Genomic DNA, 72,089 nt, shown 5'->3' with positions numbered 1-72,089 from the left:
ATGAGCACATGTGAGAGTCGATGTACACTCACCGACAATCAAGTGGGAAATTTAGCCCATTGAGGGGACAATCAAATGCAATTTTATGTTGTTTCTATGGCAGGCAGGTGGACGATTGGCCAGGCAGTCTTAACGTTTAAGTTGCAACCTGGTCCCAGGGCAGGGTGAACTGTCAGGGCTGAAATAAAATTAACAGATGTGTCTGGGGACAGATGTCTGTGTATAATTGTGCTGCTCGGACACTCATGGTATAGTTTTAACATCAATATTTATATTTCAAACATCATCAGCTCCCTGAGACAGCTCTGCAGAGGCTGTCCCTCTGACTGAAGGAGCACATTAGGATACGCCAGCCCACACTCTCCATTTTCGTGGCACCCGTCCTCTTCCCACCCTCCCTAACTATGCCCAGCCTTTCACAGAGGCTGTTAATTGGCCAGCCACTGTGAAATTGTGCTCCAGGGCCCACCGCGGCCAGGGCCGTTTTCATGTCCACTTCCGGGACTGCTGAATGCGCATAACTGACAGGCATCTCTCTCTGAACAGATGTTGCCCAACCAGCTGAGTTCTTGCCAGCATTTTCTATTTTATTCTGGAATCAAGCAGTTGCATTTTGGGAAGCTTCTGAATAGCGGGGAAAGAGTTAGCAGAACAAAATAGTTCCTGAAAAAAATAAATCTACATTAAAATATCAGCCATGAATGGATTGGGCAGAGAGAGTGAGGAGCAAGTACTAATCTACAGTTCTAATTGCAGAGAATGTGTCAAGGTTTGTGCTTGGAGAAGGTTAATTCGATAAGAGGGAGCAAGGCCTTTCAAATCAGTAACTTGAGACTGGATCATTGAGCTTGACACAAATAAAGGCCATAGATGTGCCGGACTTTGTGCAATAGATTTTTCAAATAATTCACGTTTGTGAATATGAAGGTGGGGAGGCAAATAAAAAACTTTGAAAAGCGGAATCATACATTATAATTGTTTGAAGCTTGCTAGATTCAGAAATAATTGGAGGCTTTTGGAAGGGAACAAATGTTATGTCTCAAAAATAAGCAGAGAAATATTAAGCACTTAAAGGTTGTTATGTTTAATATCAGCCATGGGAAAATTGCTAAAATCTACCTAAAATGACCAGGGGTGACTGAGCACATGAGAATATCAGCTTAATAGGCAAAGTCAGCATGTTTATTTTGAAGGGCTAACATGGGTAGCCAATGAAAGAGAGTTATTTGACAGGATGCATTCAGGTGGTGCACAGAACAGCATCAATGGATGTCATAAACACTGGATTTTGAGCAGCCGAATGTTAAGTAGCTGAATGAGATGGCTAACTAAAATTCAGCCAGATGGAATTGAAGACAGCCTCGTTGAACTGATTTAAAATATATTTGGAGATTAGATGCAGAAAGTTAAGATAAAAAGGATAGTCTGAGGTAGGAAGGCCATTAGTGATCCTATGGCTCAACATTAGGAAATCACTGCTTACTTTCAATTGACTTAAAAGAAAATGTAATCATTGGCGACCCCCCGCCGGGTCGGGGAATCGCCGGGGGGCGATGAATCCCACCCCTGCCGGCCGCCGAATTCTACGGCACCGGAGATTCGGCGGGGGCGGGAATCGCGCCGCGACGGTAGGCGGGCCCTAACCCAGCGATTCTACGGTCTGCGATGGGCCGAAGTCCCGCTGCTGCTATGCCGGACCCGCCGGCGTGAATTGAACCAGGTCCCTTACCGGCTTGAACTGGCGGCGCGAGCGGGCTCCGGGGTCCTGGGAGGGGGGGCGTGGGTGATCTGGCCCCCCACGGTGGCCTGGCCCGCGATCGGGGCCCACCGATTCGTGGGCGGGCCTGTGCCGTGGGGGCACTCTTTTACTACCCGTCGGCCGTGTAGGTCTCCGCGATGGCCGACGCGTAGGTGACCCCCCCCCCTGCGCATGCGCGGGGATGATGTCAGCAGCCGCTGACGTTCCCGCGCATGCGTGGACTCCCGCCGGCCGGCAGAGTCCCTTCGGCCCCAGCTGGCGTGGCGCCAAAGGCCTTCCACGCCAGCCGGCGGGGCGCCAACCACTCCGGAGTGGGCCTAGCCCCTAAAGGTGCGGGCTTGGCCCCTAAAGGTGCGGAGGAATCCGTACCTTTTGGGGCGGCCCGACGCCAGAGTGGTTCACGCCGGGACCCCCCCCGCCCCGCCGGGTAGGGGAGAATCCCGCCCATTATTTTTTTATACATTTAGAGTACCCAATTATTGTTTTTTCCAATTACAGGGCAATTTAACATGGTCAATCCACCTAACCTGCACATCTTTGGTTTGTGGGGGTAATACCCACGCAGACACGGGGATAATGTGCAAACTCCACACCGACAGTGACCTAGGGCCGGGATATACCTGGGTTCTCGGTGCCGTGAGGCAGCAGTGCTAATCCACTGCGCCACCATGCCGCCCTGGAAAAATAGTATTGACTCATTATTGGTGCTGGTTTAGCACACTGGGCTATATAGCTGGCTTTTAAAGCAGACCAAGCAGGCCAGCAGCACGGTTCAATTCCCATACCAGCCTCCCCGAACAGGCGCCGGAAAGTGGCGACTAGGGGCTTTTCACAGTAACTTCATTTGAAGCCTACTTGCGACAATAAGCGATTTTCAATTCATTCAGCTCCAGCAGGAGAACATAGGGCGGGATTCGCCGATTGCCGACGCCGAAATCGCATTCGGCGATCGGGCGGAGAATCCCTTTTGACACCGAAATCGGGGGCGGCGCCTGCTTTCGGATGCTCTTCCCTCTACAAAACTGCATCATCGGTGAGTATGCCGCACACCGTTGGAACGGCCTCAGGACTTCACCTGAAGGCCCCCCCGATGCTACGCCTCCGATGGGTCTGTTTCCCGACAGCGTGAACCTCTTGTGGTCTGATGTTTTGTCAACCTCGCGAGGCGGCTGCGGACTGTGGCCAGAAAATGACAGAACTTTGGAAGTCTAGCAGGTGAAGCAAGGTGAGAAGGGCTGAATCCATGTGTTCTGTACCTTTACTGCACTGCTTGTGGGTCAGAAGAAGAAGGAACGTTTCCTCAAAGTCCAATAATCTACCCTGTAAAATAACTTCCCCATATAATCTGGCTGTTTGCCACACTGCCCAACAATCATCAGGCCCTCTCCCCCAACATCAGATCTCACTCCTTCAGCTGTTTATGATCCCCACAAATACCATCTGCCATCCACCCATTCTCCACCCTCCTCCCAACGACTGCCATCTGCTTCCCACGACAATCAGGACACCTAACTCCCTAATGCCTAATAGATCTGCCTGATGTCATTGACTGTGGCCTTCTGTGAGGCTTAATTGCCCGACAGGCCTTTAGCATGTCAATCAGACCGGCTGTAGGTTGCAAACGGACAAGAAAAAAAGTTAAACCAGCTCTGCAGTTAAAAATAGCAGGAGAGTTGAGAAACCCCATCCTCACGCACCGCCCCTTTCCCCTGCCACGTCGTCCCCCCAACCCCCTACCCCCCAAACCCAACCCCAGCATGGAACATGCCTCCAGGCTAAAATCCAGACCATAGTTAGTGGGGTGTTTATTTAATATTTGTCCCCAAGTCAGTTTTATAAATAACCATTAAGTTAATAAAATGTAATATCATTTTACTTCGAGAAACTCTCTGATCGCATTTATGATTCTATACAACTGGGATCAAGTGGATCCCTTGAAGAGTATAGAGATTGTCGAAATAGAGTTAAGAGGGAAATCAGGAGGGCAAAAAGGGGACATGAAATTGCTTTGGCAAATAATGCAAAGGAGAATCCAAAGAGATTCTACAGATACATAAAGGGGAAAAGAGTAACTAGGGACAGAGTAGGGCCTCTTAAGGATCAACAAGGACATCTATGTGCAGAGCCACAAGAGTTGGGTGAGATCCTGAATGAATATTTCTCATCAGTATTCACGGTGGAGAAAGGCATGGATGTTAGGAAACTAAGGGAAATAAATAGTGATGTCTTGAGAAGTGTGCATATTACAGAGGAGGAGGTGCTGGAAGTCTTAAAGCGCATCAAGGTAGATAAATCCCCGGGACCTGATGAAATGTATCCCAGGATGTTGTGGGAGGCTAGGGAGGAAATTGCGGGTCCCCTAACAGAGATATTTGAATCATCGGCAGCCACAGGTGAGGTGCCTGAAGATTGGAGAGTGGCGAATGTTGTGCCCTTGTTTAAGAAGGGCAGCAGGGAAAAGCCTGGGAACTACAGACCGGTGAGCCTAACGTCTGTAGTAGGTAAGTTGCTAGAAGGTATTCTGAGAGACAGGATCTACAAGCATTTAGAGAGGCAAGGACTGATTCGGGGCAGTCAGCAGGGCTTTGTGCGTGGAAAATCATGTCTCACAAATTTGATTGAGTTTTTTGAGGGGGTGACCAAGAAGGTAGATGAGGGCAGTGCAGTAGACGTTGTCTACATGGACTTTAGCAAAGCCTTTGACAAGGTACCGCATGGTAGGTTGTTGCAGAAGGTTAAAGCTCACGGGATCCAGGGTGAGGTTGCCAATTGGATTCAAAATTGGCTGGACAGAAGACAGAGGGTGGTTGTAGAGGGTTGTTTTTCAAACTGGAGGCCTGTGACCAGTAGTGTGCCTCAGGGATCGGTGCTGGGCCCACTGTTATTTGTGATTTATATTAATGATTTGGATGAGAATTTAGGAGGCATGGTTAGTAAGTTTGCAGATGACACCAAGATTGGTGGCACAGTGGATAGTGAAGAAGGTTATCTAGGATTGCAACGGAATCTTGATCAATTAGGCCAGTGGGCCGACGAATGGCAGATGGAGTTTAATTTAGATAAATGTGAGGTGATGCATTTTGGCAGATCGAATCAGGCCAGGACCTACTCAGTTAATGGTATGGCTTTGGGGAGAGTTATAGAACAAAGAGATCTAGGAGTACAGGTTCATAGCTCCTTGAAGGTGGAGTCGCAGGTGGACAGGGTGGTGAAGAAGGCATTCGGCATGCTTGGTTTCATTGGTCAGGACATTGAATACAGGAGTTTGTTGAAGTTATACAAGACATTGGTACGGCCACACTTGGAATACTGTGTGCAGTTCTGGTCACCCTATTATAGAAAGGATATTATTAAACTAGAAAGAGTGCAGAAAAGATTTACTAGGATGTTGCCGGGACTTGATGGTTTGAGTTATAAGGAGAGGCTGGATAGACTGGGACTTTTTTCCCTGGAGTGTAGGAGGCTTAGGGGTGATCTTATAGAGGTCTATAAAATAATGAGGGGCATAGATAAGGTAGATAGTCAACATCTTTTCCCAAAGGTAGGGAGTCTAAAACTAGAGGGCATAGGTTTAAGGTGAGAGGGGAGAGATTCAGAAGGGCCCAGAGGGGCAATTTCTTCACTCAGAGGGTAGTGAGTGTCTGGAATGGGCTGCCAGAGGTAGTAGTAGAGGCGGGTACAATTGTGTCTTTTAAAAAGCATTTAGATAGTTACATGGGTAAGATGGGTATAGAGGGTTATGGGCCAAGTGCGGGCAACTGGGACTAGCTTAATGGTAAAAACTGGACGGCATGGACTGGTTGGGCCGAAGGGCCTGTTTCCATGCTGTAAACTTCTAAACTCATTGAGGTATTTGCAGCTTTTGTTTTACATCAGTGATTATTTTATTGGAGACTGGTTTCAGCTGCATTTTTGAGATAAAGGGGATGCTCCCTGGTGTAACTGTATTAACTGGCTGGATTGGAGCATTCCTTTCAGTTTACTTGCAGAGGGCTTTGGAAATAACATAGTACTGTGGGGTGGAAGAGTGATGAGTTTCACTTAATTGGAAATATTAACTTGAAATTCCCACAAAAGGATTTGAGTTCGGTACACAACTGTGCCTTGTGTTGCAGGCACCCCATTGCTGGTTTTGTGTGGAGGCTCAGTTCCCAGTTGTCTTCTGTAACTTTGAGAACTGTTTCCAGTTTGTCACCACAGAAAGCATCCTATCTGGCTGCATCACAGCCTGGTATGGCAACTGCTCGGCCCAAGACCACAAGATATTTCAGAGAGTCGTGAACACAGCCCTGTCCATCACATGAACCTGCCTCCCATCCTTTGACTCCATCTACATCTCCCGCTGCCTGGGGAAAGCGGACAGCAAAATCAAAGACCCCTCCAACTTGGCTTATTCGCTCTTCCAACTTCTTCCATCAGGCAGGAGAAACAAAAGTCTGAGAAAACGCACAAACAGACTCAAAAACTGTTTTTTCCCCGCTGTTACCAGACTCCTGAACGACCCTCTTACCCGATGCCGGTGTTATGTAGTACATTGTGTACCTTGTATTGCCCTATTATGTATTTTCTTTTCTTTTCATGTACTTAATGATCTGTTGAGCAGCTCGCAGAAAAATATTTTTCACTGTACCGCAGCACACGTGACAATAAGCAAAATCCCATTCCAAATCCAAATGCACATACATGATGGGTCATGTATCAGTGGGGAGCTGCAACATCTCTGTTACATCAGTGAAGGCCTACAAGAAAATGTGCCGAATGATAGAGACTTGCATCTTCACAACCACCCATTGTTTCAAAATGTTTTGCAGCCAATGAAGGACAAAAATTGGATAATTAATAATTACTTAGTTACTGACCACAAAACCTAACCCTTCATTTGTAACCCATCACCTAACTTGGTGAGACGTTCTGTCTTGCTAATATTAATCCATCTTTATCCCTTTTGAAATGATTAGCAATTGCAACTTCCTTATTGAAAATATTTTATTCAGCCAACTGAGGTCATTTCCCTTCTGCTTCCGGGCTTTCTTTCCATCCAATATAGGCGCAGATTATGACAATAAGTCAATTTTGTCTCACGAATATAGAATACATTGTCATTTCAGATGATCGTAGAAACATTTAGAGGTTATTTACAAATTAACACAACGGACAGAATTTTCTGAGATCCCTTGTCACATGCCATATTCCACGGGATCTTAATTTCGACTGGGTGTTCATTGGAAAAATAGGAATCAATCAATTACATTAGACTATCAATAACAGTGATGTTCACCATTGCCCTCAACTTTTGTGCTGTCTTCCAGGCACTCACGGGACATTTCAAGAGTTGGTTTCTTCATTATTCTATTAAAGGGCAACCTTGTATTACAATATGCGGTTTCCTCCCGCAGTCCAAAGATGTGCAGGTGAGGTGAATTTGGCCAAGCTAAATTGCCCGAATGTTAGCTGGGGTTACGCAGCTAGGAATGGGAGATTGGACCTAGATAGGGTGCTCTATCCGAGCAAGGGCCAGTGCAGACACGATGAGCCAAATGCCCACCTTCTGCACTGTAGGGATTCTATGATTCTAAGCTCCGCTAAATACACTTCCGTTCTTATACCGACAGAAAGCAATTTTTTTTTTTAAATGCTTGCTTCCTTAACATATGTGGCATCATTGATGCATGTATATAAATTGTATATGACTCAGGCTCCTTGAGTCGAATCTGTTGATATTTTTTCCAGTGTGTCAGTTTAGGTGAGAAAATCTATGTGCAGCTCTCCAACTGCACAGCCGAATTTCATCTTCGGATTCTCTAGCACCCTGTGCATAGAAAATCTGGGCAAGGTTTCCGCCATCACTCGGGCAGGGCGGGGCCTGATAGAGCCACCAATACTGGTTCCACAGAGAAATGGTACCCCGATCTGCATTAAAAAGAAACTAACCCCCTATCCCCCATGGACACAGGAGATCCTCCACACAAGCATCGCGGCACACCCCACCACACACACATGCATACACACAAACACCAAGGCAACCCCCAGCCCTCCCCCCCCACCACAACAACCGGGGCAACCCCCAACCTCACGCACATATATGGGGAATCCCTCAAATGGGGCTCTTCAAAGTGTCCACTTCTGGCATAGCCCCCTGGCAGAGCCACCTTGGCAATGCCACTTCTCCTCCAGGGGCTATGCTTATCTTTGCCAACCCAGTGGGTCCCCTCGACAGCGTCAAGTTTTGAAGAAGCTGTTGTAAACATCGCCGACGTGAGGAGAGGGTTCCTAAGCTGGGGGCGGGGGCATATGGTGGGTAAGTCTCTTCAATACTGTACTGTACTATACTGTACTGTACAATACTGTACTAAACCTATTTATATGTATTTAAAGAAGGTTTCTGCCATTGCATCATCATCAAGGGGCAGGGAAAATCCAAGAATCTGATGTCGCCAGCAAGATTATTATTCGCCACGGACAAAAATGGTATCACCAGCGGAAAATTCCCCCCAATATGTGTTCTATGGGAAGGCAGTGTTCAGATCTAAGTTTGAGTTTTACTCCAATCATTGCTCTTTATTTATCAGCAACATAGGGCGCGATTTAATGGCTGCGTTGCACTTAAATGAGAGAGCGAGGAGACCGTTAGATCATGGGAGAGGGCAAAGTCGAGAACCGCGCTGTTCTGTTGGCAAAGTTAGGATCCCGCCGTAGCATCGTAAGAAACCAATAATCATCATTTAAGGCCAAACTTCATATAATTAATGGGACCAACCCTCTATCCAACAGCCTCCTGTGATCTAATGGCCTCCCCAGCAAGTAGTCAGGTGGGCGCCGATTAGTCCTTTTTAAAAACGTGAAGCTGGCAGAAGGGTTGCTGTGGGGACCCGAGGAGGTGAGTAGCCATCTTCACTCTCAGGCAATGAGCCCAGGGGCAGTGGGGTTACTGCCCCATTGCTCGGAGGAGGATGGGGAAGCCCCCATGGGGACCAGCCTCGGTAAGAGTGGGCTGCCATTTTGTGGGGGGGGGGGGTTGCGGAGCAGGAAGGGCGGCCGCCCATGACGTTGGATAGGGTGGGAGAGATGGGTGCCTCAGTGCCTGCGGGTTCGCCGTGCCACCCACTGGTGTTCCCGTTCCTAGGGCAGCCCCAGCCCGCCAGCCCCACTACCCCCATAACTCCCACTAACCGTGGAGGCTCTGGCCACGCTGAAGACTATTGCTAATTGGGAATTGACAATCCTAGTTAAGTGAGCACCTCCCAAGTAGATCCCCGTGGGTAGGATTGTGTGCCACGAGGCATGTGGGGGATATCGCCTTGCATCTCAGTCAGACCGTGATGCCTGGACACTCTGCCTGAACACTGCAGGAGACAACACCATGGAAACAGCAGGCAATATCCGAAACCCCAGGGGCTAGGCCCCAGTAATGGAGGGATGGGGAATGGGTAGCAATGGAGGGATGGGGGAGCAATGATGGGGGTGGGGGGGGGGGGGGGGGAGTAATAGGGGAACGGAGGATCACGATGTGGAAGACAGCACTGGTTTTCAATCTCACAACTTCTCCCAATTCCTTACAGATATTGTACACAGTGGATGATATCTTGGACCTGGCAGAAGCTGCTCTAGTGATGCTGCTGACAGGCCAGGCAGCCAGACGCTGTAGGAGGAAATGGCAGCAGCATCGACAGAGGCAGCATCGAAGCGGCAGCTCATCTGCAGGGCCTGACCCACACTCTGAGGACCCGGCCGCCCATCAGGCCAGAGAGGGACCCAGAGGGGGAGGCCGGCAATGGCCCAAGATGTAAAGGCATTGCAGGTATTTCAAACAGATGATGGACAGCATGTGGCACCAGAGGCTCCGCCTCAACAAGGGCACCATGCAGCACCTGTGCCATGTTTGTGTGGACTTGGCACCACGTGGAGGAGGAGGATACCTACACCAGGTGGCTGTCAAGGTCACCGCAGCCCTGAACTCCTACACTTCAGGGTCATTCCAGGACTCGAGTGGGGACTTGTGTGGGACTGCTGGACATGCGTGGGCCAGGGCACGAAACGGTGCCGGGCAGGGACAGTGCCAGGCGCATTCTCGGCAGCGGGGAGGTTGGGGTTCGGAGATCCAGTATGAACCCATCTGTTCAGCCCAGTTGAGGTCATTGATGTTCTTACGGCAGTGGGTGCCGGTCCTCCTGGTCACACTGCCCGAGCTGACAGCCCAGGTGGCACTGGCTACCCTATGGCTGACCCTCCCAGACCCACTTCTTACTTCTATCGCATCCAACAATCTGTCCATGTCGGCAACCCAAATGGTGTGGCTGGTCTCCTCGGTGGCGTGGCTGCGAGCTGAGTGGGGTTGGCTGTGCAGGATCGGTTTAAGTGCTTCTCCCCATTGTTCGCAGGGGGCTGGTGAGCATGGTCCCAGCAAATCAGCCGGTGGGACCATCATTTACAGCCTGAAGCCCTTGAGGCCTAGTTAAGTGGGCCAATTAACATATTATACCGGTGACGGCCTCGTTGGTTCGAGCCTCCCGCTCGCTACCACACTTTGAAACCTTTTGGTTAAATCAAACCCAATATGTATTGTTTGCATACAGACATGCCTATTTGAAGTATCAATGAATTGTCCGAGAATTTCTGACAAAGCACAGAATCGCACAATCACAGAAAAATCCAGTGCAAGAGACTCTCCGGCCAAGCGAGTCAGGTGAAAAACACCTGACTTACCTACCAAATTCCATTTGCCAGCACTTGGCCCATTGCCTTGAATGTTATAATGTGCCAAGTACTCATCCAGGTACTTTTTAAAAGATGTATGGCAACTCGTCTCTACCACGCTCCCAGGCAGTGCAATCCCCCAAGCTTTCCTCAAATCTTCCAAACCACCTGCCCCTCACCTTGAACGTGTGTTCCCTCATGACTGATCCTTCAACTAAGGGGAACTGCTGATCACTATCCACCATATTCATGCCCCTCACAATCTTGTGCACCTCGATCCGGTCACCCCTCAGTCTTCTTTGCTCCAACAAAAATATCCCAATCCTATCCAACCTCCCTTCATAACTCAAACGTTCCATCCCAGGCAACATCATGGTGAGCCTCATCTGCATCCCGTCCAGTGCAATCACATCCTTCCTAAAATGTGGCGACCAGTATTACACACAGTACTCCAGCTGTTGCCTTACCAAAGTTCAATACAACTCCAACATGACCCCCGTGCTTTTGTGAACTGTGCCTTGATTAATAAAGGCAAGTAACTCATATGCCATTTTCACCACCCTATTAACCTGCCCTTCCACCTTCAGAGAGATGTATGAACAAACACGCTAAGGTCCCTTTACTCAGAACTTCCCATTTTCATGCTATTCATTGAATACTTCCTTGTTAAATTTCTCCTTCCAAAGTGCATCACCTCACACTTTTCAGGGTTAAATTCCATCTGCCACTTATCTGCCCATTTGACCATCCCATCAATATCTTCATGTAACCCAAGACACTCAACTTCGCTGTTAACCACCCGGCCAATCTTTGTGTCATCTGCAAACTTACTGATCCCATCCCCCACATAGTCGTCTCTTCGTTTATATAAATTACGAATTATAGGGGACCCAGCACAGATCTCTGTGGTACGCCACTGGGCATTGGCTTCCAGTCACTAAAGCAGCTGTCTGTCATCACCTGCAACAAAGCCAATTTTGAATTCACCTTATCAAATTACCCCGCATCCCATGTGCATTTGTGTTCTTTATAAGTCTCCCATGTGGCACCTTGTCAAAGGTTTTGCAGAAATCCATGTAAACTACATGAACTGAACTACCCTCATCTACATCTGCTCACGTCCTCAAAAAATCCAATCAAATTTGTTAGGTTTGACCGCCCTCTGACAAAGCCATGCTGACTATCCCTGATCAAATCTTGCCTCTCCAAGTGGAGATAGATTCTCTCCTTCAGAATATTTTCCGATAGTTTCCCTACCTCTGACATGAGACTCACTGGTCTGTAGTTCCCTGGCTTATCTCCAGAACCTTTCTTAAATAGCGGGACCACATTAGCTGTTCACCAGTCCTCTGGCACCTCCCCCGTGGCCAGAGAGGAATTGAACATTTGGTCAGAGCCCCTGTAATCTCCTCCCTCGCCTCCCACAGCAGCCTGGGACATAGTTCATCAGGACCTGGAGATTTGTCCACTTTTAAGCTTGCCAACCCTTCAAGACATTGGGCGGGATTCTCCGACCCTCCGCCAGGTCGGAGAATCGCCGGGGGTGGCGTGAATCCCTCTGCCGAATTCTCCGGCGCTGGGGATTTGGCGGGGGCGGGAATCGCGCCTCGCCGGTCGGGGGCCGTTGGCTGCGGCCCCCCCTGATGATTCTCCGGCCCGCGATGGGATGAGTGGCTGCCCGTTTTCAGCCAGTCCCGCCGGCGTATGTACGACAGGTACTTACCGGCAGGACCAGGCTCCGTGTGCAGCCTCCGGGGTCCTCGGGAGGGGCGCGCGGGGATCTGGCCCCAGTGGGGTGCCCCCATGGTGGCCTGGCCCGCGATCGGAGCCCACCGATCCGCGGGCGGGCCTGTGCCGCAGGGGCGCTCTATTCCTCCGTGCCGGCCGGTGTAACGGTCCGCGATGGCCGGCGCGGAGATGAACCCCCCCTACGCATACGCTGGGGTGACGCCAGCACACGCTGCTGCTCCCGCGCATGCGCCAACTCGCGCCGGCCGGCAGAGGCCCTTCGGCACGACGCGAAGCCCCTTCCGCGCCGGCCGGCGCTGCGCAAACCACTCCGGTGCCGGCCTAGCCACGAAAGGTGTGGAGGATTCCGCACCTTCGGGGCGGCCCGACACTGGAGTGGTTCACGCCACTCAGTCGCGCCGGAGATGCCCGCCCCGCCAGTTTCCGAAGATTTGCTCCCCTTATATTTGCTAAAAGTCTCTCTTTCCCTTCTCTTCATATCCTGAATTTCTCTGATCATGATGCTTCTTGAGTCTGTTACATGTTGCAGGCTTTACTGGGAAAAGACTGCACTGGATCATATTCATTTAAAATAGCATTCATTGCAAACTAATTAGATATATTGTCAATATCTTTGACTTGCACTTGCAGCAAAATATGAACATTGTACTGAAGTAAGACTCTCATATAATCATAAGCTTCCTGAGTTAAATGTGTCATGTTATTAGCCATGTTGCTTGACAGAAGACAATGGTTTTCAATGGCTTGTGAGTACAAAAACGTGGCAGCTTTACAACTCACATCAGATCAGATAATTATAGGCAATTTATTGTCTTTCCTGTATCCCAGCATCTAGCTGAATAACCATCTCTTCAGATGCCTACACCCACAACAATATCCCAACAGGCTTTATTAAGATCCAGTTATTTGTTGTTGTAAATTAAACAGCCTACGCTATTGTCAAGAAGCAGCATGTGTCATATTTTAAAACGTTCTACTGTAGAAGTGGTAATAAACCTTTGCGTTTGAATCAACTATCTTATCTCCTTCTTGAAGCGCTGAATGGAAATAAAGTTTTTTTTAATTCAACCTTGGATGTGGACATTTCTGGCAAACCTGGCATTTACTGCCCATCTCTAATTACGTCATGCCAACTTCTGGAGCTCCTATGTTTTGTGTGTGGGTAATCTCACAATGCTGTTTTGTAGAGAGGATTAAATTGGCAGCGATACATGTCAAAGCCAGGGTGGTGTGTGACTTGGAGGAGAACAGTTCTGTGCTGCTCTCTGTGATGACCTTGCCTTGCAAGAGAGAGAAATAAGTGTCAGTGAGCATTTTGCAATGTGTTTGGGTGATGTGCCCCACCATAGATGAATAGCTGGAGGTTTGTGGGAATTGCAAGAGTAGGTGTGAGGCTGATAGCATTTGTCAGAGTAAAGTCAAGGATCTGACTGCTAGGTATGTGTCTTGATTGCTGCTAGGTGGAGTGATGAGGGTGTGATACATTGAACAACGCGGGAGCTGGGCAGTGTGGCAGGTAGGAGATGCAATCACTGATCTGACTAATCAAGTGAGGTCGTTGAACTTTCTCCGACAATGGCACCAGGTCACTTGGACTCTGACTCTGGGAATTCACTCCCGAATCATCTGCTTCCATTCCCTTCTCAGGGTTTGCCTTGATGGCCTCCTGGCCCCATGTGGAAATATGCCCGCTTGCCTCATTTTGACATCCTGGATGAATACATTCAACACAGCATCAGAAAATCTGCAATATCTCCTTGGCCTGTTGCTCCATGAGCACTCTTCTTCCTCTTATCAAAGCTTTTCTGACACTGCTCCACAAGCATCTGTAGCCTGAGTGCACCGTTCCTTTAAGAGGGGTAGACTGCCTTTAAAAAGTGCAGGCTAGCTGGCCATCATGATAACCACTCCTTCATTGAATGTCTCAACTCACCAAAGATTGCTGTAAAATTTGCTGATATTCACTAGTCCCAGTCCTGCACATAGGCATCATCAGGCCATAGCTTTCTAAGAGTCTGATTTATTTCCGTCTAGCTGCCAACTCTTATCTCCTCCATTTTCAGTCAACAAATAGCTCTCTGAGTGATCATACTTCCAATCTCCCTACTCGTTCCTGTTGCCTCATCCTGTAACCTGGCCCTCAACTCCTCAGCCATAAACTGACACAGTAGCAGCATGGTCACACAGTGGTTCAATAATAATAATAATCACTTATTGTCATAAGTAGACTTCCATGAAGTTATTGTGAAAAGCCCCTAGTCGCCACATTCCACCACCTGTTCGGGGAGGCCTGTACGGGAATTAAACCCGCGCTGCTGGCATTATTCTGCATTACAAGCCAGCTGTTTAGCCCACTGTGCTAAACCAGCCCCTTAGCTGTTAGCACAGTTGCTTAACAGCTCCAGGGTCCCAGGTTCGAACCCCAGCTTGGGTCACTGTCTGTGCGGAGTCTGCACGTACCCCCCGTGCCTGCATGGGTTTCCTCCGGATGCTCCGGTTTCCTCCCACAGTCCAAAGATGTGCAGGTTAAGTGGATTGCTAAATAATGCTAAATTGTCCTTAGTGTCCAAAAAGGTTAGGTGCGGTTACTGGGTTACGGGGATAGGGTGGAGGTGTGGGCTTCGATAGGGTGCTCTTTCCAAGGGCGAGTGCAGTGTCGATGGGCCAAATGGCCTCCTTCTGCACTGTAAATTCTATGATTCTATGACACATTGGTACAAAGGAAAGATATCGACTGAACAAATTGTAGATGAGCCATATAGAGGCATTAGGAGGCAGGCAGGCGTGCGAGGAGACACACAAAATAGGAGCCATTTATGGAGAGCAAAAAAGAATGTGGAGAATAATCTACGCCTCATACATAGTGGGTAAGAACGGTACACAGAGAGAAAAAGAACGACCACAAAAGAGGTACCTTTGGAGCGAGAAGGGAAAGAAAAATACAGAAATAGAGCTTTTTGTGCAACACCATGGGAGATCCAATAGAATTTTTTTTAAAAGCTTGTTTGTCAAAGTTATTCTGCGGCGAGCGTGAAACCTGACTAGTGTGATTGTATCACACCACTGCTCAAACCTGAGTTGAATGATAGCGCAGCCAAGTGCTATGCACAGTTTTCTGTCAGCACGAAACGCTAGTCTTTTGGAAGCAAAATAAAAATACTTTCTCAACAGATTCATATGGAGGTAGAATTTTTTTTTAAACTGGATAGAGCCAAAGGATAAAATAAATTGGATCTATTCACGTTGGTTTCCAGTCTTGAAACTCCTGGAGATTACGAAATTGCTGAGAAATGTATCATTAATAGGCTAAAATACTGACTGGACTGCAAAAGAGATTTACTACAATGAAACGAAATGCAAACAACTCCAGCATTTAAATACTAAATTACTGATTGTAAATTTCAAGAGTGGTCATGTCTCTACATGATGGTGATCAGAACTAGCTGTCATTATGGGTTTCAACAAAAATAAATGTGACACAGACTATGTTTGGAAAATGCATGAAATAATCAGCGTGGCGTGCATCCACTCCCTTTTGGAGCGTGGTTCATTCAAATACAAAATGACAGCAATGTTTCAGCTCAGATTCCTGTATATTGCTAGCACAGTAACTTTCAGTGCATTGTCTAAAACTAAAAGGCTTTCGGAATCAATAGACAATTTTGTTGAACTGGTCCATGACATCATCCAAATATTATTTGTTGAACAAAACAGTATAAGCAGTGAAGTCACTGACTAAGTTTCCTAACTGCTGGTTAATAGTTTAAATTAGTTGCATTAACTTTGCACAATTATGAATAGTGTGGATGTTTTGTTGTTTCCCACAGTTATTTCTGTTCTAGCATGTCACTTACCTAATCCTCCTCAAACTGGCAATACAGGGCTATCCAAGTTACACTACAAACACCAATGGCTTTGGAACCAGTTGGGTATTCTGTGCGTTATATCCATAAGTGTAAACAGCTTTTTGCTGTGTGATGTGCCATCTGGGTGTTTGGCTAAGGACAGAGAAATCAAATCCAGTTCTGGCAAACAAATCTCACAAACCATAGTTAAAGGACTTCAAGTAACTGCTGCTGTCAAGAACCCAGCCATCTGAGTTGATGGATTGCTCATAAGGGAGGGAGAACGTGTTTATAATTTTGGTCGAAATACCAAGCAGAGTTAACCTTCATGAATGCAATGACAACATGGCTACATATTACAACCAGTACAATTTTTTTATTTTTACTGTTTAAAATTAGATTTAACTGGCAAGTATTTTTTTTTAAAATTTAGAGTACCCAATTCATTTTTTCCAATTAAGGAGTCATTTAGCGTGTTCAATTCAATTTTTTCCAATTAAGGGGCAATTTAGTGTGGCCAATCCACCTACCCTGCATATCTTTGTGGTGTGGGGGCGAAACCCACACAGACATGGGGCGAATGTGCCAACTCCACACGGACAGTGACCCAGAGCCAGGATCGAACCTGGGACCTCGGCGCCATGAGACTGCAGTGCTAACCACTGAGCCACCGTGCTGCCCTTTAGTGAGCAAATATAACTAAATGTCTCAAGACTAAATTCTTGTTTAAAAAGACATTCAGCCGGAATCTCCATTCCTCAGACTAAGAGTTGATGCCGTGCCAGGATCAGTGGAGCTCTACGAAAGCAAAACTGGCGGCACACCTCGACTAATTCGATGACCGTTCAGGAGTTAGCACCGGCACCACGTAGAACGTGATCGATTCCAATGACAAACGGTGCCGGATTGGCCGGGTTTGGGTTTGGCACTCAGGAGGCTGACAAGCTACAGCCACATATGCACACTTCACTCTCCACACACGCCATCCCAGCCAACAGGTGGTGTTATGTTCTGCTATTTGATTAACATAAGTTGCTACTGACCAGAGACGACGTTTAAAGACACTCAGTTCTTGAAGTAAGTTGAAAGGATTTATTCAGTAACAACAACTAGATAAATGAGTTTGACACTCTGCTGATCTAACTCTCGTAACTCAGTGATAATGACTAACTGTACAACTGGGATCTAGGCCACATGTGGTGACCCAGCCTGAGATCTAAACTATTCTGGTGCTAATCCTACAGTCCCTGCCAGGAGTGAGAGGGAGGGTCTAGTGTGTTTCTGGTTTTATAATGAGTTGTGTAGTGCCCTCTAGTGGTCGTGCCACAGCCGGGTGTTCTGATTAACCCTTTAGTTTCATGTCAGTCTACATATCGTTACATCTCCCCCTTTTTTGTTTCATTACAGGTGTGGTACTCGGGTAATTGTGTGACAAAGCTAGATATAATGATATGATATATACAAGTTTGTTATATACAGAGGAAACAGGGAAGAGAAAATGTTCACAGGTTCAGTCTTTGAGGCTTCCGCCTCGTCCTTGATGAGCTCCTGAGAGGTGGTGGCGGAGACGTCGGTGGCTTGATCGTTGTGTGAGTCTCACGACCAGTGGAAACGTCAGTCAGGATGTCTTGAGGGATTGCCTCAACAAACGGCAGTGAAGGGGCAATCAGTGGCGGACGTATCTTCTGAAGTGCCCTTCGATTTCTGCGGACAATGGTGCCATCAGCTGTTTGTATCACGTAGGTTCTGGGTGCAGCTTGTCGAATAACAACAGCCGGAGCAGACAGCCACCATCAGGTATTCTGATTCTGACGGTGTCTGCTGGAGATAGCGTGCCAAGATCAGTTGCATGTTTGTCATCGTGATGCTTCTGACCATCACAAAGCCATCGCATCTTGTGTATCACCAGTAGGAGATCTGGATTAGGCAGTTGTAGGGCCGGAAGCGTTGTTCGCAGGTCCCTGTTCATCAGCAGTTGAGCCGGTGACATGCCAGATGCTAAGGGAGCAGCACGATATGAGAGTAGTGCTAGATGAATGTCGGATGCAGAATCCAAGGCTTTGTTAATGAGCTGTTTGACTATGTGCACTCCCTTTTCCACTTTGCCATTGGACTGAGGATAGCGTGGACTAAAGGTGATGTGCTTGAATTTGTAGCACTTTGCAAACGCGGTTCATTCTCGACTGTGAAAGCATGATCCATTGTCAGTCATGACCGTGTTTGGGATGCCATGACTGTCATGATATTCAAACACACACATCATGATGGACACACCAACAGGCAAATCAGAGCACACAACACCACAACCAATCACACACAAGAACACCAACCACATAAAAAGCACGAGCACGACACCTGGTGGTCAGTAGGTCTGGGGACAAAGACACGGAGAAGAGCTGTTACAAAATCACAAACAGGGAATCCCCACGTGCAGAGTGTCAAGACAAAACTGTACATTGTAAGTTTAAATAAAATAGCGTTGTACCATATACAACCGTGTTGGCTCATCTGTGTGTCAGAACACCCAACACCACATGGTACAGGAGTGGATCGATACCTGCCAACTAACCTGCCATTCTGGACATGGACCGCACCGACAAACCGCAGCCGTTGCAAGTCGCGGGGAACCTAGGTACCAATTGGAAGCTCTTCAGGCAGCGATTTGACCTGTACATCCGTGCCACCGAAAAACAGAGTGCCTCGGATGAAACGAAGATTGCAATGCTCCTCTTCTACGCAGGTCAGCACGCCCTCGACATCTTCAACTCACTGGTGTTCGAAGAAGGCGAAAACCAATCCAAATATGACACGGTCATCCTCAAACTGGACCAGCACTTTAAAGTTGAAGTAAATGAAAGTTTTGAAAGATACCTCTTTCAGCAACGCCTGCAAGGTAAGGAGGAGCTTTTTCAACCCTTTTTGACGCACCTCCGGATTCTAGCGCAGTCCTGCGGTTACGGCACCACCACAGAGTCCATGATCAGGGACCAGATTGTTTTTGGCGTTGCCTCTAGTGGCCTACGCCAGCAGCTTCTTAAAATAAAAAGCCTCACCTTAGCATCTGCTGTGGAAGCCTGTGTCCTCCACGAAAATGCTACCTGCCGTTTTGCCTGATTTCAGGCATCCGAGTTGGCACGGAGGGGGTCCCCAGCCGTCGAATCGGCAAGCCAGGCCGCCCACGACTTCGAACGCATCCAGGCCGTCGATTACTTCCCGACCCACGGCCCGGACGACAGCGGCCGCTTCCCGCGCTTTTCGCGGTCTCCCGCGCTGGTGCGCGCCAAAAATAACGGCCACATCGAGGGACGCACTGCGCAGGCGCGCCCACCGCAAGATCGCACTGCGCATGCGCAGTGGCGCAACGAACGCCGTGACGTCATGACGTGCGGCAATTGTGGAGCTCTACATTTAAAAGGGCAATGTCCTGCAAAAAACCGACAGTGTCTCAGATGTGGCAAGATGGGCCACTACGCTGCCCACTGTCGTTCGGCTCAACCCATGGATCCGGCACATCCCCGACAATCTCGCAGACAAGTCAGGACCGTCCAGCCCACGCATCAAGACTTCCAGTTAAGTGATGCAGATGACCAGGATGCCTTCCGCGTTTCCGTCATCGATGTCAACAAGGTCAATGCCATCAATCCAGCCGATGAGTGGTGTGCCACCCTGACGGTCAACCGATCGCGCATCACCTTCCGTCTGGACACCGGCGCATCCGCCAACCTGATTGCATATTCTGCAGTCCAGGCCATGAAGGTCAAACCACCCATCACGCCATCCCGGCTCAAGATGGTTGACTATAACGGGAACGTCATCCCGTCCATAGGATCTTGCCAGCTACAGATAACTCACAAGATGCACATGGCCACACTCCCCTTCGAAGTTGTCGGCTCATCAAAAGACTCGTTACTGGGCGCACAGGCGTGTAAGGTCCTTCACCTGGTACAGCGCATTATGTCTCTCTCTCCAGATGAGATATCCGACTTCCCGGATGCTGAGTTCCACGCAAATCTCCATTCCCTCCTTGCTCACAACCAGGAGGTTTTTGAAGGCATGGGGACATTGCCATACACGTACAAGATTCAACTCAAACCGGACGCCATCCCTGTCATTCACGCACCTCGCAGGGTTCTTGCGCCACTCAAAGACCGCCTCAAGTTACAACTGCAGGATCTTCAGGACCAAGGGGTCCTATCCAGGGTCACGGAGCCCACGCCATGGGTCAGCTCCATGGTCTGTGTAAAGAAGCCCTCTGGCGAGCTCCGCTTATGTATAGATCCTAAAGATCTGAATAACAACATCATGCGGGAACACTATCCCATCCCGAAACGAGAGGACCTCACCAGCGAGATGGCGCAAGCCAAAATATTCACCAAATTGGATGCGTCCAAAGGATTTTGGCAGATCCAATTGGACCCGGCCAGCCGAAGACTATGCACATTCAACACCCCTTTTGGCAGATTCTGCTACAACCGGATGCCATTCGGCATCATTTCAGCATCTGAAGTTTTCCACCGCATTATGGAGCAGATGATGGAAGGCATCGAAGGGGTACGTGTATATGTGGACGATATCATCATTTGGTCCACCGCTCCGCAGGAACACATGCATCGTCTACGACGTGTCTTCACCCGCATACGACAAAATGGCCTGCGTCTCAACCGTGCGAAGTGTGCCTTCGGCCAGACGGAGCTGAAATTCCTCGGGGACCACATCTCACGGTCAGGGGTCCGTCCCGATGCAGACAAAGTTAGCGCCATCACAGCCATGCCACGGCCGGCTGACAAGAAGGCTGTCCTAAGATTCCTGGGCATGGTCAACTTCCTTGGGAAGTTCATTCCCAACCTGGCTTCTCATACAACGAATATGCGCCATCTCGTAAAAAAATCGACAGAATTCAACTGGCACCAATCGCATCAGCGGGAATGGGAGGAGCTCAAGCACAAACTGGTCACGGCACCAGTGCTGGCGTTCTTTGACACGACTCGCCCTACAAAGATCTCAACAGACGCCAGCCAATCTGGTATTGGAGCGGTACTCCTGCAAAAAAGACAGCACGTCGTCATGGGCCCCGGTTGCATATGCTTCACAAGCCATGACCCCTACCGAACAGCGCTACGCGCAAATAGAAAAAGAATGCCTGGGCTTGTTAACTGGACTGGACAAGTTCCACGACTATGTGTATGGCCTGCCACGATTTACGGTTGAAACTGACCACCGCCTCCTGGTCAACATCATTAACAAAGACCTGAACGACATGACCCCTCGCCTCCAGCGCATCTTACTTAAACTCAGGAGGTATGATTTCGAACTGATCTACACTCCGGGGAAGGATCTCATCGTGGCGGACACTCTCTCCCGAGCAGTGAGCACACCACCAGATGCGGAGGGGTTCGTGCGTCAAATTGAGGCACACGTAACTCTGACAGCAGCAAATCTGCCAGCTGATGATCCTAATCTGGCCCACATACGCGCAGAGACGGCGACTGACCCCCTTCTGCAGCGAGTGATGCGCCACATGACGGAAGGGTGGCTCAAAGGGCAGTGCCCCCAGTTTTATAATGTGCGAGATGACCTTACCAACATAGACGGGGTCCTTATGAAATTAGACAGGATCGTTATTCCGCACAGCATGCGCCAGATGATTCTTCATCAACTACACGAAGGCCACTTGGGCGTCGAAAAATACAGACGAAGGGCCCGAGAGGCGGTATATTGGCCGGGTATTAATGAAGACATAGCCAACATGGTGCTCAAGGGCACAACCTGTCAGAGGTTTCAGCTGGCGCATCCTCCGGAGACGCTTCTACCACACGAGATGGTGACGTCCCCCTGGGCGAAGGTGGGTGTTGACCTATTTCACGCGCTCGGCAGAGATTACATCGTTATTATAGACTACTTCTCAAACTACCTGGAAGTCATGCCTCTCCATGATCTGACGTCGTCCGCAGTCATTGGGGCCTGCAAGGAAACATTTGCTCGCCATGGCATTCCAAGGACTGTCATGTCAGACAATGGACCCTGTTTCGCCAGCCGTGAATGGTCGTCCTTTGCCGCAGCATATGGTTTCACTCATGTGACATCCAGCCCTCTACATCCACAATCGAACGGGAAGGCTGAAAAGGGTGTCCACATCGCCAAGCGGCTCCTGTGCAAGGCGGCTGCTGCCGGATCGGACTTTAACCTCGCCTTGCTGGCCTATCGATCGGCCCCGCTATCCACGGGTCTCTCGCCAGCGCAGCTACTAATGGGTCGCTCCCTCAGGACGACGGTACCTTCCATCCTGGCACCAACAACAGACCATGAGACGGTTCTTCGGAACATGCAAATGCAGCGTGATCGCCAGAAAAGTCGGTACGACACACGAGCGACGGACCTGCCCCCCCTGTCCTCCGGAGACAAAGTACGCGTCCATCAACCGTATGGTGGCTGGTCAGCATCGGCCGAAGTCCTCCGACAAGTGGCTCCCCGCTCGTTCCTGGTTCGCATGCCGGATGGTTCAGTGCATCGCCGCAATCGGCGCGCCCTTCGCCGACTTCCACGCTCACAGCCACACAGTACGCACACGCCAGATCCTCAACAGGCTTCCGAGGATGACTTTGTGGAGCTGCCGCACATCACGCCCTTTCCGTCGCCACCCATGGCCATGCCTGCACAGCAGCCGGTGGTTCTTGATCCACCCTTGAGGCGGTCAACCTGAACCCGTCACAAGCCCATTAGATTGGACTTATAATACCGTTCATATGTCTAACAAGTTGCACAATTTTACATGATAACCTGTTGTTGTTTATCGTTCCAGATATCGTCTGACTGGACAACTGTTCAAGTTTTTTTTTCTCTCGTTCGCATTCATGTTATGTTATGGTACAACTTGGTTCATGTGACGCACCCGACATCGCCCCATGTAAATAGTTCCGTCATATGCACATGTTGTACACGACACACACACACTCTTAGATGCACTCACGACGCGATCATATTTATTACCACGTAGGCACATATCTTTGTAAAAAGGGGGGATGTCATGATATTCAAACACACACATCATGATGGACACACCAACAGGCAAATCAGAGCACACAACACCACAACCAATCACACACAAGAACACCAACCACATAAAAAGCACGAGCACGACACCTGGTGGTCAGTAGGTCTGGGGACAAAGACACGGAGAAGAGCTGTTACAAAATCACAAACAGGGAATCCCCACGTGCAGAGTGTCAAGACAAAACTGTACATAGTAAGTTTAAATAAAATAGCGTTGTACCATATACAACCGTGTTGGCTCATCTGTGTGTCAGAACACCCAACACCACAATGACGAGAGTGGATCTCTTTGCACGCTTTGATCATGGTTTGTGAGGTGAGGTCAGATAGATTTAGTACTTCAGGGAAGTTCGAGTAGTAGTCTATGAGTAGTATGTAGTCATGACCATTGGAATGGAAGAGGTCAATGCCTACCTTAGAACAAGGACAGGTTTCCACATTGTGTGGTTGCAGAGTCTCCTTACACTGCACTGGTTGGAACTTCTGGCAAGTCTCACAGCTCAAGACCATGTCCGTGATGTCCTGATTGAGGCCAGGCCAGTAGACGGCTTGTTGAGCCCTTCGTCTGCATTTTTCTATGCCCAGGTGGATCTGACGAAGTACCATAGGCCTGAGATGCAGCGGAATCACTATTCGGTCCATTATCAGCGGTATACCGTTGATCACTGTCAGGTCGTCTTTGATGTTGTAGAATTGCGGGCATTGCCCTTTCGGCCACCCATGGTTTAGGGTGTGAATTACCCGTTGCAGCAAGGGATCTGCGCCCGTCTCTGCTCTGATGAGAATTATCTTTTCGTCCGTTGCAGGAAGGTTATCTGCGTACATTTGTACCAGGGCTTCAATTTGTCGGATCATCACTAGTGGTGAAGTGACTGAGCGAGATAACGCATCGGCAATGATGAGATCTTTGCCAGGCGTGTATATAAGATTGAAGTCATATCTTCTAAGTTTAAGTAGGATTCTCTGTAACTGAGGAGTCATGTCATTGAGGTTCTTCTGTATGATGTGTACCAGAGGTCTGTGGTCTGTTTCAACGGTGAATGCTGATAGGCGGTAGACGTAGACATGAAATTTCAAAAGGTCTGTGAGAAGGCCCAGGCACTCCTTTCCAATTTGAGCGTACCGAGTCTTTGTTGGTGTCATTGCACGTGATGCATATGCTATTGCAACCAATGACGAGGTGTCATCTTTCTGCAGCAACACTGCTCCAATGCCATCCTGACTGGCGTCAGTCGAAATCTTGGTTTCACAATCATAGGGTCGTAGAACGTTAAAACGGGTGCAGTGGCGAGCTTTGCCTTCAACTCCAACCACTCATTCTGATTTTTTGTCTTCCATTCGAAAGAGGTGGACTTCTTAATCAGTTGTCGTGGAGATGTGAGGCGGGATTCGCCGATATCGGCGCGATGTTCGCCGACCGGCGCCAAATACGGCGCAAATCAGTCTGGCATCGTGCCGCCCCAAAGGTGCGGAAGTCTCCGCATCTTGAGGGGCCGAGCCCTCACCTTGAGGGGCTAGGTCCACGCCGGACTGATTTCCGCCCCGCCAGCTGGCGGGAAAGGCCTTTGGTGCCCCGCCAGCTGGTGCGGAAATGACTTTGCCGGGCGGCGCATGCGCGGGAGCGTCAGCGGCCGCTCACGGCATCCCCGCGTATGCGCAGTGGAGGGGGTCTCTTTCGCCTCCGCCTTGGTGGAGACCATGGCGAAGGCGGAAGGAAAAGAGTGCCCCCTCGGCACAGGCCTGCCCGCGGATCGGTGGGCCCCGATCGCGGGCCAGGCCACCGTGGGGGCACCCCCCGGGGCCAGATCATCCCGCGCCTCCCCCAGGACCCCGGAGCCCACCCGCGCCGCCGTGTCCCACCGTCCCAAAGGTGGTTCAATCCACGCCGGCTGGCGTGGGTTGACAGTGGCGGGACTTCGGCCCATCGCGGACCGGAGAATCGCCGGGGGATTCCCGCCGACCGGCACGGCGCAATTCCCACCCCCGCCGAATCTCCGGTGGCGGAGAATTCGCGACACGGCGGGGGCGGGATTCATGCCGGCCCCCGGCGATTCTCCGACCCGGTGGGGGGTTGGAGAATCGCACCCCTGGTGCGTGTGGCCAAATTTGGGATAAATTTGCCTAAAACATTCACCATTCCAAGGAAGCGAAGTACCGCTTTCTTGTCCTCGGGGTCCTTTATCACTTCAATGGCCTTTATCTTGTCCGTGTCGGGGCGTACACCATGTTCCAATACCTGGTCACCCAGGAACTTGAACGTTCCCACTCCAAAGCTGCATTTGGATCAGTTTAATCAGCCATGCTCGTGTCTGTGTCTGAATATCCTCTTCAGTCGCATCACATGTTCCTCTGGAGACGAGGACCAGATGATAACATCATCCACTAGATACGAACTCCGTCTATCCCTTCCATCATCTGTTCCATGATGCGGTGGAAGATTTCAGATGCCAAGATGATTCCAAATGGCATTCGATTGTAGCAGAATCTTCCGAAAGGTGTATTGAAGGTACAGAGCTTTCTGCTGGATTCTTCTAGTTGGATTTGCCAGAATACTTGGGATGCATCTAGCTTGGTAAAGGAATGCGTGTGTGCCATTTCGCTTGTGATCTCTTCTCTTTTTGGGATCGGGTAGTGTTCCCTCATGATGTTTTTGTTGAGATCTTTGGGATCGATGCAGATTCTTAAGTCCCCCGAGGGCTTTTTGATGCACACCATCGAACTGATCCAGTCAGCTGGTTCAGTGACTTTGGAGACGATGCCTTTCTTCTGAAGACTCGCAAGTTCTGATTTTAACCGTTCCCTCAGGGGAGCGGGCATTCTCCTGGGTGGGTGAACCACTGGTTTTGCATCAGCACGCAGCAAATTCTGATATTGGTATGGAAGTGTGACCATGCCGCTAAATACATCTGGGTATTGTTCCAGTATTCCGTCAATGCACGTCTGGAGAGCGTGATGAGAAGACGTCATTGTCATGATATTTAGATCAGCATATCAGGGTGCAATCACACACACACTGATGGACATGCAGTAGGACCAACCAGCACACACACAACATCGCAGCCAATCACCAGTGAGAGCACACACACTATAAAAACAGGGGACACTACAATTCCCGCTCATTCTAGCAGCAGCCAGCCCAGAGCACCGAGCTCAGAGCCTGCCACTCAGACATTCACCATGTGCTGAGTGCCTCACCCAGATAGTGATAGGACAGGGTCCACAGATTAGCTGATAATGCACGTATCCAAGCTAGCAGTGTGTTGTTACAGTTGAGTAGTTAATAAAATTGAGTTACCCCATCTCCAGCCGTGTTGGACCGTTTGTACACCAGAACACCCAACACGACAGTCATGATGTGGACTCTTCGAATGAGGTTCAGTTGCTTGCAGGCTTGCGCACCTAACAGCGATGACTTGTCAGGCTGAACAATCTCAAACCTCAGGCTCGCCTCCCTGTCTTTGTTGGATACAGCTAAGTGGCATGATCCCAGTGAGGAGATTGTGTTGCCACTGTAGTCCTAGAGTTGGCAGGCACCTCAAAGGATTTTGGGAGCGTTCTTAACCTTCGTAAAGTCGATCTTCGAGATCAGGTTAGGCACCTGTGCCCAGTTTGAGCTTAGTTGTTTCCAGTTGTTTCCAGTTAACACTGTGTTCCATTCAGCTTCAGTGTCAATGGCATGGATTGACTTCACTTTCAAAGTGGTCTGTGCGGAGGTTTCAAACTTGGTGATGATTCCCACTTGGAATGGGAATTCCTCATCTGGATCCGTTGCACTACCTTGATCAGACTCATCCGTTTGAAGTTGCACACTTCTGATGCGACTCTGCTTTAAGAGCGGTCTTTGATTTCTGAATTGAGGTGCAGATCTGCATTGGGCAGCTTAATGATTAAGTTTCCCGCATTTGAGACAGTGTTTGCCGATTGCAGGGCATTTTTTCCCAAAGTGGGCTTTGGAAAAGTTGCCCTTTTGTTATTGATGTAAAGATATTATGTTAGTAATTAATTGATGGATGTTGTGCTTTGTGATTTATCATGTTTGTGTTATATCTTATGATTTAATTTAAGTTGCAATTATCCAATGGGGATAATGTGGCTATAATTCCCGTTGGTCATATCATTCAAATAAACCTGATACTTGGCAATTGGTTAACCGTTAAAGTCAATTTATAGATGCAAATGTCCATTGTTTCCTCACAGAGAAGATTTGCACTTGTTGGAGATGTATTTCTGCAATGTATTGCACTCAGATCGTGATTGATTAAATATGGCATTCCTTCCATTTGTCTGAAAGCATTCAAACTCCTTTTATTATTCTGTAAAATGCACATTTGTAATGAATCCCAGTTTACATTCAGCAAACACCATTCTATAACGATAGAGACTGTTGCCACAGTCCTTGTCCACAAGATAATAACAGACAAGGGTCTATGGCAAGTTATTAATCGGAAGATAACACACTTTGCCAGGCCCCAGACAAAGAACTTTTGATAAGTGTTCCACACATTGTGAAAATGAGACTTTTGGATTTCAGCATTCCAATATCAATCATCATTTTCTTGGTGTCATGATTGTATTATAATATGATGTTCCAGCAGACCATCTGCCTCTTTGTCGCAACTGCCAAGGCTTACAGCATATAATGTTTTCAGTTTTAGAGTACGGATGGCATGGCATAATGTTTAGCACTTCTGCCTCACAGTTCCAGGGACCAGAGTTCAATTCTGACCTCGGGTGATTGTCTGTGTGGAGTTTGCATTTTCTCCCCGTGTCTGTGTGGGTTTCCTCCAGGTGCTCCGGTTTCTCCCACAGTCCAAAGATGTTCAGGTTAGATGGATTGGCCATGCTAAATTGCCTCTTAGTGTCCAGGGATGTGCACATTGCGTGGGGTTGCAGGGATAGGGTAAGGGAGTGGGCTGAGGTAGGGTACTCTTTCAAAGGGTCAGTGCAGACCTGATGGGCCGAGTGCCCTCCTGCACTTTAAGAATTCTATGATTCTCTATATTTTTTTTATTTTTCCAATTAATGGGCAATTTAATATGGCCAAATCCACCTACCTTGTACATCTTTGGGTTGTGGGGGTGAGCCACATGCAGACAAGGGGAGAATGTGCAAATTTCACATGGACAGTGACCTGGGGCCAGGATCAAACCTGGGTCCTTAGCGTGAGGCAGCAGTGCGAATCACTGCGCCACCGTGCTGCACCTGGTTCTCTGTATTTTTTACGTTTCTCCAATATTTTACGCACTTGCTTAATTTCCATAGCTATTTAGAGCCACCCATGTGACCTAAATAAAATGTTAGTAGAAACTAGAAAAAAATGACAGCAAACCATTATTTCGTTATCAAATACATAGAATCATAGAATGACAGAATTTACAGAGCAGAAAGAAGCCATTCGGCCCATCGAGTCTGCACCGGACCTTGGAAAGAGCACCCTACCCAAGCCCACACCTCCACCATATCCCTGTAACATCATAAATAGTTACATGGGATTTTTCTGCCCTTTAGATAGATTATTGATATTAAAGAACATATACTTTTCATCTAATTTCCATCACTACATATATTTGTATTTTATTTGATGTTTATGTCTTTCATGTTCCTGATAGTTTTTGATTCTGCGATACAGAGATTCTTCATACATAGAAACATACATAGACAATAGAAGCAGGAGAAGACCATTCGACCCTTCGAACATGCTCCACCATTCATTATGATCATGGTTGATCATCAAGTTCAATGACCTGATCCCGCCTTACGCCCATATCCCTTGATTTATTTAGCCCCGAGAGCCATATCTAATTCCTTCTTGAAATTTCACAATGTTTTTGGCCTCCACTACTTTCTGTGATAGTAAATTCCACAGATTCACCACTCTCTGGGTGAAGAAATTTCTCCTCAGTCCTAAAAGGTTTTCCCCTTATCCACAAACTGTGACCCCTAGTTCTGGACTCCCCCACCATCGGGAAAATTATTTCTGAATCTACCCGGTCTTATTCTTTTAGAATTTTATAAATTTCTATTAGACCCCCTCACTCTTATAAACTCCAATGAATATAATCCTAAACGACACAGATAAGGACAGCAAAACTGCACACAATACTTTGGGTGTGACCTCACAATTGCAGTAAAATATCCCTATTCCTATACTCAAATCCACTCACTATGAAGGCCAATATACCATTTGCCTTTATTGGTTGCTGTGTCTGCATGTTTACTTTCAGTGATTGATGCACGAGAAAACCAAGGTCTCGCTGAGTATCCACCTCTCTCAATTTAAACCCATTGAAATAATAATCTGCCTTCCTATTTTTTCTACCAAAGTGGATAACCTCACATTTATCCATGTTATACAGTATAATTCCCACTCACTCAGCCTGTTCAAATCCCACAGAAGCATCTCTGCATCCTCCTCACAGTTCATTCCCCCCCCTCCCCCCACCCAACTTTGTATCATCTGTAAATTTGGAAATAGTTCCTTTACCAAATCATTAATACATAATGTGAACAGTTGGGTTCCTAGCACAGATCCATGTGGTACCTCTGTAGTCACTGCCTGCCAATCAGAAAAAGACCCATTTATTCCAACATTTTGCTTCCTACATGCTAACCAGCTTTCTATCCATCTAAAACACCGACCCGTAATGCCATGCACTTTAACTTTACATAGTAACCTGCTATGTGAGACCTTGTTGAAAGCCTTCTGAAAGTCTGAATAAATCACATCCACCGGATCTCCCAGGTCAACTCTACCAGTTACATCTTCAAAGAATTCCGGTAGATTTGTCAGGCATGATTTCCCTTTCTGAAGTTAAAAACTCATCACTATTCTTAGAATTCCCCCTATACCAAAAAGGGTCGACATTCTAAATGGTGAACAGGGATTCTCACTCCCTGATTCCTGTGCAGGCTTAGGTGGGTGCTATTCCGGTCAAACTATGTTTTCAAGTTATCCTCTGGCATAATCCATACCTTCACAGAAGAATTCTACCTACTTACCACTTAGTAGCATCGATATCCTGGGTCCTGCGTTGCTAAGTAAGTAAAGTAGGCTTTGTAATAACCACTGTTTCAGATTAAAACTTTTAAGTTATTTTATTATTATATTTTTTTCTTTTAAAAGATGCAATCACTGTCTTTACAGAAAAGTAAAAAGATCTTGCTTCTGGATTCTCCTAGTTGGTTGAAGAGACCTTTAGGTCCACCTTGACAATCACTCTTCTTTAGCTTTTGTCTTCCTCAGATTTATTAGCTGTTCTGCTCGGTTGCTATGCTGTATCTTTCCCATGTACCAAGCTGAGAGAGCTGGCTCTCTCTCTTCTTTAGCTTTTGGTCTTTCTCGGATGTATTAGCTGTTTTAGCACGGCTGCTTTGCTCTGTCCCTTTCCCATGACCGAGCTATGAGAGCTGACTCTGAGCTGACTCTGAGTTGACTCTGCGCTGACTCTGAGTTGACTCTGCGCTGACTCTGAGTTGACTCTGCGCTGACTCTGCACTGACTCTGCGCTGACTCTGCGCTGACTCTGAGCTGACTCTGATTCCTTCTCTGCTTCTCTGCTGACCGTCCCCTTTCTCAGGGTTTATATATCTTTCTCACAGTTATTAAGCTTTTATGACTTTATTGTAAAGTAACGTTTATTTCACTTGGATTGTAAAATGTATCTTCAATCTCAATTTTTCTAACACGACTAAGTATTCATTTTGAGCATGACCTCAGCTCATAGATCTCTGATTACATTGTTTCCTTTCTGATGTTCAAAAATGCTTTGATTTCAAAGTAGTGTTACTTTTGATTCCTGTCATTTCTATAGTTTTATTATTATCAAATTGTGTCCCCAGCTCATAATTTTGACTTTGATTTGGGTCTAATTTGTGTTCTCCTAGACACGTTGTCTCCAGCTTCCCATATTCACCTGGTGTCAGCAGAATTTCACCTCTAAACATGTGTCACCTAATTCAACTGAACCTCATCCATTCTTTTCCATCTGTTAACTTAACTTCAATGAAGGTGTGAAATATTGCTTTTAGCTTTATACTAAAAATTCAATTGGTGTGAGTTAAAAGACATGCTCACATTTAAACATTTGTCACCTAATTCAGCTGAAAACCTTATCCATTCTTTTCCATCTGCTTACCTAACTTCAAAAGGAGGTGCGAAACATTGCTTTCAGCTGTATACTAAAATTCACTGATTGTGTCTTGAAAGACCTGATTGTTTTGTTTGCTAAGCCTGCTTGACAAAGGCTATCTGCATTTCACAGCCCTCTCCTGCAGCTGCTGTTAACCCTTCGTGGGATTTTTCCCTACATTCTCTCATGTTTCTTAGATCAGGTATTGCCAGACTTCCATGTTTCAAATGACGTATCTTTCCATATTTTCAATTACATTTTGTAAATCCATGCTGGCTTTGTCTGATTGCACCACGGCTTTCCAAATGTGCTATGAAATCCTTGATAATGGACTGTAGCAACTTCCCTACGTTAAGCTCACTGGTCTCTCATTCCCTGTTTTCTCTCTACCTCCCTTTTTGAATAGTGGGGTTATATTAGCTACCCGCCAATCTGTAGGAACCATTCCAGGGTCTAAAGAATTTTGGAAAATGACCACCTACTTATCTACTATTTCTAGGGCTGTTTTCCTAAGTACTCTGTGATGAAGATTATCAGGCCCTGTAGATTTGTCTACGTTCAATCCCATTAATTTCCCCAAAACAATTTCTCTACTAATGCTAATTTCCTTCAGCTTCTCACTAAAACCTGTGTTTCTCAGAACTTCCGGTACATTATTCATGTCTCTCTTTGTGAAGACAGAAGTAAAGTACGAATTCAGTTCCTCAGCCATTTCTTTGTTCCCCGTTATGAATTCCCCCATTTCTGACTGTAAGGGGCCTACATTCGTTTTTATCAATCTTTTTCTCTTTACATAGCTATAGAAGCTTTTACAGTCAGTCTTTATGTTCCCCGCTAGCTTATTTTCTTATTGTATTTTCCACTTCTTAATCATTCCCTTAGTATGCCTTTGCTGAATTTTAAAATGTTCCCAATCCTCAGGTCTATTGCCTTTTCTTGCTAACTTGTATGCCTCTTCTTTGAATCGAGTACTATCTCTAATATCCCTTGTAAGTCATGGTATGGCCAGGATTCTCTTTCTACTCTTATGCCAGATGCAGACCTGTTGAATTTGGTTTGCTAGGAGAATCATTAGCTTCTCCGGTCGGTATAGGTCTTGTGCTTCTGGGTAGCACAACAATAACACTGATCTATTGTCATCCAGGAGAAAGTCTATTCCAACCCATGTCTGCCCTTGTACAATAACACCCGCAACCCACCAGCTGTATGCCTTCCTCGCACCACCCCACATCACCACGCCAAGGAGATAAGCTGAGGATATATGGCAGGTGAAAATATCTACCACAACCAACAGCCCACAAGTGGGCGGCATGGTGACACAGTGGGTAGCACTGCTACCTCACAGTGCCTGGGACTTGGGTTCAATTCCGAACTCGGATGACTGTCTGTGTGGAGTTTGCACATTCTCCCCGTGTCTGCGTGGGTTTCCTCTCACAGTCCAACAATGTGCAGTTTAGGTGGATTGACTATGCTAAATTGCCCCTAGGTGGAGTTACGGGGATAGGGTGGGGGATTGGACCTAGGTAGGGTGCACTTTCAGAGGGTCGGTGCAGAATCAATGGGCCAAATGGACTCTTTCTGTACTGTAAGGATTCTATGATTCTATGAAACCACTCTCTTATCATAGAGTCCACTGCTTACACTTTGGTTTGGATCTCCCTCTGACTAACCACTCTGTCTATGCCCCTCATAATTTTGTAGACCTCTACCACGTCGCCCCTCAACCTCCGTCGTTCCAGTGAGAACAAACCGAGTTTATTCAACTGCTCCTCATAGCTAATGCCCGCCATACCAGGCAACATTCTGGTAAATCTCTTCTGCACCCTCTCTAAAGCCTCCACATCCTTCTGGTAATGTGGCGACCAGAATTACACTATACTCCAAGTGTGGCCTAACTAAGGTTCTATACAGCTGCAACATGACTTGCCAATTCTTATACACAATGCCCCGGCCAATGAAGGCAAGCATGCCGTATGCCTTCTTGACTACCTTCTCCACCTGTGTTGCCCCTTTCAGTGACCTGTGGACCTGTACACCTAGATCTCTCTGACTTTCAATACCCATGAGGTTTCTACCATTCACCTATCAGCATTAGACCTTCCAAAATGCATTACCTCATATTTGACCGGATTAAACTCCATCTGCCATCTCTCCGCCCAAGTCTCCAAACAATCTAAATCCTGCTGTATCCTCTGACAGTCCTCATCGCTATCCGCAATTCTACCAACCTTTGTGTCGTCTGCAAACTTATTAATCAGACCAGTTACATTTTCCTCCAAATCATTTATGTGTACTACAAACAGCAAAGGTCCCAGCACTGATCCCTGCGGAACACCACTAGTCACAGCCCTCCAATTAGAAAAGCATCCTCCCATTGCTACTCTTTGCCTTCTATGACCTAGCCAGTTCTGTATCCACCTTGCCAGCTCACCCCTGATCCCGTGTGACTTCACCTTTTGTACTAGTCTACCATGAGGGACCTTGTCAAAGGCCTTACTGAAGTTCACATAGATAACATCCACTGCCCTACCTGCATCAATCATCTTTGTGACCTCTTCGAAAAACTATATCAAGTTAGTGAGGCACGACCTCCCCTTCACAAAACCATGCTGCCTCTCACTAATACGTCCATTTGCTTCCAAATGGGAGTAGATCCTGTCTCAAAGAATTCTCTCCAGTAATTTCTCGACCACTGACGTAAGGCTCACCGGCCTGTAGTTCCCTGGATTATCCTTGCTACCCTTCTTAAACAGAGGAACAACATTGGGTATTCTCCAGTCCTCCAGGACATCACCTGAAGACAGTGAGGATCCAAAGATTTCTGTCAAGGCCTCAGCAATTTCCTCCCTAGCCTCCTTCAGTATTCTGGGGTAGATCCCCTCAGGCCCTGGGGACTTATCTACCTTAATATTTTTCAAGACGCCCAACACCTCGCCTTTTTGGGTCTCAATGTGACCCAGGCTATCTACGCACCCTTCTCCAGACTCAACATCTACCAATTCCTTCTCTTTGGTGAATATTCATTTAGTACCTTGCCCATTTCCTCTGGCTCCACACATAGATTCCCTTGCCTATTCTTCAGTGGGCCAACCCTTTCCCTGGCTACCCTCTTGCTTTTTATGTACGTGTAAAAAGCCTTGGGATTTTTCTTAACCCTATTTGCCAATGACTTTTCGTGAGCCCTCCTGACTCCTTGCTTAAGTTCCTTCCTACTTTCCTTATATTCCACACAGGCTTCGGCTGTTCCCAGCCTTTTAGCCCTGACAAATGCATCCTTTTTCTTTTTGACGAGGCCTACAATATCTCTCATTATCCAAGGTTCCCGAAAATTGCCGTATTTATCCTTCATCCTCACAGGAACATGCTGGTCCTGAATTCCTTTCAACTGACACTTTGAAAGCCTCCCACATGTCAGATGTTGATTTACCCTCAAACATCCGCCCCCAATCTAGGTTCTTCAGTTCCCGCCTAATATTGTTATAATTAGCCTTCCCCCAATTTAGCACATTCACCCTAGGACCACTCTTATCCTTGTCCACCAGCACTTTAAAACTTACTGAATTGTGGTCACTGTTCCCGAAATGCTCCCCTACTGAAACTTCTACCACCTGGCCGGGCTCATTCCCCAATACCAGGTCCAGTACAGCCCCTTCCTAGTTGGACTGTCTACATATTGTTTTAAGAAGCCCTCCTGGATGCTCCTTACAAACTCTGCCCCGTCTAAGCCCCTGGCACTAAGTGAGTCCCAGTCATTATTGGGGAATTTGGAGTCTCCCATCACAACAACCCTGTTGTTTTTACTCTTTTCCAAAATCTGTCTATCTATCTGCTCCTCTATCTCCTGCTGGCTGTTGGGAGGCCTGTAGTAAACCCCCAACATTGTGACTGCACCCTTCTTATTCCTTCCTGATCTCTACCCATATAGCCTCACTGCCCTCTGAGGTGTCCTCCCGTAGGACAGCTGTGATATTCTCCCTAACCAGTAGCACAACTCCGCCACCCCTTTTACATCCCTCTCTATCCCGCCTGAAACATCTCAATCCTGGAACGTTTAGCTGCCAATCCTGCCCTTCCCTCAACCAGGTCTCTGTAATGGCAACAACATCATAGTTCCAAGTACTAATCCAAACTCTAAGTTCATCTGCCTTACCCGTAATACTTCTTGCATTAAAACATATACACTTCAGGCCACCAGACCCGCTGTGTTCAGCAACTTCACCCTGTCTGCTCTGCCTCAGAGCCATACTGGCCCTATTCCCTAGTTCTCCCTCACTGCTCTCACCTTCTGACCTGTTGCTCTGGTACCCACTCCCCTGTCATACTAGTTTAAACCCTCCCGTGTGACACTAGCAAACCTCGCGGCCAGGATATTTATACCTCTCCAGTTTAGATGCAACCCATCCTTCTTATATAGGTCACACCTGCCCCGGAAGAGCTCCCAGTGGTCCAGATAACGGAAACCCTCCCTCCTACACCAGCTGTTTAGCCACATGTTTAGCTGCTCTATCTTCCTATTTCTAGCCTCACTGGCACGTGGCACAGGGAGCAATCCCGAGATTACAGCCCTCGAGGTCCTGTCTTTTAACTTTCTGCCTAGCTCCCTGAACTCCTGCTGCAGGACCTCATGCCCCTTCCTGCCTATGCCGTTAGTACCAATATGTACAACGACCTCTGCCTGTTTGCCCTCCCCCTTCAGGATGCCCTCTAACCGTTCGGAGACATCCTGGACCCTGGCACCAGGGAGGCAACATACCATCCTGGAGTCTCTTTCACGTCCACAGAAGCGCCTATCTGTGCCCCTGACTATAGAGTCCCCTATGACTATTGCTGTTCTGCACTTTGACCCTCCCTTCTGAACACCAGAGCCAGCCATGGTGCCACTGCTCTGGCTGCTGCTGTTTTCCCCAGATAGGCTATCCCCCCCGACAGTATCAGAAGGGGTCTCCCTGGTCGAAAGGGGGACAACCACAGGGGATTCCTGCACTGACTGCCTGCCCTTTCTGGTGGTCACCCGTTTCTCTGCCTGCACCTTGGGTGTGACCACATTTATATAACTGCTATCTATGATGCTTTCCGCCACCTGCATGCTCCTAAGTGCCTAAGTGCATCCACCTGCCGCTCCAACCGAACGATGCGGTCTGTGAGGAGCTCCAGTTGGGTGCACTTTCTGCAGATGAAGCCGGCGGGACGCTGGAAGCCTCCCGGACCTGCCGCATCTCACAGTCAGAGCACTGCACCCCTCTAATTGACATTGCATCAAATAATTAGTAAATTAAATTTAAAAGTTAAAAAAAAGTTACTGTTAACTATGTGTTTCCTCGCACTAGATTTCTACTATAGATGTGAAAGCTCAACACAGTACTCTCTGATCTCTGGCTTAGATACCCCTCTAAATTATAATTAAATAATTATGTTTAATTAGTTTACCAATGCTTATTTTTTAAAATTTACTGTAGATTCCCAACCAGCCAATCAGGTCACAGCTTTTCTGTGATGTAACTTCATCCCCCCCCCCCCCCCCCGCCCACACACACACACAATTTGAAAAGGTAATAAAAGTAAAAATGGGTAAAAATCACTTACTTACCGTCTGAGGGTCTCAGATGCTCTCTGGTCTCTCCCTGCTGATTAAAAGTTACAGTCCAGAAGAAAGAGAGAGAACAAACAGTTAGGGAAAAAGCACCTTCTCCCACTCTGCACTGAATTACCTCACTGCACCAAATTACCAAGTTCCAAATTCCCACTCTGGATGTGTCTCACTCAGGCTGTGTCTCTTTGACCTGCGCAATCTATAGAACTTAATTTTATGTGCAATGCTGACTTAGACCCTTGCTCCAGTCAATTGATACATATAACAACTTTGGGTGAGATTTAATGGGGAAAAAACAGTCAATTTTGGGTGCGTTTAGCAGGGTGGGCACTGCAACCTGCCAACCGGGCACTGCCAGCCTGGCTCTCCGGTAGTGCCTTTTCCAACCTGGCAGTGCCATGCAGGAACCCTGGCAGTGGGTGCCCAGGTGGCAGTGCCAGGTTGCCTGTGTGGCAGTGCCAAGGTTCTATGTTGTTCGTGTCAAGGTGGCAGCAGGAGTGCCAGGGTACCACCCTGCCCAGAGCCCGACCACCCAGAGGCCTCTGGTGATCTGGGAGATCTCCCCAGGTGCCATTACGCCTAACGGCACCAGGGTGAGGTCTCCTGGGCGAGGGCATTTGATCCCAAGCCTTGGAAGTCTCCAGCGCCGACATTTAAGTGAGGCTAGCTGCTCACTTAAGTATGCAAATCTGGGTCCCACCCAGTGAGGACGAGATCCAGATTACGACGTCTTGCGCCATCTCGTTAGATCTCGCAAGGCGTTCCGAGCACTGCAAATCTCACAAAAGACCTTTCGCGAAATTTAACGGCCTTGTCGTATCCCGTGTCGGGTGCGACGAGGCCCTACGTTCACAGCCTTAACTTATAAATCAAATCACGTCTTCAATAGGAAAATGTAAAAGAAAGTCAAAACGTGTGACTGCAACCAGACTGATTCTCTTACACTGTATCATACATGTAAATGCTTGGTTCCCCTCCAAGCCTACTACTGTGAGTTTACAAGCATAGATTTTAACTGCTGATACTTACCTATTGGACCTGTAGAGGTGTCATTCCCCACGCACACTGGCCAGGCGTAGGGAGGGATCCGACTTCGTCAAGCTCAAGCTTGAGGTCTTCTTTCTTCAGCGATGTTGTTCTTCGAGGTTAAGCTGATGAAATCTCTTTGTTTCTATTTTTTATTAAGGTCTCAGGCAGGTATCTCCATCCTGCCACACCTACGTTCTGTGTGGCGTGCCCCCCCCCCCAGCAGCGGGATCCTCCGTCCCACCCGCCGGCCAATGGGGTTCCCCATTTTGGGGCTGTTTAGCACAGGGCTAAATCGCTGGCTTTGAAAGCAGACCAAGGCAGGCCAGCAGCGCAGTTCAACTCCCGTACCAGCCTCCCCGAACAGGCGCCAGAATGTAGTGACTAGGGTCTTTTCACAGTAACTTCATTTGAAGCCTACTTATGACAATAAGCGATTTTCATTTTTTTTTTCATTCATTTCATTCATTTTGGGCACCCCCAAGCCACCGGGAAATCCACAGGCATGAGTACGCTGTCAGCGAAACGGAGGATCCCCCCCGACGGAGAATCCAGTCCCTCACACTTTCAGCTATGTGCTCACAGAGCAGCACTAACCCATCACTGTCCTTTCTGTTCATGAATGTTCAAAGAATCGTGACTCACTCCGGGGGTCTTAATTCTTCTCCGGAGAATAACACGCAGGAGCCTGTTTTCAAATGAGGCTATTACAGGATGCCTGACCTTGGGGCCAATTCCCCTTGATTATTTTAATATTTCCTTCCCTCTTCCTGTCCATTTGTTCATTGAAATGGATAACTTTATTATCAGGGACATATGTTGCTTTTCATCCTGTTAATTCATCATGGTCGACCCTTCCCTTGAAGACATTTATTGTCCAGTATCCTGCTGATTATTTATTGTAAAATCATAGATAGCTGTGGTAAATCACATGCTGGCTGTTTAAATCACATACTCACAGCCTGCTCACAATTCTGCTGACCATATTCTTGAAGTTAAAATCTCTCAGTTAGCCACCTTTCCCATCAGGCCATAATAGAGTCCTTTCTTTGCGTGGCCAATTTGTATCAGGCAATAAATGGCTGGTTACAGAATTTTGAGGAAAGTTAAATATTTAAACACATGATACCCTGAATTAATATTCAGCCAATTTGTTTCAGTTTCTAAAGCAAATGTAATTCCTTGTACAACAAATGTTATTAATTGCATTAAATATGTATTGTAGTTATTTCCATAATTTAAATTAATGCTGGCAGGTTTGTTCAATATTCAAAACTTCTTTAAATTTGTAGGCTGCAGGAAGAGTTGTGACCAGTGTAATCAGGATCAGAATTATTGCTCACAGTAGTTAATAATTCATCAGTTTGACCAGAGGCTTATCGTATTACATTTGCAGTTAGCTTTGGAGCTCTTGGGCACGATCCAACGGGAGAAGCAATAAGGGGGATAGCGAGCGGGAATTGCCGGGTGCTTCTCGACGGCCGACCCGGCCGATTGATATCTAACGCCAATTAGGGCGGGTAATGATGCCCCAAGAGATTCATGGCGGAAATGGGTGCCCTGCCAACTGAATCGCCCAGACCGCACCCGGCAGCTCCCTGCTAACAATGGGGAACAGCTCTTAAGCCGCTCCCTCTGCGCAAACCGAAGACTGCACGCAGCCATGCCACCAAGGAGACATGCACCACATTTCTCAGATGCCGAACTGGCCAGACTGCTGGAGTGGCGACGGGACTCCCTGTTCCCCCAAGGGAGTCGGTGGGCCAGCCACAGGTCAGCTGGTGCCACCTGGGAGGCAGTGGCAGCGGCCCTCAATGTGGGGAGCATTACCAGGAGGACCACCACCCAGTGCCGTAAGAACCTCCCCAGGCCACAAGGGTGAGTTGGCATCAGCCCCTGGCACCGGTCCCACCTGCCACTCCCATAACCCTCTGCCGATGAGCTGGTGGTTGGCACTGCACCCCCCCCAGCACAATACCATGCCTGTGCCCTGGCACACCACCCATGTCCAGCAGCAGTACCCACGCCTGTCCCCCGCCATAGCCCTGTGGCAGTATCCACCTATATTAAAAGCTGATCAAAACTGATTTTATATTAAATCATGTATACACTCGATTAAAAGCCGATCAGAGCTGATTTTATATTAAATCATGTAATTAACCCTACATTAAAAACTGATGACTGATGAAGTCATTTATCTCTTGTAAATCATTACTTATCGCAATAATGTTTTTTAATATGTATTATAGACATTATCTTTGTAAGAGTCCAGATGCAGTGAACTCATTAAGTCTTGTGGCCTTATCTGGGAATAAGCTTTGCCAACTAAGGGAGGATATCACTTGTCTAGTGGCCTTGCCACTATGGGGGCTATTGCTTGGCAAGAGACCTTGCCAAGAAGAGAGGCTGGTGTTTTTCTGGAGATAGCTATCGGAGGTATCAACCTCGTATCTTTAGGAACAAGTGCCCTGCTGGACCTCCCTAGAAACCAAGGTCTTGCTGACCATGAGAGAGACTGTTCTTTGTCTCGAAATAACTGGGGAGTCAATCTATCTTTCAGCAGCTGATGCTCTGGAAAACAATTCCCTACAACTCCCTAAGTTAGAAAAGGATATAAATGTTTAAGCAAAGGCTGCAAAAGTTAGAGTTTTGCTTGGAGAGCTGTTTAGGAGATTGCTGGGTGTTTATCTGACCAAGCTGCTATCCCGACTCGTAGAGTTCTGCTCTTGATTGAGTATCGAGCTCCGAGACTATTAGTCGATGTAAGTATGAGATGTTTATAATTTAAGCAATTATGTAGTTAGGGAGGTCACAGGCTAACTCATCAGATATCCTGTATTTGTCAAACTGTATCATTTATCAAAAATACTTGTATTACCTTTTCCTTTAAATAAATTGCGTATATATTTTACCATACAGATCCTTGTCTATTTTAATATATAAGAGTGACATTTAATTAAGACTCATCATATTCTCAACCTTTGAGGCTATCTGAAGGGTCACTTGCCCATGCCTGGTTCTCAAGAATTAGAAATATTTAGTCGACGTTAAGGAAAAGGTAGCCATCTAAGTCACAGTCTATCCTGTACACTGAAGTTAGTGAAAGGAAGGCGCATTGTGGATACTATAATTAGAACTCCCAAATAGCGAGCCTTACTTTAGATATTCACAAGACCTTATCTGGTAGCTTACACCCTCGACTAATCGGGAAGATCTTAGATAGGATACTCCTCAACTGTCACAGCCACCCCCCCCCCCCACCCCTGTGATGCATGAAGCATAGACTCACAATGCCCTCTCTTTGTCCCCACAGGAGAAGTTAGCACACAATCAGCGGGAAAGGGCCCAGAAGGGCTGTGGGCTGCCGGATATCAGAGTCCTTATGCCCTATGAGGAACAGGTTCTGGAGGTTGCAGGGAATACCGAGGACAGAACAGCCACCGACATCAACGTCGGCCAGTGCCGCAGAGCTGAGGGTTCACTGCACCTTGCTCTGGAGTGCTCCAGGGATGCAACCATCGATGAGTCATGGCTGTCATCTCCACTTTCCACTAGCACAGACACACACCATGATGAACAGCATTAGTAGACAGGTCTCTGGGACACAATCTGGTGAGCACCACACAGTTGCTGATGCACATCAGCTCGATGCAGGAACGTCCGTCGGGGACCGCAGTCAGAGCCCTGATGGATCCCAGACCCAGTTGGGTCCCAAGAACCAGTTGGGTCCCAGTCATATGCTGAGCCTCTGGACTAGGGTTATCCCAGAGCTGATGCCGACACTAGGGTGGGCCATGGGATAAAGGAGAAGATGTGAGTGACACTCCAGCGGGTCCATAGCCGATTGGAGGAGTCCCAAAAGATAGGGGCGCAGGAGATGGTGCCGGCAATACATGGCATCAAGGCCAAAACTGCTAGGGTGGCAACCACAGTGGAAAGCCTGGAGCATGACATCAGCAGCATGAATGGTGGTTTCCAAGGCATTGTTCAGTCAGTGACGGCCAATCGCAGCACGGTAGCATTGTGGATAGTGTTGTGTGAGGGTACCTTTAAGACATGGATGTTTAAGCAATGTACATTTAAGAAAACAGTGATGTCAGAGAGTGGGTGGAGCTGAGGTCAGGTCAGCCATTTTGCAGTTTAGTTTTGCAGTTGAAAAAAGCAGTTGGTTTGTGTCTGTGTGTTTCCAGAGAGCTGCAGGAAGAAAGCAAGGTGCTGGAGCTGAAGTCAACCAAGCTAATATATCTCTGCCATTCTACAGAAAATATATATATCCTTTAACCTGATGTGATCCTGTTTAAAGGTGTTAAGTCTCTTGGAAGTTTGAAGGAACATTTTATGGAGTTATTTACTGTTGCAATATTTTCTGAGTTATCTTTGAAGTAAGGGGTGTTAAGAGATCCAATGTTTATTTAAGATGTTAACTTGAGTTAATGGAATAAACAGTGTTTTGTGTTTAAAAACCCACGTGTCCCTAATTGTAATCCCACACCTAGGGAAAAAGCCGTGTGCTAGGAAAAGCAACAAATACATGAAAGGGAGAGGTTGTTTAAACTCCATGATATATTTTGGGGTTCTGAAAACGCCTCGCCCATAACAATTGGAGGCTCGAGGGGGACAAAATTCTATCTATTGGATTGGCTTTTGTGAACTTAAAGACAGTGAAGGATTATTGCTTTTCCGGTGTGGTATTTTAGTTTAAGTGGGGAGAGTGTTGTGAACAATGGCTCCTTCAGAGGCTCAGAAGTTTTTGGGGGTGGACACGATGACATGTGATACCTTACGGTCAGAGCCAAAAAGCAGACTGTTAGATTTGGCAAGAACATTGCAGTTCACATTACCTGACAAAATGCGAAAAGATGAGGTAATTATGGCGGTGGTTAAGCATTTAAAGTTGCCTGAGATAGAGTTTGACTCATGGGAAATGGCAAAAATTCAGTTGCAAATTGAACAAATGGAACATGAACAAGAGTTAAAGTGGCTAGAATACGATAGAGAGAGAGAGCGGGAAAAGAAAGAGAAAGAAATAGAGCAGAAAAAGAAAGAGAAAGAGCGAGAGAGGAAAAAGAAAAGGAGAGAGAAGAAAGGAGAAAAGAAAGAATAGCCCTAGCCGAACGAAAAGAAAAAGAAAGGGAGATACAGATCAGGGAAAAAGATAAAGAGAGGGCGTTTGAACTTCAGAAAATGGCCATGAAATATGACAATCAGTTAAAATTGGCAGACGTAAAGGGAAACGTACAGTTGGATGATAGTGATGAGGATAGTGAGAAAGAGCGTCATAGTGGAAGGCTTGGTGGGAATCTGGATTTTCAACGCACATTTGACTGCCTGAAAGCTGTGATCACCAATGCTCCTGTATTGGAGAATTGCAAGGGACTCTGTGGTCAGATGGAACTAAATTATCTGAATCTAAAGAGAAATGCCGAGGAGTAGAGGAATGGATAAATCGTGCAGAGACTTTGTTCAAAGAGACTGTCAATCGAGAAGTATTTCGGTTGGAGGAAGAAGAACAAAGAAAAATGGACTATATTATTATACCTGTTTGTATGTGTTGTTTTTTTAAAAACGAAAAGGTATATTTACTGTGTACATTTCTTAGTGGATGGTGCAAAAGTGAAAAATGAAACCATCTAGAAGTTGATGGGTTTTTTTTCTTGGGGGGAGGGTACCTTTAAGACATGGATGTTTAAGCAATGTACCTTTAAGAAAACAGTGATGTCAGAGAGTGGGTGGATGGCCAATCCACCTAACCTGCACATCTTTGGACTGTGGGAAGAAACCGGAGCACCCGGAGGAAACACACGCAGACACAGGAAGAACGTGCAGACTCCGCACAGACAGTGACCCAGCAGGGAATCGAACCTGGGACCCTGCAGCTGTGAAGCAACTGTGCTAACCACTGTGCTACCATGCTGCCCCATTGATGCCGCTGGTGAGGCATTGGAGCATGGCATTCTGGCGGGCGCCCGGTAGTTCTCCGCCCATTCGCCTTATCAGATTCCGACGTCGGCCAATGGAGAAATCCATCCAAGGGGTTTAACCCACAATGTGTGAGTCGCAAATTAATCTCTTTATGATTTCCACAAGCTATACTTACCTCAATGTGAGGGAGGGGAAGGAGGATGTTGGAGGGGGGGGGGGGGTGAGTTGTGTGGGGTGAGGGCCAGAGGACGTAAAACTTGATGAAACAACTGGGATAGAAGACTGAGGTGGACCTTTGAACCAACCCCATTCAACACTTGGCTGATTCTGAGGATGTGTCTGATCTGCTTCTGGGGACAGCTGGCCTGACTGATTCAACGGCCTCGCCCCGACACCAAGTCAGGCACATCATGTCATACATGATGTTGATTACAGGATAAATATTGGAGGGGACACCAGGCATAACTCCTCTGCTCTTCTTCAAAATAGTGGCATGGGTTCTTTTCGATCCACCTGCAAGGGCAAAAACAGCCTCAGCTTAACATCTCATCTGAACGATGGCACCTCCAGCAGTGTAACACTCCCTCAGCACTGCACAGCCTTGATTTCTATGCTGCAGGTCCAGGAGTGGGATTGGAGTACAGAACATTCTGACTCAGACGGAAATGCTACTTGTTATGTTCTTGTACAGAAATAATTACTGAGTCGGCGTACTAAAGAACATCTAGGCACCGCGGGGGTATGAGGGAGGATACCCGCTCCTGGTGACTGTCAAGGTGACGGTCGCCCTCAACCTTTATGCTACGGGGTCCTTCCAGTCACCGAGTGGGGACCTCTCCGAGACCTCGCAGGCCTCGGCGCACATGTTTACAGATACACTTGTTTATGCATATCACTACACTGCTAACTGAGACACAATGTTATGCTTTCTAAAACTCTACAAATTGTAGCAGATCCCTCAATTTCTTCCAGCATTGTTTTACACTCCATGGCACAATGCCATTTTATTTTGTCACCTTTCTGCTGATTGCTCAGATGAGCTTGACCAGGTTCATTTTTAGAGTTTGGAACATAATTAGGTAGAACCAAGAAGTACCAAATGTTCAGAACAGAGCAATGATAACCACACTGCATATAATAATGACATTAAGATAATTGATGGGTCTCATGATGGAAAATAATCCTTAGCCTCATACATGGAGAAACATTCCAGGAAACACATTTATAAACCTAATACACTAAACCGTTGTGAAAGGTAGATTGTGATTTTTTTAAAGTTATTTTCTCACTTCACCTCTGTTTAAACTGACAGCGTAATAACTTACTTTCACACCTTTCCATTTGCATTGACTCTGATTCAACACCTTGGCGGTTTTGATCTGCGTTTTAGTTTCATGGTCTGATGCCAGTTTAGGTAGAATTATTTTGAGTACTTAACCTTGTACAATAGTGTAAAATGGGTGACCGCAAATTGGCAGCTGGTCTTAGATCTTTCCAATTTTTATTTTCATTGCTGCCACTGACAAATCCCATTCTTTTTCTGAACTGCAAACTGGAAAAAAATAAGGATTATTATTGTAAGCCCTTGATCCCACTGATTAAACATTTTTACGTGAGAAAGACAAACTGAAAATGCCTCGATTCACCTCCATCTGCCAAGTAAAAAAGGATTTCAAAATTTAACTATTTCAGTTATTGAGCACATTTTGTGCGATTCCAGGCCCTGTAACAAAGATTTTCTATTTGGACAACCCTGGTGCTTGCAGGTGGTTAAGATAAACCCCATAAATGGTACTTCAGACCAACATAGAACCCTAAATATTAAAAGTCTCATGCTGCTGAAACTGACAGCAATTTCTGGAAGTCCACATGTGCACAATGACATGGAGATGCCCAAGGACAATTCTGCAATTCTTCTACAGGGTACATGTTTAACTCTCTAATGTCAAACTTAACACAGGACAAAGGCAGCATCTCCCTCCACCAGGAAAGCACAAAATAATTAGGATTGAAAGTGCAACCAGAGAACTGGGACAATAAGATTGGTTCACCAGAGCCCAAGATTAACCTCCTTTATCCTGACCGATAGCATCCGACACCAGCCTTACAGAAAAGGAGATTGCAGGTTCAAGGCCAATAGAGTGACCAGGGATAGTATCTAACAATTATATCATAAAGGTATTTTCACGCAATGTTTCACATAGGTTTTTCTAAAAATTCATTTTTGGGATTTGGGCATCACTGGTTAGACCAACACTTAGCAAGTTTTGATTCAGTTCTTATTCAAGTGTATTCAAGTGAATAATTAGCAATAAAATTGTATTTTTGACACCTCTAATCAATCAGACTATCGACTCACATTAGTAGGTAAAACAAGAGTCCCAACAGCCACTCAACTTCCCTGCCCTTGTTAGGTCACTGAACCTCTTAAAGCATGTATCGTGTTTCAGGGGACCACACTCCTGCTGCTCGCTTATTCGGTTACTTGTCCTGTGATGGCCCTTCTTATCTGTATACTCTTAGCAAGGTACTTGATTGCTAGACAGACAGCAGTCGTACTCTAGTGCTTTAACATTGGTTTATCTGCACTACTTTGACATAAGTTACAGAGAACGCATGTTGCTCCTGGGCATGATGTTCCAATCTCTCTCCCTCTCTCGAATCTTATATACTGGCGGGGTATTTCGCGACAGCCACGTTGGCAAGATCACAGCCCGTATTCAATGGAACTTAGTGCCAAACCTGAGCCCCCATGTTAATCTTACCATGCCTGGCTCCCTTGCACCTCAGCTGCTCACTGCTAACCAGGGGAGCTGCTTTTAAGCGCTCCTTCAGGACTCATTCCCAGTCAACGCACAAACATGGAAGCGCGCAGACCGGTTCCTCGCTTTGGCAATGCCGAACCGGCCAGACTTCTAGATGCCGTCAATGGGAAGTGGGGCACCCTGACCCCTAAGGGAGTTGGAGAACCAGCAGCTGGATCAGCAATGCCGCCTGGGAGGCAGTGGCAGCTGCATTGTGTGTGGGTAGCATGACCAGGAGGACCGCCATCCAATGACGGAAGAAGACAAATAACCTCCAACAAGCTGTAAGTAGATGTTTCCATCCCTCATCCGGCATCAGTTCCGCCTGCTACCCTTCATATCCCCAAACCACCCCCTCCTCTCCCACCCCCAATCAACTGGCTGGCACCTCTCAACCACCCCCCCCCCCCCCCCCCCACCCCGCTCAACTTCCAATATTCAAGCTTTTTCCGAAGAATCCCCAGGAATTCATCAGCGCAACCCCTTCATGGCCAGATGCGGTGCCCACACAGGGTACATGCTATAGACCCCCTGACCCATCAAGCGTATGGGTCACAATATCCTTTCTTTGTCCCCGCAGGAGATCAGCCCATAATAAGAGGGAAAGAGTGAAGATGATGGGAGGAGTCCCAGAGATCTGAGTTCTCACCCCCTATGAGGAATGGGCCCAGGAGATCGCGGGGTTGTCCAAAGGGAGATCAGTGACCAACAGCGAGATTGGCTTGCACAACAGAGCTGAGTATCCACTGCCCCTTCACCCAGATGATCTGTCTCAAGTGAGTTCATGTCGTAGAAAATTAACCTTTCCCTTTCACTGACCACACATGTCCATTGTCTTGCAGGATCACCATCTGATGAGAGGCCGGCATATCCAGAGTCGTGCCCCCGCCCACCTCAACCACCCCCCCTTCTCTCCCCCCCCCGCCCCCCCCACCCCCCCCCCCCCCCCCCCCACTACCACCACCACCACCACCACCCAGGAAACCACCTCAGAGAACACCGGCGATGCGTCACAGTTATCACTCCCACCTTCCACCAGCACAGAGACACACACCTCGGTGCTTCAGGGGGCACCATCTGATGAGCATCACACAGTTTCTGATGCGCATCAGGTGGAGGCAGGAACATCCAAGGGAGATAGCAGTCAGAGGTTTGCTGGATCCCAGGATACAGCTGAGTCCCAACCAGAGGTTGAACCTCTGGACAAGGTTCTCCCTGAGTTGATGCAGATGATAGGCCAGTGCCGTGAGATTCAGGAGGGCGCGTAGCGACATTTAAGTGACTGCAAAGCCGATTTAGGAGTCCCAAAGCCTCAGGCGCAGGAGATGATGCTGGCAATACGTGGCACACACTGCCAGGGTGGCGACCGCAGTAGAAAATCAAGAGCACGACGTCAGTGTCTTGAGTGGTGGTGTCCAAGGCATGTCTCAGTCTGTAACAACCATGGCTGAGGGCCTCAACATAATAATAATAAAATTTATTAGTGTCACAAATAATGTCACGTTAACACTGCAATCAAGTTACTGTGAAAATCCCCTAGATGCCACATTCCGGCACCTGTTCGCGTACACTGAGGGAGAATTGATCATGTCGCAGTCAATGAGGGCCGCAGTCAATGAGGGCTGTGTCCCAGACATAGGTGGACATTGCCGAGGCAGTCCAGAGTGTGGCCCAGTCACTGAGGACCATGGCTGAAGGCATTGACTACATGGTGCAGACAATAAGGAGCTTCCAGACTTTTTCCCAGGGTAGAGGGGTCAATTACGAGGGGACATAGGGTTAATGTGTGAGGGGCAAGGTTTAGGGGAGATGTACGAGGCAAGTTTTTTACACAGAGGGCAGTGGGTGCCTGGAACTCGCTGCCGGAGGAGGTGGTGGAAGCAGTGACGATAGTGACATTGAAGGGGCATCTTGACAAATACATGAATAGGATGGGAATAGAGGGTTATGGACCCCGGAAGTGTAGAAGACTTTAGTTTCGACGGGCAGCATGGTCGACGCAGGCTTGGAGGGCCGAAAGGCCTGTTCCTGTGCTGTACTTTTCTTTGTTCTCTGTTCTTTGATGGCAGAATCAAATGACTCTGAGGCTTTTGGATCTCATCCCAGCTACCCCTCCATCCCATGGTGTCCTGCAGGACCACACGGGCATCCACAGGGAGGAGCAATCACTGGAGGTCAACCCCGGCCTGCCACCAAGGAGACTACAACTGTTTTCAGTTCTTCTGATTATCCCCTCCTGAAGCCGGTGCATCTCAAGGAGAGCAGGAAGAACAGGGTGGCATGGCAATGCCTGTGACACCGATAGGTCGGCTGGAGCCCTCTGGCTCCAGGCTCTCCAGAGGACATCTGCAAAGGGCATCAAAAGTCACAGGACACGGAAAGCAGCAGGCTGCCTGCACCTCTGATGTGCATTGTGGGGACACAACTAAACATAGCACAAGACCACGAAAGATCAAGAAGAGTGAGGAGCAATGAGTGGGCACTGGTGAGGTCAGTATCCATAACGAGTGGAAATGAAAATGTGTCACATTAAAATGTTCACCATTAAACCATTTCACAGCTGAAACATGTGAAACCTCTGTCATGTTAGTCTTCACAGTGTCACTACCCACACACCTCCCACCCCATCACCCCACCCCCCCTTCCCCAGGGGTCCAAGATCAAAAGCCCCAATGCAGACACCGTCATGAGGGTGGGTGTGAGCGCGCTGTCAGCAGAGAGACAGGAGGCGAACTTTATCAGATCCTGAGGAGCACCAGAGCTTTCCTCACAGCGAGTGATCATCACCCTCCTGCCTTGTATAGTGACCTGCTGACAGTGCCAACACAGGCCTATCACCCTGGAGTGATGTTGCACAAACTCCCAAAGATCTCCGAGTGCCCCAGGTTCTAGCTGTCTTGCATGTTCCCAGGGTAGCAGGCACACACGTGCATGATCCTGAGGTGGTGGACGCACACGATCTGAACATTCATGGAGTGGATCCCCTTCTATACAGGCTACAAGTTGCATCATAGATTAGCACCTGTTTACCCTTTATACTGCAACTTCCATCCATGCCCGCTTGGCTTAAGAGGCTAACCTTTTCCTCCTGCTTACAAGAAACTACATTTCACCAGTCTCACAGCCAGGCCTCCAGAGAAGAGCAAGAGATTGGTTTAGTGGGTGTGAAGCGGGCGTCCTATGTGTCATTTCCATTCCTGAAGTTGCTGAAACCTCAGGAAGCAATATAGAATTCAACAGTTCTGAACCCTGTCACAGTTCCATTAACTTTCTGGTTGTCATCATACCTAAACTCTGTGATTGGTTGGGAAACCCAAAAACTTCAAAACCAAATGGTTCCTGACCCTAACTTTAAAGAATTTAAATTGCTTAGGAAAAGAATAAGGAATTTGTCAAATAATGTAACAGAAATAAGAAAAGAAAGGACTTGCATGTCTTTTAAGAAGGAGAGCCCAAATCCAACTGGGGAGATTCTATTTCAGTAATATTTAGTTTCTGGGCTCTGCTACTAAGAAAGGAATTTAGTTCTCCTTCCTAATTGATATGTAAGTCTGTTTTCTCTTATTTTGCTTGGAATAGTTTGTAAGTTCCTTTATTACTTTCTCGGAAATTGTTTCTGTTCCAAAGAATTATTATATTTTTGCAGCAATAGTCATTCTGTTCAGATTTACCAAACAAAATACAAAGCTTCTTAATGGCCAGTGGAAAAGATATTACACTAGCTAGCAATTTCACAGGGTATATATGTATATATATATCATAAACATAGCTGTCAAAGTAAGAAAGGATTTTAGGCACATTGCAGCGTAGTAACTCCATTTCAAATTATTTTTGTGTTTTTTTTTTATTGATGTGCAAACCTTTCCTTTTCACGTTAGCTTTTCGAGATATTACCAACTTTCCAATTTAATAGCAAAAATCTTTTCTCTGTTCCATCAAGAACTCCATCAAAATTCTAGTGAAGTCGGTATAGCTGAGTAGATTCACCATCAATTCTACTCTAATTTTTCAGGCCCAAATGCCGTACTTTGATTAATTTCTATAATTTTTATTAGATAAATAAAATTACTTTTGCCAATAAACAGACTGGTGCTGACATTAAGAATGATTCCACATGTCCAGGTTGGTTTGTGCTCTTCAATATGATTTTGAAAATAAATGAGGGTGTTGAAAAAGTTGAATGCATTCTGGCATCCTGACCATCCAAGGCAATGTATTTCAATCAATTAATTCACATTGGGTACTAATATTTCATCAACCCTGTCACCAGAGAGGCACTGTTCAGCATTAGTTATTGCTGCTCTCATGCATTAAAATGCATTTATTCCAAGTGTTTCTCTGCCCATCACCATTCTTTCAGATTGATTGCATTCATTATCATTTGGCATTTCGTCCTTTGTCACAATCTGATCTCATTTTGAGTTGAGTCTCTTATGCAGAAAATATTAAACCCATTTGCTTTGCCAGATGACATCTGGCTTTCTTGTGCATAATGATATTTGTAACTTGAGGCAGCATCATCTTCAGATCATTTAACGGTGACACAATGCCACTGCAAAGACTCATTAAGATGTGATGACTTCTTCAAAATATTGAGCATCTGGAATGATGACCTTCATGTACCCTTCTCGTCAAGCAGCCCAAACAGCTGCCTTCTGAGGAAAATGATCTTCCATATATAGCTGGCAGCCCTCCTCCCTCACCTCCCTGAGCATAACCGTGGGGTCTCTATCAGAAAAGGGAGGAGTTCTCTTTTCTCTGTGGAGCCTTGGAGACTCCTCAGACATTCTTACAATACAAAAAATGTCAAGATGTAAAGAGCCAGGTTTAATGGCACCTAAAAGGGGCGCCAGCAATTTTTGTACTGTGAAAGTGAGCTACTTTTTCATGTTCCTACCCCATCTATCCAGAATTCTTGCTGGTGCAGGATGATGTCAACTTTAATTATGTTTATTCAGCTTTTGCAAAAGATTTATGATCTGTCTTCACAAGATGGTTTCAGGTCAAAAAGTGCAAAAGAATCCTTTGCTGTTTGTTTACCCATTTAACTGGCTTCCTTTCTTATCGTTCTATATGTCCTGAAGCAAAAGTGGAAGACAAAACAAAATTGGTGTGGAAGATTGCTGTGGGTCAAGAGACAGTTATTTCAGATGAGGATCCTCAACAACCAGATCTCCCGATCTCCAACAGTTTGTTTTGGAAGCATCAACCATAGTATAGGCAGTGGAGATGTTGTCCCAGCACCGTTACAGAATAAATGATTTGTTTGTTCTGACATGGAGCATCTATTTTTGAACAAAGTAGATCATTCCTGTGATGAGGAATAGAAGCATTTTAAGGGTCATACAGTCGAAATAAAGGTCAGAATGTGAATGAGTGGACTAGGAGCACAGTGCTGATTAACCAGCCTTGTCACGTCCCGAATCAGCCATTATTTATAAAACGTTCATATTATTAATAAAAATGAGCTTGAACATTAATAATCTTTTGCTAGATCACTCATCTTTATTTCTGGTTTTCTACAACAGACTGCTGATTCTAGTGTGCAGGCACTTAACGGTTCAACAGGGTCATCCAGCACAGTTCCCAATAAATCAGGGTAACACAACTTATCTTGAAGACAGTTGACCTTTCAGCCTACCCACGCTGTAGTACTTTAACTGTCTTTGAAAACAGATCATCATAGCAGCACCACAGATGATAATCTTAAAGTTTATGAATTGATGATTAAGGATTTCTAATTCTTTGTCATATGAATTGCAAACATTTCAATCAAAATATCTGCAAAAGAATTATTGTACCATATAGATTAATTTGTTTATTATCAGAGATCAGTAGCTATCAGCTCTTATATCAGTATCTATATTTTTCGTGGTTTATGAGCAACATCAACAAAGTACTCCAAAGGAACGTACTTAAAATGAAGTCATCCCAGAATACCATCCTTCATGATTATCATAATCTGCAGACATGCAGATAATGATATACAGACAGGCAGCTAATGAACACAGAGAACAGGACATGACCAATGAGCAGGCAGGACACTCAGGGGTGGTATCTCACTATAAAAGGCACGAGGTACGAGGCACTCACACTCCGCCTCTTTCCACTGATGAACATCTACAGAGTGAGTGAGGGTGTATTTACAGTATCACACCTCCAGCACGTGGCTAAGAGCTAGTCTGGTTCAGTCAGACAGAGTAACCACACTTAGGTTAGCAGAGAGTCGAACTCATAGAGAACTGTGCTAACTGTGCTACTGGTTCAATAAATCAGATTGAACTAACTTCAAGGTCTGGAGCATCTTTTGGTTAAAGCTGCATCCAGTTGCAGCCTGTGTTATTCCAGACCACATAACACGACAGTGATAAGTGTTTGTAGTACTTTTTTTTTAGTTTGTTCATGGGATTTGGACATTTCTTAGCATTTTTTTACCCATCCCTAATTGTCTTTGTGGACCACTTAGTCCATGTGGTGCAGGCATGCCCCGTTTTGCTATTCAGGAGAGTGTCCAGAATGTTGTCCCAGTGAAGGTGAAGGGACGATGTGTCAATGGTATACCAATTACATTATTGAGATACACAGGTGAAGGGTACGCTATCAACAGAAAATGCTGGAAAAACTCAGCAGGTTTGTCAGCAATTGTGGAGAAAAAGAGTGGTCAGAGCCGGGAATCTCCAGCACCCCTCCAGGTGTGCTTGGGATCAAAATAGAGGACAGAGTTCATGATCTGAAATTAATAAACTCAATGTTAAGTCCAAAAGGCTGCAAAGAGCCTAATGCGAAGGTGAGGTGCTGTTCTTCTAGTTTGCATCAGGCTTCACTGGAACATTGCAGCAGGCCAAGGACAGAAATGTGGGCCTGAGAGCAAGATGGTGAACTGAAACGGCAAATGTTGAGAAAAGGGCATTGTTTCATTAAGTACCTCGGGTAATTATAAAGGGAAACTGCAGGAACACAGGGGTACAGACCGAGTATCCTTTATTCAAAACCCTTGGGGCCAATTACATTTTGGTGTTCAAATATTTATATTTTTTGCTTTACTGTATATCCTGTAGGCCTATGGCTTTTAACATTACAATAGCCTTGGCCTCGGCTAGTTATAGTCTACAAATACTGGTTTGTTTCTCCATTTGCCAACTCTCACGCATCCTACATCTTACCTGTTAACACTTATTACACCTGTAATATAATATTACATTGATTTAACATAATAACTGCACAGCCATTCAAAAACAACATTCTATTTTTGGACATAGGGGGCTGGATTCTCCCAAAATGGGACTATGTCCCCTCGTCGGCGTAAAAACGCTGGAGTTTTACTCTGGAGGTTACTGCAAAAAAGTACAGCTAATTCAGTGCCCTGCAGAGGGCTAGCAGGGACCCAGAGTAATTTACGCAGCCTTAGCTGTGGATACGGGCCCCCGCACTTCCGGTTTTGAGTCAGCGCATGCGCACGGCAGTGGCCTCCAGCGGCCACGCTGAGCGCCATGGCGGACTTGGACCGCGAAGGCAGACATAAAAATTAGACCACCCCGATCGACTGTGCGCCCGAGCATCTGACCGCGCGGATCTAACCCCCGGCCGCCTATAAGGGCCCTCCCGGTGTCCGATCCCCCCCCCCAACCCCCCACCAGGGCAGCCGCGGACTGAGTCCGCAGCCGCACGTCAGTATCCCGACCGGCAATATGTGGTTAGTTCCACGCTATTGGGAATTCGGCCAGTCGGGAGCGGAGGATTGCTGGGCGGGCCTCTGTCAATGGGCCCCCAGCCGCGCATCGAGAATCGCCAGACCGGCGGTGGGCCCAATTCCGGTGTGAAATTGGATTCTCCGCCCCCGCGACAAACGCAATTTCGGCTCAGGGCTGAGGGGAATCCAGCCTGTGAAGTTTTCGGATGTACGGATAAAAGATATTCAATCTGTAGTAGGTAGAACGTGGATATATGTAATGCTGCAATCTCTAAATAAACCTGTTATCAAGAAAAGTACTAGCATCTTGTTCCATGTTTTCCCAGCTAGTTTGTGATCTAATTAATGCGATGATATATTTTCAAGTCAGGATGTTGTGTGAGAGAGGACTTATAGCTTATAGGGTTCCCACTGAACTGCTGCCCTCGTTCCTCTGAGAGGCAGAGGTTGCGAGTTTGGAAGGTGTTGCCAAAGAAGCCTTGGCAAGTTGCTGGACTGCGCTTGTGGGTGATGCACACCGCTACCATTATCAGGGATGTATTGAATGCTTTAGGTGTGGATGAATTACCAATCAAGTGGGCTGCTTTGTCCTTCATGGTGTCAAGCTTCTTGAGTGTTGTTAGAGCTACACCTATCCAGGCAAGTGGAGAGTATTCCATTACACTCCTGATTTGTGTCTTTCACAAAATTCAGCAGGTGACTTACTCATTACGGAATTCCCAAACACTATTCTGCTCTTTTAGCCACAGTATTTATATGGATAGTAAAATTACTTTTTGGTCAATGGTATCCCCATGGATGTTGATTGTGGGGGATTCAATGATGGCAATGCCATCATTGTCAAGAGGAGGTGGTCAGATTTCCTCTTGTTGGGGATAGTCATTGCTGAGCACTTATCCTTTAAATACTTTTGTTCCGCATATTTATCAGTTACAGTTTTCCTATCAACCTCATACATCAATGGGTGATACTGTTCTGACCTTTGTCATGGGAGTGTCCCTTTAAGAAATGTTTTTGCCTTATCACATGGCTTCAGTGATGTCATTGCGTGGGTGGAGCTGGGCTGTGGCTCTGTGAGTTTTTACTTTTGCTTTGAGTTTTGGAGCTGGTTTGTGGCTCTGTGAGTTTTTACTTTTGCTTTGAGTTTTGGAGCTGGGCTGTGGCACTGTGGGTTTTATTTTCGCTTTGAGTTTGGACTGATTTGAACTGCACAGGTTGAAAGAAGTGTCTCTCTATCTTCATTTTAAAAGCTGTTTCCAGACGGCTTGATAAGTTAAAAGAGTTAATTGCTTTCTGGAAGCACTTCAAATCTGTTGTTTTGAAAAGGGGAACAGAATATCAATGACAATAGTCCTATATAAGTAAAGAATGCCATGTGCTGGCCCATGCCTTTGAAAAACGGTTTCTGGTTTTACTTGAATTTTGTTATTGAATTGGAACAGTTAAGGAGGAATTCATTAAGGATTGTACATAGATTACTGTAGCTATCTGGGGTCTTTATGTTTGTAGTTGATATAATTCTTACTGTGTGTGTTTATACAAATGTTAACTAAATTCATAGAATAAAGCTTGTTTTTTGATTAAAAGTGCCTAAGAACTCTGTTGAATAATGCCTGAAAGGCAGGCTCTTTGCTCATCGTAACCAAAATCAATAAACAGTTATAAGTCAGGTGAGCTCCATAATATACTTTGGTGCTTTCTAAACCCTAGCCCATAACACCTTGGACTATTTGATCCAACAGCACATGGATAGAGTAGGAAACTATGTCCACACTGTCTTTGCTGATTTCTGTTCAGCTTTTAACCTTTCAAATGTACTGAAAAATTTATGTCAATCCCATTCAAGGGGCTGTTTAGCACAGGGCTAAATCGCTGGCTTTGAAAGCAGACCAAGGCAGGCCAGCATCACAGTTCAATTCCCGTAACAGCCTCCCCAAACAGGTGCCGGAATGTGGCGACTAGGGGCTTTTCACAGTAACTTCATTGAAGCCTACTTGTGACAATAAGCGATTTTCATTCTCCTGCTCTGGATCCATGATTTCCATTGCAACAGCACCCAGCAGATGTTAGTTTCTGGGATCTACTCAGCTCATGTTAATGAATATTGGGTCTGCTCAGGGCTGTGTGCTGTCACCTTTACTTTTCAAACTCTATACAATCATTGTTGATCAGAGTACGATAATAATGATCCTGAAGTATGCTGGTGATACAGTACTTGTGGATCTCATCAGGAATAATAAAGTAAACCATGGAAACTCGGTGGAGTTATTTACAAAATAATTCTGTATACCATAAAAGAGAAATAAGATTCTGGCAAAAGGGTATTGTGAAGAATTTCCAGCATGGATATCAAACATTCTCGAGGTAAAAATAAATCAAACCTTGTGGCAGAATCTCTGCTATAAACTTGCCTAATTTAGATTCTTTGGAGTTAAAACACTGAATAGAGGTAGATAACCCAGATCGCTACATGATGGATGGTGTCATTATTTTTGCTGACTGTTTAGCCAGTTCTAAATGGTTACCATGACCACAGTCGCGAAAGATGTTGCCAGAATATTAGTGCAATTAAATAGAATTTTCTCAGGTTCCTAATGCGAGTAGAAAAGGCAGTTTAAGCATTAAAAGGCAAAATAATTTTCTACTCACACAGGCAGCGTTAACCTTCAGGAATGAAGAAAAGGGGCAGAGAAACTTTTTATCATTGCTACAGAATTATGGGGTTAACCCTGAGCAGCAAAAGAGGGTCTGTGCTTGTGTTTATTGAAGGTCCAGTGTGGCTAGATCAATGAGATCGAAGAGAGCTTTCTTGGCCTCCCAATTCAGCTTTCTTTCATTCTAGTCCTCGTGTGCCCCATTAAGCTCACAGTCAGCTTTATAATGTTTCCTTCCTCAGTCTGTTACAGCAACTGGAAGGCCACAAGGCCAAAGGCAGGAGTGCATGTCTTCTAGTATCCCCATTTTCCAATGCAATTAGCTACCATATGGCAGCTTAGTCTGTATTATTTGGGTGCACTATACCTGTCCAATACTGGTGTAGAGAAGGAGGAGGTCATGCAAGGCTCCGTTATCCTTTTCTCTCAGAGGAAAGTATACACTGTTATCTCAAAATGGCAAAGGCAGGTAATATTGGAAGCACTGGCGCTTAAACTCCACTACAGTTCTACTGGATCCCTACCCAACACCAACGGCACCTGTGGTGTTCTTTGTGTTATTTATTTTAGGATGGTTGGCGTAGTGCTTACAAAGACCACAAAATAGCTTTAACTTAAACAAAGCTATGATTTTATTTACACTACTAACTTGGATTCAACACATATTCCTTAAGAATACACAATTGATCAATAACATCTAACTACACTCAAGTACTGCTAATCTGACTACTGGTTTAAACTATGACCTAACCTTACTTGCACTATCTGCTCTTCTGACCTTCACTAGCTAACTCCTGCATACACTCCTCCCCTAAGGTCTAGCATCACTGCCTTATATAGTTGTAACTGTACCTCCTTCTAGTGGCTACTCACGACATTACATTAACTCTTGCAATGCTGATAGTTATGAGAATACCACAGCACCAAAACTGGGCAGAACCTGGGTTTGGCTGCTCCCTTTGTTTAAAAACGCTTGATCCCTGTTTCAGAAGAAGTCTGATGTAACATGGGACGCTAACATGCTGAGAAAGCTGAAGTACACTTGTCTGCAGAAGGATGCAAGTGGATAAACTGAGGAAGTTGAGGGGACGATAAAAGTCTGGACCCCTAAAAATCAATTTACTTTTATTGAAACAGAATTTGGGTGAGCTCCCTCGCCCTCTGTGAAATCTGGAAAGTGGTGTGGGGAGTGATGGTGATCCATGGTTAAGTACTGGATTTTGCAGCTATGTTGAAGGCAGCGATTCTCAATGCCCCAGTTGCAGTACTGGCTCTCATCAACCTCATGAAAATGAACTTCTTACCAGTGATGCCATGAACATCTTTTCTGGGTCAAATGCTGAAGGGCACCAGTCATAACTGCTTCGATCAGAGACCATAGTTTTTCAAATCAATCATTGGGACTAAAGTGATGCTGGACAATTTTATTGTGATTTTGTTTAATCACAATTATGTTAAGTGTCATTGTCTGTCCTTTTACTAGAGGCATTAAAACTTCCACTTTAGTTTAAATAGATTATTGTCTCCATTAAAAAAGTGGACAATGTAAATGCAGCACAAGTGTGTTACACGTTTGCATGTTAACATTGGACAGCAAGATTCTTTAAAAAAAAATGTAGAGTACCCAATTCCTTTTTTACAATTAAGGGGCAGTTAAGCATGGCCAATCCACCTACCCTGCACATCTTTTGGGTTGTAGGGGTGAGACCAACACAGACACGGGGAGAATGTGCAAACTCCACACGGACAGTGACCTGAGGTTGGGATTGAGCCCGGGTCCTCAACACCATGAGGCAGCAGTGCTAACCACTGTGCCGCCGTGCCGCACTGGACAGCATAATTCTAAATTGAAATGTTTTTCTGCAAGTTTCTGCGGAATAATAAATAGCCAATGGCACCCATGATGAATAATAATCTTTATTGTCACAAGTAGACTTACATTAACACTGCAATGAAGTTACTGTGAAAAACCCCAGGTCGCCACACTCCGGCGCCTGTTCGGGTACACGGAGGGAGAATTCAGAATGTCCAAATTTTTGGGAGGAAACCGGAGCACCCAGAGGCAACCCATGCAGACACTGGGAGAATGCACAGATTCCGCACAGACAATGCGGTCCGGCTGGTAGAAGTGCGGTTTACACTCCGCACAGACCTGGCAGTCCCTGGTGATTGCCCTGACTTCCTCGACGGAGTAGGACAGATTGCGGGCCTTTAAGAAATGGACAAATGATGTGACTCCCGGGTGACAAAGGTTATCGTGCAGGGTCCGGAGTCGGTCCACCTGTGCGCTGGCACATGTACCTCGGGATAGGGCATCTGGGGGCTCGTTGGCGATACAAAATCTCGCAGTTGTAGGTGGAGAGCTCGATCCTCCATCTCAAGATTTTATCATTTTTGATCTTATCCCGCTGTGTGTTATTGAACATGAAGGCAACCGACCGTTGGTCAGTGAGGAGAGTGAATCTCCTGTCGGCCAGGTAATGCCTCCAATGGGGCCGCACAGCTTCAACGATGGCTTGGGCCTCTTTTTCGATGGAGGAGTGCCGAATTTCAGAGGCATGGAGGGTGCGGGAAAAGAATGCCACGGGCGTGCCTGCCTGATTGAGCATGGCGGCTAGTGCGACGTCTGATGCGTCGCTCTCCACTTCAAAGGGCAGCATCTCATCTACTGCGTGCATCGCGGCCTTGGCGATATCGGCTCTAATATGGTTGAAGGCATGTTGAGCCTCGGCCGTCAGGGGGAAAAGGGTGGACTGGATGAGTGGGCGGGCCTTGTCCGCGTGGTTTGGGACCCACTGGACGTAGTATGAAAAGAATCCCAGGCAACGTTTGAGGGCCTTGGGGCAGTGGGGAAGGGGGAGCTCCGTGAGGGGGCGCATGTGGTCGGGATCGGGCCCCAGAACTCTGTTCTGGGCCACATAGCCGAGGATGACTAAGCGGTTTGTGCTGAATACGCAGTTCTCCTTGTTATAGGTGGGGTTTAGGAGAGTGGCGGTGTGGAGAAATTTGGCAAGGTTGGCATCGTGGTCCTGCTGATCGTGACCGCAGATGGTGACATTGTCTAGGTACGGGAAGGTGGCCTGCAACCCGATCCGGTCGACCATTCAGTCCATCTCCCTTTGGAAGACCGAGACCCCATTGGTGATGCCGAAGGGAACCCTGAAAAAATGGTAGAATCGGCCATCTGCCACGAAGGCAATATATGGGCGGTCCGCCTTATGGATGGGGAGCTAGTGGCAGGCGGATTTGAGGTCTACAGTTGAGAAGACCCGGTACTGTGCAATCTGATTGACCATATCAGATATGCATGGGAGGGGGTACGCGTCGAGCTGCCTGTACCGATTGATGGTCTGGCTGTAGTCCACGACCATTCTGTGTTTCTCCCCAGTTTTCACCACTACCACTTGGGCTCTCCAGGGGCTGTTGCTGGCCTCGATGATGCCTTCCCGAAGCAGCCTCTGGAACTTGGACCTGATGAAGGTCCTGTCCTGGGTGCTGTACCGTCTGCTCCTGGTGGCGATGAGTTTGCAATCTGGGGTTAGGTTTGCGAATAGGGAAGGTGGGTCGACCTTTAGGGTCGCTAGGCCGCACACAGTAAGGGGTGGTAGGGGCCCGCCGAATTTCAATGTTAGGCTCTGAAGGTTACACTGGAAGTCCAGGCCGAGTAGCAGGGCAGCGCAGAGGTTGGGGAGGACGTAGAGGTGGAAGCCGCGGAATTCTACGCCCTGGACTGTGAGTGTGACTATACAGTACCCCCGGATCACCACAGAGTGGGATCCGGAGGCCAGGGAGATTATTTGATTGGCGGGGTGTACCGCAAGGGAGCAGCACCGTACTGTACCTGGGTGGATGAAGCTTTCGGTGCTCTCGGATGTCCAGCAGGCAAGAGATCTCGTGCCCATCGATCTTCACGCTTGTCGAGGCGGTGGCTAGATTGTGTGGGCGAGATTGGTCGATCGTGACCAAGGCGAGTCGTGGCTGGTCGTCGCTGGTGTTGAACGATGGGGTGCCTGGGGGGCACGGGTCCTGGAACAATGGTGGTCCGAGAATGGAAAGATTGTGGAGCCCACTGGCCGCGCGTGGTCTGAGGGGGAGAAGATGGAGGCGCCCACTGGCCGCGCGTGGTCTGAGGGGGAGAAGATGGAGGCGCCCACTGGCCGCACGTGGTCTGAGGGGGAGAAGATGGCGGCGCCCATTGGCTGCGTGTGGTCCGGGGAGGTGAAGATGGCGGCACCCATTGTCTGTACGCGAGGGGGGTCAGGGCAATAGGGCGACTGAGCGGGCCTGGCACACCGCAGCAAAGTGCTCCTTCTTGCCGCAGGCCTTGCAAAGGGCGGTGCGGGCCGGGCAGCGTTGGCGGGGGTGCTTCTGTTGCCCGCAGAAGTAACATCGGGAGCCCCCGGGGTTGGCTGGCTGGCGCGTGGCACAGGCGTATTGGCCGGGTCAAGCCCCCGGTGGGGCGGCCGTCTGCGGAGTCCACGATATGTAGGAGGGGTGGGCCGCGTGGCTGGGGTGTAGGCCTGAATATTGCGCGAGGTGACCGTCATCGATAGCGCCAGTTTTTTTGTTGCCGCGAGGTCGAGCGTGGCCCCCTCTAAAAGTTGCTGGCGCATGAGGTCTGACCCTATCCCCGTAACGAAGGCGTGAAGAGATTCGAATGTTCCGTGGCAGTGACGGCCTGACAGTCACAGTCTCTGACCAGAGGAATTAAAGCATGCCAGAAATCTTCTACAGACTCACCAGGGAGTTGACTGCGAGTAGAGAGTACATGTCTGGCGAAGAGCGTGTTCGTCTGCTGGGCTTAATTCTCTTTCAGTAGCGCTATGCCTTTGTCGTAGTTTGGTGTGTCCTGGATAAGAGGAAAGACGTTGGAGCTCAGCCACGAGTATCTTAGAGTAATAAATTGATGCACGATCAATTGCACAGAGACGAGAGTTGAATACAACTGAGGCTTTATTACTCTAAGATGTGTGGTCTCCTACAGCAGTTGGCAAAATGGCTGCTGTATAGGGAGCACACATATTTATACTCCGTCTACTGGGCGGAGCCAGCAGGGACTACCCCCGTACCTGTAGTACAGGGTCTTACCACACATCTTCTAATATGTACAACAGTGGTGATTACCACACTCCCATAAGGATTACGGTGCAGGTGAACGAACATTTGTTGGACATGGAACTGGTGCAGCGGTTTCTGTTGTAGTGCATTTGACCGCATTAAATGGGGAATACAGGATTTTGACCTGACAGATAGGATAGGTTGGCCACCTACACCGAGCTATTGAACATTGCAGACACATAGACTTTACAGAATCATAGAATTTACAGTGCAGAAGGACGCCATTCGGCTCATTGAGTCTGCACCGGCCCTTGGAAAGAGCACCCTACTTAAGCCTACACCTCCACCTTATCCCCGTAACCCCACCTAACTTATTTTTTTGGACACTAAGGACAATTTAACGTGGCCAATCCACCTAACCTGCACATCTTTGGACTGTGGGAGGAAACTGTAGCACCCGGAGGAAACCCACACATTCACGGGGAGAACGTGCAGACTCCACACAGATAGTGACAGGAATTGAACCTCCGACCCTGGAGCTCTGAAGCAACAGAGCTAACCACTGTGCTACCACCATGACGCCGGTGGTTTATGGTCACCAATCTGTGCTCCCCTGCTTATTGTGGTCAGGGAACAAGGCCTAGCTCGTTGGGCCTTGATTAGTTGAGCCATCTACAGCTAAATTGGCAACGCATCCTGCAAGCATCTGGGAGCTGAAGCGAAGTGCTGGACAAGTACCTTGAAGTATTTCAACACCGACTGGGAAAGGTAAAAGGGGGCTGCAGTTCGCATTCATGTCGACTCGGGAGCCCAACCTCAGTATTGCTGAGAACGGAAGTCCCCTATGTCATGATATTCAGATAAACATATCATGGTGCAAACACACATACACACTGATGGACAGATCAACGGACCAATCAACACACACGCCAATCATCATCACCAGTGAGAGCACACGCACTATAAAACCGGGAACACCACAGTTCCCGCTCATTCCAGCAGGAGACAGCTCAGGGCACAGAGCTCACAGTGTGCCACTCAGACATACACCATGTGCTGAGTGCCTCTCTAAGATAGTGTTAGGGCTGGGTCCACAGGTTAACGGGTAACTTACGAACCACAGTCATAAGTTTACAGATGTTGTTATCAAGAGTAATAAAACTGAATTGTACCATCCACAACCGTGTTGGTTCGTCTGTATAGTGGAACACCCAACACGACATAGTACCAGGCTGGGAACCCATCAACTGTGAGACGTACCTGCACATCTTCAGGGATCCGCCATCCTGTGCCATGGACAACATCAGCCCGCCGCAGCCGCTCCAAATCGCTGGAAACCTCGGCGTCAACTGGAAGCTGTTTAAACAGCGCTTCCAGTTCTTCCTAGAAGTCACAGAAAGGGAGAATGCATCGGACACCAGGAAAATTGCCCTCCTCCTCGCCCCGGCAGGGCAACATGCCATCCACATCTACAACTTCCTGGTGTTCGCGGAAGGTGAGGACAAGACGAAGTACAAGACGGTCCTTCTAAAACTTGAGCAACACTTCAGCGTTGAGGTGAAAGAGAGCTTCGAGGGGTACCTCTTCCAACAGCGCCTGCAGGGTAAGGATGAGCCTTTTCAATCTTTCCTGACTCACCTCCGTATCCTCACGCAGTCCTGCGGCTATGAGACCACCTCCGATTCCATGATACAGGACCAGATATTTTTTGGGGTCACCTCGGGCACCCTACGCCAGCAGCTCCTCAAAATTTAGAGCCTCACCCTAGCCACCACCATCGAAGCCTGCGTCCTCCATGAAAACGCGACCAGCCGGTACTCCCAATTCCAGGCAGCCGAATCGGCACGGCAGGGGTCCTACGAGGCCGAGCGGGTCCAGTCAATCGAGTTCCTCCCGGCCCGCGGCCTGGACGAGGGCGGCCATTTCGCGCGCTTTCCACGGCCTCCCGCGCTTGTACGCGCCAAAAGTGACATCGACGAAGAGGGACATGACGCACAGGCGCGCTCTACGCAGGACCGAACTGCACATGCGCGGTGAAGCAACGAATGCCATGACGTCACGACGTGCGGCAACTGTGGATCCGCACATTTAAAGCGGCAATGTCCAGCAAAGAATCGATAATGCCTCTGCTGTGGCAAGATGGGTTACTACACTGCCTGCTGTCGAGCAGCTCAACCTGCCAACGCTCCCCAATAAAGCCAGCCTCGCAGGGACGTGCGGGCCATTCAGCCTCCATACACCGAGTCATACCCTGAGAATGTACAGACCGGTGATACCGACGACCGGGAAGCCTTCCGCGTTGCGATCATTGACAGGAATTGGATGTCCCCAAGTAGGACCCCCCAGTCGATGCCAGTGTACAGCGTTAATCCGGGTGATGAATGGTGTGCAACCCTAACGGTCAACCGATCACCAATCACATTCCGTCTAGACACTGGTGCCTCTGCCAACCTTATTGCATGGTCAGCCTTCTACGCCTTGAAGGTCAAACCACCGATTCGGCCATCCCGCTGTCAGATGGTCGATTACAACGGGAATGTTATCCCGGCCATGGGATCCTTCCAGCTCGAGGTTACACACAATGCATACACAGCCACACTGTCCTTTGAAATAGTTGGATCATCGAAGGACTCCCTGCTAGGTGCACAGGCATGCAAGGTTCTCCACCTCATTCAGCGGGTACACACTCTGTCTCCAGAAGGTACGTGCGGGTACACACTCTGTCTCCATAAGACACGTCCGACTTCCCGGATGCAGACTTTAGGACACAGCTCCACTCACTCCTCGCCCACAACCAGGAAGCTTTCGAGGGCATGGGCACACTGCCCTACACTTATAGAATACGGCTCAAACTGGACGCCAACCCGGCCATTCACGCACCTCGTAGAGTCCCAGCATCACTCAAAGACCGCCTCAAGTAGCAGCTGCAGGATCTCCAGGACCATGGTCAACTTCTTGGGGAAGTTCATTCCCAACCTTGCCTCCCACACAAAGGCTCTTCGCCACCTAGTGAAGAAGACTACGGAGTTCCAGTGGCTGCCCGCACACCAGACGGAATGGGAGGAGCTCAAGATTAAGCTCACCACAGCCCCGGTCTTGGCGTTCTTCGACACCTCTCGAGATACGAAGATCTCGACTGATGCCAGCCAGTCCGGCATTGGGGTGGTACTCCTGCAACGGGACGACACTGCATCATGGGCCCCGGTCACCTATGCCTCGCAGGCCATGACCCCCACAGAACAGCGCTATGCGCAGATTGAGAAGGAGTGCCTGGGTTTGTTAGCCGGCATAGATAAGTTCCACGACTACGTGTATGGTCTCCCTCAGTTCACCGTGGAAACCGACCATTGCCCCCTGGTCAGCATCATACAAAAGGACCTGAATGAGATGACCGCTCGCCTCCAGCGCATTCTGCTCAAGCTCCGGAGGTACGACTTCCAACTGGTCTACACCCCGAAAGGACCTCATCATCGCGGATGCCCTATCCAGAGCAGGGAGCACACCGCCCGAATCGGAGGGGTTCGTATGTGAGGTCGAAGCGCATGTGGCCTTCACATCGGCCAACCTGCCAGCTAATGATGCAAGTCTGGCCCGTATTCGCCGGGAGACTGCGGCTGACCCCCTTCTACAACGTGTGATGCGCCACATGAAGGACGGGTGGCTCAAAGGACAGTGCCCACAATTCTACAATGTCCGGGACGACTTGGCCGTCATTGACGGTGTCCTCCTAAAGCTGGACCGGATTGTGATTCCACACATCAGGCACAGGCTGGTCCTCGAACAATTACACGAAGGCCATCTCGGGGTTGAGAAGTGCAGGCGGAGGGCCCGAGAAGCTGTATACTGGCCGGGCATCAGCGATGACATCGCCAACATGGTGCTCAACTGCCCCACCTGCCAAAGGTTTCAGCCGGCGCAACCCCCTGAGACGCTTCAGCCCCATGAGTTGGTAACGTCCCCCTGGGCGAAGGTGGGTGTGGACCTTTTTCATGCATTCGGCAGGGACTATGTCATCATAATTGATTATTTTTCAAATTATCCAGAGGTCGTACGCCTGCACAATTTGACATTGTCAGCTGTCATCAGGGCATGCAAGGAAACCTTCGCTCGCCATGGCATTCCGCTTACCGTCATGTTGGACAATGGGCCTTGTTTTGCGAGCCAAGAATGGTCTTCTTTTGCCGTTTTGTGTGGCTTCACACACGTGACGTCCAGCCCTCTGCATCCCCAGTCCAATGGCAAGGCGGAAAAGGGCATCCATATCGTCAAGCGGCTCCTCTGCAAGGCTGCTGATGCCGGATCGGATTTCTGTTTAGCCCTGCTGGCCTATCGCTCAGCCCCACTATCCACTGGCCTCTCACCAGCCCAGCTGTTGATGGGTCGCACCCTCAAGACCATCGTCCATTCATGTTCCTAAACCCGGCCATGCTCCAGTACTGCAGAGGATGCGACAGCAGCGTGCTGAGCAGAAGGTGGCACATGACATTCGGGCAACTGATCTTCCTGCCTTGGCGCCTGGAGACAAGGTCCGCATCCACCTACCAGAGGGTGGCTGGTCGGCAACTGCCGAGGTTCTCCGCCGCGTGGCTCCCCGCTCGTTCCTGGTTCACATGCCTGATGGCTCCATTCGCCGGCGAAATCGCTGGGCTCTTTGGCTGCTTCAGCGCTCGCTACGTGATCATGCACCGGTGCCACGCCCTCCTGTTGTCCCTGATGTCAACTTCGTGGAGCTTCCTGCCACTATGCCTATTCCTCTATCGCCTGCAGCCAGGCCCATTCCTCAGCCGGTGGATCCTGACCCACCCTTGAGGCGGTCAACCCAAATTTGTCGCCCACATACTAGGCTGGACTTATGATCCTGTTTGCACATTGGACTCACTAAAGTGTTATGCCACAATGTTAATGTGTTTCTCTTTTTGTCGTTACAGGAGTTTGCTTTCGATGTTTGATGATTACACTTGTTTTGTTTATGGTACAACCTCGTTGCTATGTTGCACCTGACACCTTCCTATGTATATAGTTTAGCCTCATTTTCATGTTGTAGATATTGCACACACATATTCAGCTGCACTCAGTACACACCAATATTTATTACCACATAGGCAAATATTCTTTTAAAAAGTGGGGATGTCATGATATTCAGATAAACATATCATGGTGCAAACACACATACACACTGATGGACAGATCAACAGACCAATCAACACACACACAACATCACAGCCAGTCACCAGTGAGAGCACACGCACTATAAATCGGGGAACACCACAGTTCCAGCTCATTCCAGCAGGAGATAGCTTAGAGCTCAGAGCTCACAGCGTGCCACTCAGACATACACCATGTGCTGAGTGCCTCTCTAAGATAGTGTTAGGGCTGGGTCCACAGGTTAACGGGTAAATTACGAACCACAGTCATAAGTTTACAGATGTTGTTATCAAGAGTAATAAAACAGAGTTGTACCATCTACAACCGTGTTGGTTCGTCTGTATAGCGGAACACCCAACACGACACCCTATGCATTAGAGCCGGAGAGTCAGGGTACCCGTACGTTTCACGGATTGGGCACGCCGGTGGTGCTGGTGCGAAAATTGAACAAGACAGTCCAGTTATGTGGGGACTGCAAGCTGACAGTAAATACAGCTTCAAGGTTGGATCGCTACCCCATGCCCGCATTGAAGATCTTTACGCGAAGTTGGCAGGAGGAAGATCATTCACTGAACCAAATATATCCCGTGCATATTTACTGCTCGAGTTGGATGCGGCCTCATGGAAATATATTACAATCAATACACACAGAGGATTTTACGAATACACCCGGCTGTCTTTAGGTGTGTCCTATTCCGGTGCTATATTATAACGAGCAATGGAGAACATCCTGAAAGGGTTGCCATGTGTGGCCGTCTACTTAGGTGATGTGCTGGTCACAGGGGCGACTGAACAAGATCACCTGGAAAACTTTGAGGCAGTGCAGAAACGGTTCTCAGAGTCTGGTGTACGCTTGCTGCAGGCAAAATGTGTCTTCCATGCAAGGGAGGTGGTTTACCTTGGTTACTGGGTGGCCCACAAAGGCTGATATCCCTCGCAGAAAAGGTTCCATTCAGCAGGCCCCCACCCCGAAAGGCGCAACAGAGATTTACTTGTTTTTAGGACATGTTAACTATTACGGCAAGTTTATCCCAAACCTTGCAATCATACTGGTCCCCTTACATCTCCCTCTAAAGAAGTGGACATGGAGAAAACCGCAGGATGTGGCTTTTCTGCAGGTGAAGAAACTGTTATAGTTTAATGGGTTACTGAACCACTACAATCACTTTGAACACTTACTCGCCACTGCAATGCGTCTCCTTGCGGCATCGGGGCCATCCTGTCACATCGGATGGAGAGTGGCGGGGAATGGCTGATCACGTTCGCCTCCGGGCGCTGGCTGCGGCAGAACTAAACTATGCATAGATCAAGAAAGAGGGTCTGGTGGTGGTCTATGCCAGTCTTTTCAAACTCAGGGCCATGACCCGCAGTTGGGTGGTGGGTGAGTGTCTGGTGGCAGTGCCCGGATGTGGACATTGAAAGGATGGCCCAGCAATGCTCCGTCTGTCAGGAGCACCAGAAACTCTCAACAACTGTGCCCCTTCACCCTTGGGAATGGCCAGGACGGCTGTGGGCATGATTGCATGCCGCCTTTGCAAGGATTCAATGTTTCTCCGATTGATCTTCGGGACTATACTCTGCCAGGCATGGCCTGTTTCCTATCAAGTCCCAGTCCAAATTCGGCTCATGCGAAAGCACCTTGAGCAAATTCGGTTCAGGTCACCAGTTCCTCGAAAATTTCCTCTTAAGCATAAAGTTTTCATCCTGCTGACTCTGATGCCACAGCTGCTGTAGTGGAGTCCCAAGGGGGTCAAGAGAGCGGCTGTGGACACAGACTCGGAAATGGAAACGCAAGTATCGGAAATCTCCGATGGGGAATCAACAGCCCAGCAGCCTCTGGCAGAGCATCCGCCACGACATTCCAGTCGAAAGCGGCGTTCGCTTTTCAGATTCCAGCCGCCCATCCGGCACCTCAGATGCGCGAAGCCCAGCCTGACACAAAGAGTCCAGCACCCTCCTTCCCTGCACACGTCGGTGGATTCTTCAGACTTCGGAGGGGAGGGATGTTATAACCTCCAAGGGTCTTACCGGTGGGAACAATTAACCACCCCATTGTTATGACCCCCCTTGGGGCCAAGGACTGTGCTCCATTTGATTCCCCCTTACACAGCTGAATATGAACTCCCATCGGTAATTGGGGGTGGGATTTCCACTTAGCAAGGAGAAACTACTCAGTATAAAAACCCTGATCTGAGTGCAGGTCAGGGTGGGTGGTGGGTGGCCCTTTTGCGGAGAGGAGTAGTAGTTTTTGTAATTCTGTGTATACCACAGAAAATCAGTAATTCATTTCTACCCGACCGTGTGTTCCTGTCATCTCTCCCATTTGGGTTCTTCACCCGTGAATACGAGCTGCCCCGTTAAGGGGAGGGCACCTCAAAACAATGTATAGTCGTAGGGCATAGAAAGCCGGTCAGTTTCACACTGGCAAAGTTGGGATCTATCATGTGATATATATAATAGTGATTGTAAATAAACTACGTTTTTTTGAACGGCTCTGTGTGGACTCGCTTGTGGCCTACTCAAACTACCTTTGAGCATTGTCAGAACCCAGGTTTCCTTGACAATAAATATACCCTACAGCTGCTGAGAACTACATCTACAAGAAAAACATTCACGTTAAGTCTGCCTTGTTTGATCACAGTCACATTAATATAGCTCACGCTTGTCTTAAAATGGGGATATTTTTAATAAAATATTAGATCAGTAAATCATGCATTTCCCAATTACATTCTTTCCTCATTCTTTCTACTGTGTTAGCAGACAGTGCCTTACAATAAATTCAGTGATGTGCTAGTCAAGCTGAAACTGATCTTCAATATTTAACTCTTGTTACCTTGAACTGTCAGATTTTTATTTCACCAGCCATCTTCTTGACACTGTTCCTTATATCCATTTTATATTGCCATCGCGAAAAGATCTATTACAGACAAATAATTTTTGTGGTGACGGATGGTATTTTTTTTGTTCTGTGTGTATCGTGGGTGCATGCTGCAATATCGTGGTCACACAAATGTAGAGAGAGAGAGGGCAGTAACAAGTCACACATAATCAGGCCTCACTTTGCATTATTAAATGTGTTTTTTTAATCAAATTGCCCTGAAAGTAAAATAGAGGTGATCTTGTTCCATTCACATCATAGATTGTTCAGTCTCCATGGTCTCCAGTGACTCAGGTCATCAAAAGGAAATATGGTTTGCATGTCACTGCAAAAAAGCACTGTTCTGACTCTGACTCAATCAATTGCATTGTCAAGACAATGTGCGGGATTCTCTATCCAGCGACGCCGGAATTGGCTACCACCAGCGATCGCCAAGCCCTGCCTGACCACTGCGCCCCTGCCGCCATCCATCCTACCCCAGACAGGTAGGCTCAACCGGTGTGCCGCACAAAGAACCCACAGAACACCGCAGCTACATTAACAGCAGGTGTCAACCCCCTGGCTGAGCCCCACTAATGGGCCCTGCCCGCATGCATGCCACCAAGCATGGTGCTGGTCGGTGATGCACTGAGCCCACACCCCGAACAACCTGGTGCTTCCCCTGCTGGCGGGATATCACATGGTCCACCCAAGGAGGACCTCCACAGTAGACCACACAGGGTGGCACAAGACAGGGGCCCCATAGCGTACCGCTGGCATGGGTAGCAGCAGCCATTGGTACTACTGTCTGCAGGCACGTGTGGCAGGGTTAGAGGACCCCCAGTACCCGGGGTGCGGTGCGAAGGCCAAAGTATTGAGTGGAATGAGGGATGGGGGGAAGGGCAGCGACATGTGGGGGCAGTACAACTCAGGGCCATCATGCAGCCCATTGGACCTGGTTGGGCACGGGAGTACTAACCATGCTCACATCTCTGCCCTTTACGCACTGCAAAAAATGGATTTCAGTATTGAACCAGGAGTAGTTGGTATCTGCCTAGCCATTGCAGCCCTGCCAGATGCACTGCGGCTGCAGAAGTAGGAGCTGCTCGGGGAGGGCCAAGAAAAACAGGAGCCTTCCCCAGAGGAGCAGGGGCCAGCGGGTGATGATGGTGAGCTGGATTCCGAATATGCCGAGGACGAGGTGGGGCGGAGGCGTGACTTAAGGCCTCATGTGTATCAGCAGCGCCTGTCATACGGGGACCTGCTGACCGAGCATGTCGCCGAAGACTCCGGCTAACCAGGGAGACTGTATGTCATATCTACTGCATCATGGCGCATCTGGAGCCATGGAGGTATGGGGTGGACACCCACTCCCGCTGGCCGTCAATGTGATGGTCGCCCTGAACATTTTTGCCACAGGGTCCTTCCAGGCGCCAAGTGGGGACCTGTCTTGGGTCTCTCAGACCTCCATGCACAGGAGCATCTGTGCCATAACGGAGGCCCTGTCTGCCTGGACGGCACAACATATTCACCTGAATATGGACCAAGCCCACCAGGTTGCCCGGGTAGTGCAATTTGCCGCCTTGCTGGGATGCCCCAAGTCCAGGAGGTGATTGATGGGACGCATATCTCACTACGAGCACCGTCATATGAGTGGGTGCCCTTCACAAACCGAAGGTTTGTGTGTGACCATCAGCTTCACATCTGCGCCTGAAACCCAGGCAGCGTGCATGGCGCCTTCATCCTAGGACACTCGATGGTACCCGACTCTTTCGACGCGCTCCCCCGGGTGAGGGGGTGGCTTCTGGCAACAGTGTTTATCCCCTGCGGTCGTAGCTAATGATGCCTATCGAACAAAGAACAGAGAAAAGTACAGCACAGGAACAGGCCCTTCAGCCCTCCAAGCCATGCCGACCATGCTGCCCATCTAAACTAAAATCTTCTGCACTTCTGGGGTCTATAACCCTCTGTTCCCATCCTATTCATGTATTTGTCAAGATGCCTCTTAAACGTCACTATCATCCATTCTTCCACCACCTCCTCCGGCAGCGAGTTCCAGGCACCCACTACCCTTAAGGTAAAAAAACTTGCCTCGTATATCTCCTCTAAACCTTGCC

Source organism: Scyliorhinus torazame, chromosome 8, assembly GCF_047496885.1.
Source record: "Scyliorhinus torazame isolate Kashiwa2021f chromosome 8, sScyTor2.1, whole genome shotgun sequence".
NCBI classification, from domain to species: Eukaryota; Metazoa; Chordata; class Chondrichthyes; order Carcharhiniformes; family Scyliorhinidae; genus Scyliorhinus; species Scyliorhinus torazame.
The sequence above is the reverse complement of the archived record's forward strand: the minus strand, read 5'-3'. Positions refer to the sequence as shown.